This window comes from Rhamphochromis sp. 'chilingali', assembly GCF_963969265.1.
Source record: "Rhamphochromis sp. 'chilingali' genome assembly, chromosome: 18".
NCBI lineage: Eukaryota > Metazoa > Chordata > Actinopteri > Cichliformes > Cichlidae > Rhamphochromis > Rhamphochromis sp. 'chilingali'.
In genome coordinates, this window is record NC_137945.1 from 6541455 (window position 1) to 6602402 (window position 60948).

The 60948-nt window shown below is 39.4% G+C and overlaps 3 protein-coding genes across 9 annotated transcripts; 1 reads left to right on the forward strand and 2 right to left on the reverse strand.

Moving 5' to 3' along the window:
- Positions 1–3374: 3374 nt before the first annotated feature.
- On the reverse strand, positions 3375–13832 carry LOC308385453 (uncharacterized protein). Of its 7 annotated transcripts, none has more exons than XM_080864367.1 (5): positions 13742–13832; positions 10471–10576; positions 5941–6537; positions 5429–5615; positions 3375–3397 (listed from the first exon to the last, which is right to left on the reverse strand). In XM_080864367.1, the coding sequence occupies exons 2-5, from the start codon at positions 10486–10488 to the stop codon at positions 3393–3395; spliced, it is 807 nt and encodes a 268-aa protein (XP_080720493.1). In that variant the 5' UTR covers positions 10489–10576; positions 13742–13832; the 3' UTR covers positions 3375–3392. The 7 variants fall into 7 exon arrangements, 6 of the variants coding, with proteins under 6 accessions (XP_080720493.1, XP_080720492.1, XP_080720488.1 ...); XM_080864366.1 differs by lacking the exon at positions 3375–3397 and adding an exon at positions 3407–4074; XR_013969514.1 differs by lacking the exon at positions 3375–3397 and adding an exon at positions 3460–4074 and having other exon boundaries at positions 4221–5615; positions 13742–13823.
- Positions 13833–36884: 23052 nt separating this feature from the next.
- Positions 36885–38282, reverse strand: LOC308385925 (uncharacterized protein). The gene is made up of 4 exons (XM_080865136.1): positions 38128–38282; positions 37550–37685; positions 37111–37183; positions 36885–36944 (listed from the first exon to the last, which is right to left on the reverse strand). The coding sequence occupies exons 1-4, from the start codon at positions 38201–38203 to the stop codon at positions 36909–36911; spliced, it is 321 nt and encodes a 106-aa protein (XP_080721262.1). The 5' UTR covers positions 38204–38282; the 3' UTR covers positions 36885–36908.
- Positions 38283–51338: 13056 nt separating this feature from the next.
- Positions 51339–58762, forward strand: msl2b (MSL complex subunit 2b). Its single transcript, XM_080864153.1, has 3 exons — positions 51339–52621; positions 54938–56304; positions 57147–58762. The coding sequence occupies exons 1-3, from the start codon at positions 52480–52482 to the stop codon at positions 57444–57446; spliced, it is 1809 nt and encodes a 602-aa protein (XP_080720279.1). The 5' UTR covers positions 51339–52479; the 3' UTR covers positions 57447–58762.
- Positions 58763–60948: the final 2186 nt, after the last annotated feature.

Below are 60948 nucleotides of genomic sequence, written 5' to 3' on the forward strand. Positions count from 1 at the left end.
AATACTTTACACAAGTAATGGCTCAAAGAGGATTCCTTTTCTTTCTTTTTTTTTACTGTGCTGCAATTGTTTACTGGATTATTTGTGCCGTTAATTAGTGTCAACTAATTTTTATTCAATCTCCGCACAGGATATGCTTGTGAAGATGGAATATGAGGGAGAGCAGAAGTGCGTTGAAGTTCCACAAAGGGATGAATGAAGGACATGCATATTGTATTGAAGAAATAAGTGATGAGAATGCTGTTATTTGCATTTACCATGTCAGACCTTTTGATAAACAAAATTCTAATGAAAGTGAGAACATGTATACTGTTACATCTTTCAGAAAATGTTTTGATATTGTGGTGCACAGTTCAGAATAAATGTTTTTCAAAAACCATTGCATCTTTTTAGTAAATGTTTATTTCCAAAAGAAATTTCTAGAAGTTCAGAACAGTAAAATTCCTGCTTTTTAGAATGAATTAGAAGATAACTCTTACGTAGTTAAACTAAAATACTCTTTGAGAGTTAATATATAAACTCTTAACACCCAGTGTTAAATTATCAACTCCAGACAGATTTGGTGTTTAACACTAAATCAGAGTTAACGTACCAACTCTCCAAAAAGAGTTAAATTAACACTCTCTGGTGTGGACCCATATAGACACTTTAATAGTGTTGAAATCAAATCCGACAGTGTTAATTTGGACATGCTGGATTTGCTGTCTACCGTTGTTTACAGCGCTGTCGGTCGCTGTTTTTTTCCCCTTTTACTTACTTCCGAAAAGAAAACCTAATTTCTGCTGTTCAGTAGGCTACTGAACAAATTTAAACTTTTTAAAATTATGCAAAATGCAAAACGCTTAGCCGTGTCTCTAAACCTCTGTAACTTTTCTCTGCTTCACTTCAGCAGCATCAGGTAATGTTCATATGTTGATTAATGGTTTTCTTTCGTTTTTGATCTACTGCAGAATATTTTTATAAAATCGTTTTTCTGTTTTAGCCTCAGCTACTTTGATACAAAGGCATCTGCTGTGATGCTTACACCTTTGATAAAGTCTCGCAAATCTCATCTTTCTTTTTATAGATATAAAATTATGGAAATGTACTGATCCGTGATCTGAATTATAACATTTCTGACTGTCTGAGGAAAAATTTACCCAGATCGGATCGAATCGATTCTAGAAATCAGTGACGATACCCAGCTCTAACAGTTACACAATCATACCAAAACTCTGTCCTGATAGGTTCCACTTTCTCTTTTGTATCAGACATACTGAGACAATATTCGGGATAAATAATCATGAAAACAATTTATTTATTCAGTTTAGCGGTTTACACGTCACATCATTATAATCACAGAGCTTGTTTCACTTGAATCGTCCACTTGATGGCGAAGTACAGCAAATGAATCATCACAATGCTTCGAACCATGAGTCGACCAGTTGGATGAAAGCTTCAGTTCATCACGAGGCTTTATATCACCATCACTAGTATTTTGGTCCTAAACCATTCAGAGCTTTATAGACCAGCATCAGAACTTCAAAGTCTATCCTCTGACGGACAGGCAGCCAGAGTAAAGACCTCAGAGCTGGACTGGTGTGGTCCACTTTTTTGGTCTTAGTGAGGACTCGAGCAGCAGAGTTCTGAATGAGCTGCAGTTGTCTGACTGATTTTTTAGGTAGACCTGTAAAGATGCTGTTACAGTAATCAAGCCTACTAAAGATGAATGCATGGACTAGTTTTTCCAGGTCCTGTTGAGACATCATAACAGTACTTACTTTTAAACGTTTACTCTTTGGCCGCTCCGCTTCCACCGTTTTTTTCGGCAAAATTATCCACATCCACCGCCGCGCTATGCAATCTGGGATATGTTGGGCCACGAAGTCTACACCGACACATCTTTAAAATTCAGGGAAATGAAGGACACATTTGAGGGCCGCATTTCGAGCAGCCTTTGAATTGGAACAGCCTTTGTCGCGATGCTGTGACGTAATCGGCCTTAAAACGCGGCCTTTAAGGCTGCAGACCCTGAACTGGGATACAGCCCAGGAGTGACATGCTTAGCCACATGTTCTCCTTAAGTTGCTGGCTGTCTGAGTGGTGTCCAAGAAACGATGTGGGCTTCATAGATGATTGGCAAACCTTCTGGAGGAAACCTGGTCTTGTTAGGAGAGACGGCATCCATCCCACTTTGGATGGAGCAGCTCTCATTTCTAGAAATATGGACAAATTTATTAAACCCCCCAAAATATGACTATCCAGAGTTGGGACCAGGAAGCAGAGTTGCAGTCTTACACGCCTCTCCTGCAGCTTCTCTCCTCCTGAAACGACAGCTTCAACACATAATCTGTTATTAGACTATTAAATATTTCACTTTAATGTTGCAACTACACAGTCACTTCTGTCTTTAAACAAAATAATATTTTCCAGTTACAGAAATTATGAAATCCAAACTAAAGTGTTACTGTTGCTATATGCATTTACTATAAATAATCGATGATGGTGCTGACATGAAGGAAGAGAAAGTTACAGGTTGCATCCTTTGAGTTTGTCTCTGTGCCTTTGGGCGATTTTTATGACAGATGTTTCTGTTCAATTCTTAAATCAACTTTTCAAAACACAAACACTATTTTAAAGCTTTTAAAGAGTAAAATATTAATGATAATTATAATAACAGTAATAAAAACAAAAGCTCTCAGATCCATCAAACCAAGCAGCAGAGAGAACAACAAGTGAAGATAAAACTTTAACCTTGTAGACTTCATTATGTTCCAGCTGCTCTACAGACGCTGTGACCTCGAACTTAAGCAGGTCGTAAAGTATGTGCAGCTCAATAACTTCATAATTACACCCTGTGGTATTTAGGCAGCAGAACAACTAAGAATAACAACTACAAATAATGTTTTTAGGTTTCTGTTGTACTGCAAGGTTCTGTACAGGAGAAACAAACCAAGAGCAAATATTACGTCTCATTTACACCCGAGCACGAAGAGCCATCAAAATTTAGCAAATTGAATCATCTTTGTTTAGATGCAAGAAGAATCATATAGAAATGAAAAAGTATAAATATAAATCCAGAGCAAAGATATCTTCTAAATCAGCGTTGCACATGTGCAGCTGCTGGGATTCACTTAAGCATTCGGCTCGTCGCTGTTGCAGATTTTTCTCTCGCTGTTCTGGCTCACAGCGCTGCAAGCACAAAAATAAATATCCCCAAAGGTGTGAAAGGGAGCTAATTAGTAAGAGTATTGTTACTCTCCCCAGGAGTAGTCCAGCAGTAGAAATCAGTCCAATAACAAGGTGTGTAACATCTAGCAAGGTGACAGAAAAACCCAGGGTAACTTCCAAGGACCTCAACGTCTCTCTCACATTGCGTTTTTTAAACATGTTTCCATTTGTCACTTCAGTCTTTACTCTGAAATACAGGAAGAGAAATCATGGCTGAAACAATTTCTCATGAAACCAGGGGTGTGGTCCAACAGTCAGTTTGGTGAGGAAGGTTCCTAACTGAGAGAAGTGACCCAGAAGTATCTGTGTAGCAGCCACAATGAATCAAGATCATGAGCTTTATTAACTGATCAAAGTCTCTTCTTTCATCTTCTGTATTATTCAGTTTGCATTGGTAATGCCCATTATTGTAATGCTTTTTTAAGATGAGCAAAACTTTCTTTTACTTTGGGTTAGCTGGGATAAGTGATGGATGGAGGGAATTCTACTTCAGTCACAGAAATCCTAAATAGGAAGGAGGAGCAGAGTTACAGTGGATCACTATCCAGCAGGGAAACAAGATTTATTTCAATTTCTTGGCAAAGAGTGAGATTTACGCAGTGGGCAAATTAGGGAGATGACACCATCAGATCCCGAGCCCTCCATGTGTTAATCAAGACACTGCTGCTGTGCTACATCCACAAATAATGAATAAATTAGGAGCTAAAGCTAAAAGGACAGTTTATTTGTACCATCTTCATGTGAACACATTCAAGTGTAGCTCCCGTTAGCCACCACGCGGACAAGTTCTTGTTTACAGATGATTTATTCAATGTTCGGCGACAAGATCACTCAGCGTCGTCATCATCATCATCATCGTGAGAACTACCCAAAGAAAACAATTGCAATAAGCAACATGTTTATAATAACTCTTATCACAGTAAATCCAAACGATAAAGGTATAGACACATAAATGCCCTTTTATGGCACTTTCATTGAAACTGAAATTAACAGAGGCACCCTGAACACACCTCATTGCCTGCTGTAGCCAAACGGGAGAAAGTCCGTTCTTTGCGCGAGCCGCTACTCCTCTCAACGGTGAGTCCACAATTGGGTTTAATTTAACTTAACTTATGTGTTCTTTAAAACTTAAGTCCAGTTTAAAGCAGTAGGACGATGCAGCTGAACTCACAGAGCGCCATGCTTCTCTGCTCTAGTGTCACCACAAACTCAGTCCGTGCTGCACGTTACTTCCGCTACCACCAATTACAAAACAAAGTTCCACAATTAAAGGAAACTTACAAATATAAACACAAGAAAAACATTGGAACACTTCACTGTTAGTTACATCAAGAACATCACAGATGAAAGAAACATTAAAAACTTCCACACTACACAAAGCAAGAAAAATAGTTTCTTCCTTTCTGTAGAAAAAACAGAAACATCAAACAGACTCTCTTTGAAAGAACTAAAAACCTTTATTCTCATGGTCCAATCATGAGTGAACTCCCCGATGAAGCCTTGTGTGCTAAAACATGTCAGAGTTTAAAGGTTAAACATGAGTTTCCAAAACGTTTTGCTGGAGAACAATGAACTATTTGACTGAGTTTCAATTATTTACAGACGAGCAAAACCAGGACAGAGAAAAAAGGACAAAACTGACTCAGTAAAACGACAGAAAATAAGATCCCATGTAAATCTGTATTATGTAGAAGTTCAGCCCAGCAACCAGTTCAGTTCAACACAAGTTTAAATGATTCTATCTGAACTCTGTGGAGCCTGATCTCAAGCTTTTTGAGTCTGACACTGAAACCAGAGGATCTTTCTGTCTCTTCAGATTCACTGTGATCCAGTGATGGGAGTGATTTCAGCCCTGAGTGATCACGCTGATGTTTGCACAGAGCAGACAATGAGGTGAATGTTTGGGCACATTGGTAACAGTGAAACAGTTTATTAGTAACGTGGGATCGTTTGTGTTCGGAGTATGAACTGAGATTCCTGAAGCTCTTGTCACACTGGTCACAGCTGTAGTTTCCTTCCATGTGTGTACGTTCATGCCTGTTACGATGACCTGAATCTGAGAAGCTTCTGTCACAGTGTCTGCACTTGTATGGTTTCTCTCCTGTGTGGACTCGTTTGTGTCTTTTAAGCTTATTTGTAGTGGTGAAGGATGACCCACACTGATCACAGAGGTGCTTTTTAACCCCACTGTGAATCAGTTCATGTTGTTTTAACTCACTTGGTGTGGTGAAGCTTCTCCCACATTCTTTGCAGTATTTCAGTTTGTCTCCAGTGTGTCTACGTTGATGTCTTTTTAGGGTCTTTTGCTGAATGAAAGTTTTTCCACAGAGGTCACAACGAAAGTCTTTCCCACCACCACGGTGATGACAGGGTTGAGAACTGGATCCATCTGTGTGGCTCTGCTTCTAAACAAAGACACAAAGACAGTGTAAGTCAGTCCTTCAACACTTTTATCCTGAACGTCGCCTGAAATAAAGAGCATCTCTGCAGACGTCCAATTACATTTGACTGTTTCAGTTAACACACTCAGTTTACTGGGCTGCAATAACTACAATACTACCACCATAATACTACAGTAATACTAAAATCATAACTGACATGAAAATCTGAATAATCACTCAGAGCTGCTTTTCCATGCAGTAGAATTGCTAACATGCTAACACAGTTTAATGAGCAGAGTTGTTCCAAACAGTCAGGCTAAAATGACAAGATAACAATATAAATACATACCTCACAGTAACTGCACTTGTTGAGTCTCTTTCTGGTGTGGATCTGTTGGTGTCGTCTCAGGTAATGTGGAGATTTAAAAGTCTTCTCACACAGGTCACATTTATAAGGTCTCTCATCCGTGTGGCTAAACATGTGTTGTTGTAACTGTGTGTAAGTTACAAACTGTTTTCCACACTGTTCACAGCTGTACACATCATGTCTGGTGTGAATGCGTAGGTGTCTATTTCGGTGCCCTCTCTGGCTGAAAGTTTTTCCACAGATGTCACAGCTGTATGCCTTAATTCCAGAGTGGGTAACTAGATGACTCTGTAAGCTGCTACTGCGAGTAAAAGCTCTGCCACACTGATCACAGCTGTACGCTTTAACTCCACTGTGGATGAGTTGGTGTTGTTTTAGAGCAACCTTCCAGGAAAAAGACTTTCCACACAAGTCACAGCTGAACGGTCTCTCTCCAGTGTGGATGACCTGATGCTGTTTTAGATTACCCTTCTCAGTAAAACCCTTCCCACACTCGTCACAGGTGTGTTTTTTCTCTCTCTTTCTTCTGTGAGGTTTGTCGGCCTCCTGAGAGCGCTGACTTCTCGCTCCATGTTGGTCCTGCAGTGACAGAGATACAAACAGAGGCAGTGAGTGAAATGCAGTCGTGGAACAAACTCAACCTTCAAACTCCCTCCATTAACACTAGTTTTAAACCTGAAGGTGGAGTGTGGCACCAAACACCTTAAAGGTCTCTTATCCCCACCTGCTGGTAGTTCTAACACATTACATCCAACCTGCTGTTAAAAATAATTCATGACTGTTCAAACACTAAAATCATGCCCATCCCTCGTGATTGCACGCGCACATGCACACACACTTTTATATTATTTTATAATTTATATTATAGTGTAGTTTCCTATTACATATTTCTTTAATTTTTATAGATTTATACATAATTATTCAGTGATATTAAATCGTATTTTTGTTTATTTAAAAAGAACCCCATTAGCTTCCACAACAGATGTTGCTCATCTTCCGTCAAATACAATCACATAAAATATTATACAATAAAGTGGATTCAAGATATCCGCATAATTTGGCTCTTACATCCACAGTGAGGTTTCACAATTGTTAAAATATAAGCAATCAATAATAACAATATAATAATAATATCAATAACATTCAGGCACATTACACAAATTTCAAAAACAAATCATCTCTTACAATATTTACAACAACTAAAAGCTCTGTGAATCGGCTTTTAAGTATGGAAGCCCGTTTCCGCCACTAAATAAAAACAAAACAGCTAGTATCCATAAGTTGAAATTTTGAGAAATATAACTCGAAACTTCGAGTTAGCTCTGCCAATCAAAAATATAGGTGAATGAGGTCGCTTTCTTGTTACCCGGAAGCACATGGCAGAGGAACGTGCACTCAAAAACGGATCCCAACAAATTGGCGCTTTCGCGAGTACGTTTGCTGATTGTAACACCATGTGATTCAGCTAATAACACAGGGATTTCATCATTTGTGAAGCCAGGCTGAAAACACTCAGCAATCTGTGCATTCACGACTGGATGTAAGCTTAGTTGTAGCATTTGTAGCTGAGGGCTTCAGCTTCCGGGTAACGAGGAAATGACGTCATTCACATATATTACTGATTGGCAGCGCTAACTCGAAATTTCGAGTTAATAACTCAAAATTTTGAGAAAAGTAACTTGAAATTTTGAGTTATGGATCCTTTTTTTTTTTAGTGGTGGAAATGGGCTTCCATAGTTAAGTGTTCATTGAAGTTTTGAATAGTTTGAATAATTCTCTAATTTTATAAGGCAATTTATTCCACTTAAACGTTGCTCTAAATGTAACAGTTTTACAAAAAGTTACTTTTAACTCGAGCATTTACTAAATTGCAGTTTGTTGAAAACTGTGTAATATGATTATGTATTTCATCTGGATACTGCAGCTGAGCAGAAATAAATGTGGTGTGTTTAAGAGAATTGCTTTCTTTATAAATACAAGTAAGCCATAGAATATTTTAGTCTGTACAGGAAGCCAAGAAAGTTGATAATACATTTTATCAATATTATTATAGTATGAACATCTTAACACTAATCTGGACGCTTTATTCTGGACTAACTGAAGTCTGTTAAGATCTGTCTTATTAGCTGCTGACCAAATGATTGAACAATACTCCAGATGAGACATTACTAGTGCATTAATGACATCTTTCATAATTGAAGTGATACAGAAAGAGCATTTCATAGCCATAGCTATGCCTTGTCCCATTTTCTTAAAAACAATCGATGTGCTGAGACCATGAAAGGTGGTGATTTATGGTAACGCCGAGTAGTTTCATCTGGGTGACGTGTTCTAACACTGGCTATGGAAAGACTCAGTTGTGGGCTGTTGACTAATCTGCTTCTAATTAACATAGATTTGGATTTAGATACATTTAAAATCATGTTGTTTTTACTTATCCAGTCAAACACATTCAGCAAATTTTGTTGTGACACGCTGATCAGTTCAGAGTTGTCACTGGCTGAATAAAACAAGGTGGAATCATTGGCATACCCAAGATTAAGCCAAGACATATTGCAGATCATCAGTGAAAACTGAATAGAGAAGTGGAGCGAGCCAGCTGCCTTGGGGTAAACCGCAGTTCATAACTGAGAAATAACCATTGTTAGATTTGTATTGTTGATTGTCATTTATGCTTAGAAATATTTAACCATATATGCTTAGAGGTGTATAATCATTTGTAGATTGAAAGAATGTCTCATCCTAGGAGGTCTGTAACAGCTCTGTGTAGCATGAAGGGGGAGTGCGTTCACTCCCTCTACAGAGTGTTCCGGCGTAGATCACACCTCCTAGGAGAGGTCGTATCTTTTCTTATTGATTTATGGTATAGCAAGCACACGTATATCTGTTTAAGTATAAGAGCCTTTTGTTCAGATGGACCGCTAGACTCCTGGCACCAGCTTTGGGGAGTCTTCACAGGGTCACATCTGGATCACACACACACACACACACACACACACACACACACACACACACACAGGCAAGGTACTCTTTGTGTGTATGTAGACGTCATATGTTAATGAACCGATGCATATTCATGTAACCTCAATAAAAGAACAGTGGTACGGGAGAGCGGGCGAGAGCAACTGGGGTCAAGCGAAGGAACGGCGTTTGTCCGGTCTCTCCCGTGCACGAGTACCATGAAGAACTTTGCCTACTTGTGTCTTGCTTTGCAGTGTAATTATATTGTCCTCAACGTTCCAGCGGATAGGTTCAAGCTACAAACCTATCAACCATTACAATAAACCTTCTGCTATCTTCTGTCCAAATAATTTTTTTCCAGCACAAAGCAGCTGGTGAAAATCCATAACATTTTAGTTTATCAATCAAAAGATCAAAATTTATCAAATCAAATGCAAGAAAAATGTCTGATTGTAACCTGAGGGTTTTTTTTACATTAAGGAAAAGGCACCAAACATCAAACCAATTTAAGCCTAAACAGTAACACATGAAAGTAGAGCAGGGCGATATGACCAAAAATATTTATCACGATATACATTTGAAAATTTGCGATAACGATATAACTGACGATATAATTGAGGCGAGACAAAATACTTTACAACTCCACAACTTTATTAGTGCAAAAAAATCCATCAATATATTTTCATTTAAACAAGCAGCTGTTTTTTTTTATGTGCATTAAAGTTATATAAAAATTTAACAGTGCAAATGCAAATTGCTTGCTGACAGTTTAACCAAAAGGATTTTCCAGAGGAAATTGGCTGACATTTGCATTTGCACTGTTAAATTTTAATACACATTAAAAAAAAAAAGCTGCTTGTTTACGGGCTCAAAATGTGGTCATAAATATTTTGTACTTGTAAAAAAGAAATTGTGTGTGCGTAAAAAAGATTTGTGCGTGCGTAAAAAAGATTTGTGTGCGGACTTAGAAAAAAAACCCCTGCAAGTTACAAGTGCGGATTTTGACCCTATTTTTCTTCCTTTCATCTGATTGGTCAATCACAAATGTAACAATCCAATCAGAGAACAGATGGGTTTGGCTGTCGGAGGGGCGCTTTTTTTGAACTGCAGGTCTTTGAAGGGAATAAATGCCCTTTTACATGCCAACCCAGCGTTTTCCTTCATCACCACGAAGGAAATCTGATTGACCAATCAGATGAAAGGAAGAAAAATAGGGTCAAAATCCGCATTTGTAACTTGCAGGGGTTTTTTTTCTAAGTCCGCACACAAATCTTTTTTACGCACACACAAATCTTTTTTACGCACACACAAATTCTTTTTACACATACAAATCTTTTTTACAAGTACAAAATATTTATGACCACATTTTGAGCCCATACTTGTTTAAGTGCAAATACATTGATGGGTTTTTTTTTTGCACTAATAAAGTTGTGGAGTTGTAAAGTATTTTGTCTTGCATCAATTATATCGTCAGTTATATTGTTATCGCAAATTTTCAAATGTATATCGTGATAAATATTTTTGGTCATATCGCCCTGCTCTGTCTGTCACCTTCTGTGTTGAGCTCATTGTTTCCTCTGTAGTGGCTGAGCTGAGTCCAAGTAGCTGAAAATGTTCCTCTGCTGCTCCGTCAGACTCTTCTCCTCCTGCTGATCAGCTGGGACACAAAACAGATCTTTGTTAGGCTCCACACTGCACTGAAGAGTCAAAGTGTCTCATATGTTCATCTGACCACAAAAAACAAAAGAATTTTGCTTCCCCAAGTGGGCAAACAGACACAAAAGGTTTGAGCACCGATACCAAATTTAGCAGTATGGCAGACCAGTAGCAGGAGAGACTGAGGCCTGTTATTGGAATCAAATGCCCAGTGGGCCGACACACCGATTTGCAACGATAAGACTCTTGGTGGCGCTGTCACTTGGTGTTCGCTCGCTCTGCGGTAGAGTATCAGTTCCTGTTCCTGCTCAAACACAGTGGTGTTTCTGAGTAGCTTATTTGCTTAGCAATTTAATTAACAACTTTTAAATGCATTCTTTTTCATAGTATAATCTTCACGTGCTTCATCCGAAGCACACTTTCTGTGTACTCACTACCTAATTCATAGCCAAAGTATTCACTCACTTTCTCTGTACTGTTTCGCTAGCTTAGCTTAGCTCGTAGCCGACTCGTTAGCACCATGGCTACTTCACCTGTCCCTCCTGCACTTTCTTGCTCATTGTGTCAGATGTTTAGTTACTCCTCGGCCTCCTTTAGCAGTAATGATATCTGTAACAAATGTAGCATATTTGCAGCGCTGGAGGCCAGGATTACTGAATTGGAGACTCAGGAGGCTTCGCACCCTTCATTCACCCATAGCTAGCCAGGCCCCTGTAGCTGGTGCAGCCGAAGATAGCGTAGGCCCCGCTAGCTGTTCCCCGGCAGACCCCAAGCAGCTGGGGAAAGAGGGCGGCTGGGTGACGGTGAGGAGGAAGCATAGTCCTAAACTAACCGTTTTCCCCCACTCGGCGACACACCCGCCGGGGGTCGAACTCTGGTAATTGGTGATTCTGTTCTCAGACATGTGAAGCTAGAGACACCGGCAACCATAGTCAATTGTCTTCCAGGGGCCAGAGCAGGCGACATTGAAGGAAATTTAAAACTGCTGGCTAAGGGTAAACATAAATTCAGTAAGATCATAATTCACGTCGGCAGTAATGACACCCGGTTACACCAATCGGAGGTCACTAAAATCAATATTGAATTGGTGTGCAACTTTGCCAAAACAATGTCGGACTCTGTAGTTTTCTCTGGTCCCCTCCCCAATCAGACCAGGAGTGACATGTTTAGCCACATGTTCTCCTTAAATTGCTGGCTGTCTGAGTGGTGTCCCAGAAATGATGTGGGCTTCATAGATAATTGGCAAACCTTCTGGAGGAAACCTGATCTTGTTAGGAGAGACGGCATCCATCCCACTTTGGATGGAGCAGCTCTCATTTCTAGAAATATGGACAAATTTATTAAACCCCCCAAAATATGACTATCCAGAGTTGGGACCAGGAAGCAGAGTTGCAGTCTTACACGCCTCCCTGCAACTTCTCTCCTCCTGCTACCCCCCCCCCCCCCCCCCCCAAACCTATCTCCATAGAGACTGTGTCAGCTTCCAAAAAGACAAAAAACAAACTAAAAATCAGCAACAAACAACTTAAACATAAACAATTAGAAAGAAAGAACAATACAGTATCCACCTCTGAACCAAAGAGTAAAACGGTGAAATGTGGATTATTAAATATTAGGTCTCTCTCCTCCAAGTCTCTGTTAGTACATGACTTAATAATTGATCAACAAATTGATTTACTCTGCCTTACAGAAACCTGGTTGCAGCAGGATGATTATGTTAGTTTAAATGAATCAACACCCCCGAGTCATTCTAACTACCAGAAACCTCGAAGCACAGGCCGAGGGGGCGGTGTGGCAGCAATTTTTCACACTAGCCTATTAATTAATGAAAGACCAAGACAGACTTTCAATTCATTTGAAAGCCTGATGCTTAACATTGTCCACCCCAGCTGTAAAACCAGTCTTACTTGTTATCATCTATCGTCCACCTGGGCCTTACACAGAGTTTGTCTGATTTCTCAGACTTTACATCTAATTTAGTTCTGAGCTCAGATAAAACAATTATTGTGGGTGATTTTAACATCCATGTAGATGCTAAAAATTACAGCCTCAGCATGGCATTTAATCTGTTATTAGACTCAATTGGCTTCTCTCAAAATGTAAAAGAAGCCACCCACCACTTTAATCACACTCTAGATCTTGTTTTAACATATGGCATAGAAACTGAACATTTAACAGTGTTTCCTGAAAACCCTCTCCTGTCTGATCATTTCCTGATAACATTTACATTTACAATAATTGATTACACAGCGGTGGAGAGTAGACTTTATCAAAGTAGATGTCTTTCTGAAAGCGCTGTAACTAAGTTTAAGAATATAATCCACCCACTGTTATCATCTTCAATGCCCTGTACCAACATAGAGCAGAGCAGCTATCTGAACGCTACCCCCAACAGAGGTCGATTAACTGCAGGAATGTCTTAAAGACATAAAGACCTGGATGGCCGCTAACTTTCTGCTTCTTAATTCAGATAAAACTGAGGTTATTGTACTCGGCCCTGAAAAGCTTAGAAATATGGTATCTAACCAGATTCTTACTCTGGATGGCATTACCTTGGCCTCCAGTAACACTGTGAGGAACCTTGGAGTCATTTTTGACCAGGACATGTCCTTCAACGCACATATTAAACAAATATGCAAGACTGCTTTCTTCCATTTGCGCAACATCTCTAAAGTTAGAAATATCCTGTCTCAGAGTGACGCTAAAAAACTAGTTCATGCATTTATTACTTCCAGGCTGAACGACTGTAATTCATTATTATCAGGATGTCCAAAAAACTCACTGAAAAGCCTTCAGCTACAGAACAATGGAGATTTCCGTTATATGGTAACGCCTGCAACTCACGTGACGCCCAGAATTGTACATACTGATGCTCGAGAGCGCGCGTGTGATGCAAGTATGTGTAGAGTGTTGAGCGCGTGATCAGTGTTGAGAAAAACAACTCACGAAACTTGACCTTTCTTTACTCGTGGCTCACTTGCACTTCTAATCTATTCGTTTGCACACTTACACACACCCAGCAGCTGTGGTCTCCTGTTTTGCTACACTCTGGAGAGCCTCGCCTTTAACGGTCTCCTCTCACAGAGAGCAACAGAAAACTTCATTCAGAAAACTTCGAAAAACTCGAGATTGACTGAACTCAGTTCAAAGTTACCTTGACACTTACCTTTAGATGTGAAAGGTAGCGATGGTCCGCTTGAAGCTGACGCTCCGGTGCGTGTGTCAGAAAGATTAACTGCTTCAGAAGCACTTTGTCGAGGCTTGATTCGTTTGGCCAGAGTCACGTGATTAGTGACGTCTGAAGCTTCATTTAGAACGTACTTTTTAAAAATTGAACTTTATTGAACACACAATAAGTATACAACATACAAACACATAAAGTTTAAGAAAGAACAGAACATGAACATACAAAACCAGGGGTAAAAAAAATAATTATATGAGTACGTGCAAAAATCAACATATATAAATATTGCTCCTTTTTGTTGGTTGAGTCTGATATTGATTGTATGTACTATTCCATATCCTTATAAAAAAGCAGAAATGTGGTGTTTTATTAATAAACTTACATTTATGGATAGAAAATTTAGCTAAACGTATTAAGAAATGTATTATAAAAACATTTATCATTCTTCCTGGTGAACTTAAAGAAACAGAATAAAAACATTTTCCCATCATTAAGAAAACTCCCTTAAAATATGGACAATAACAAAACTGCTAAATTCTTCCAGAATCTCTGTGTAGAGGAACAGTACCAAAAAAGATGTGCTACAGTTTCTGGATGATCCCCACAGAAAGTTCAATTAGTATTTATGTGTCTTTTAAATGTTACCATATAGTGACTGGCTGGGTAACATTTATGAAGAATTTTACATGAGATTTCCTTCACCTTGTTTACAATTAGATATTTATGGGATCATCCAGACTGTCTTTCAGGTGATATCTGGAACATGTTGGTTCCAGTAAGATATTATATATATGGGAGAGACACGATATCTTCTTGGAATAAACTACGTATTCTCTTATTGCTGTTACCAAGTTCCTGTGAAAAGCACATTTTTCCCACTGCTGACTCAGCTGGATCAGGGAGAGTGACTGAGGTAGATATTGAACTGTCAGTGTTTTTATATAACATTAAAGTACCTGAGGGTATGGCACCAAGCACCATTGAGAATTCCCAAACACTGATGGGAAATTATATGGTGTAAGGAATTCATTGTAAGTAAGTCGTACTCCCTCTTTATTAACCAGCTGAGCCACCAATTGACCCTGTGCACGAGAAAATGCTAACTTCCTGGTTTGAGACCGGATGTGGGGTTGTACATTTCCGGTAGCTTTACCTTGTGGTCAATCGCTACTGCGAAGATATACTCCAAAATCATGTCCAAAGCTCGAAAACGGAAAGATCACGTTAAGTTACAAAGAGCAGAAAGTGGGAACACTCGCCACTGTTGTGTCATAAAAAAATCTAATGATCAATTTTGACGTTTAAAGAGTTTAGATCGATCAGTTGTTTACATCACTCAACACAAGAAGAACTGGATCACTACAGCAGAAGACACATCGTCCACATTCAGAAGCACATCTCTGTATAGTGACTGGTCTTATGATTTAAACAGGCAAATGTTCAGCATTCAAACTACAGGTGAACAATAGTCAAAGCCAGATGTTTCCCACGTTATGTTGATATCAGCTAGTCAAGTACACACCTACACAGCATGTTAACAAACCGTGAAAAAAAGCCACACAAAAAACGAATGATTGCCGGTAAGGGTTTCTGTACATAAGTATTTACGAAGGGTATGTTGTGACTGACCTTCAAAATTACAGTGGTCCCTCGCTATAACGCGGTTCATCTTCCACCTCGCTGTTTCACAGATTTTTTTAGTGCAAGTTTGCACGTTTTTTTACGTCACATTGTGTCCTGTGTCCTGATCACTGCAGACGATCTCCTCCGTGACGTCTCTCCTGTACAGAACAGAATTGCTGCATCGATCACCATGGGCTGGACGGATTTGATTTGCATTCTTCAAGAAGAGTGGTGTCATCAGCTTGCTGGCTGATGATGAGCTCCTTATCAGCTATGGTGATTCCTTGTATAACAGGTCAAATCTCGGGGTGGAGCCGTTAGTCATTTTAATTGAGCTATTGCCATTTGTGTGCAAGGTTTTGAAGCTTTACAGAAAAATGCTGAATTTTTCCAAAGACTGGAAAATAAATGGATGTTCAATTGTATCAAAAGCCTTTTAAAAATCCAGGAAGAGAATGAAGCTATTGTCAGATACCAAATCAGAGTAATCAAGTAGATCCAAAACCAGTCTAATGTTATTAGAAATGTGTCTATTTCTCATAAAGCCTGATTGTGTCTCATCGATAATTGTGTCCAAGAACTCTTTAATTCTGTTAGTAAGTACTAAAGCCATAATCTCATAGTCATTATTGAGCAGACAGACGGGTCTCCAATTATCAATAAGAAGTAAGTCTTTGTTTGGCTTTGGAATAAGTGTTATGAGACCCTGAGTAAGAGTAGGAGGGAGGGTGTTATTCTCTATACTTTCTATGAAAGAAAACCTGCAGTAAGAACGCAGCCAGGAGATTAGAAAATGATTTATAAAACTCTGCAGTTGAACCATCTGTGCCAGGAGATTTGTTGGCCTTAAGTGCAGAAATAGAATTACAAACTCCCTCCACAGTCAGAGGGCTGTCACAGAGACTTCTATCTTCCACAACAATAGTTTTTAGGTTTTTAATATTATTGAGAAACAGTGTTGAGACATCCTCATTATAGTTTGAGTTGTACAGTTTAGTATAGAATTTGGCACAGAAATGTGAAATTTCTCTAGGCTTGTCAGAAACAATGCCATTAATATTTAGTTGGTTTTGGATCTGTATTTGTCAAGCCTGAAAAAGCAGAATTTTGTTCTCCCTCCTCCAGCCACCTCTTCAAGGTTCAAGGTTCAAGGTTCTTTATTATTTGTCACATGCATAGTTATACAAGTATAACACACAGTGAAATGTAGTCTGACACGCTCCTCGACATGTGCAAAAATGGGGGGGGGGGGGGGGGGGGGGTGTAGAGGAAGAACATTATATATATATATATATATATATATATATATATATATATATATATATATATATATATATATATATATATATATATATATATACATACATATAGTATATACACTGGGTGAATGTGCAGTAGTAGCAGCAAGCAGGTGAATTCTGTACATTAATATGAATAGACATCTGACTATTTTACAGGATAGACAATATAAACATATTTAAAATTGAAGGAATTGAAATGTACATTGTGCCTTGGTTTAGTGTCTGGAAGAGTCCTGTCTCAGTCAATTATAGATGATGTGAGAGGGCGGGTGTGTGTGTTTAGGGCACGGATGGCTTGGGGATAGAAGCTCCTCTTGAGTCTCTCTGTCCTTGCCCGGAAGATGCGGAACCTTCTACCAGATTGCAGAAGTTGGAACAGTTTGTTGCCAGGATGGGACGGGTCCTTCAGTATCTGCGCTGCTCTAGTCTGGCATCTCCTGGTGTAGGTGTCCTGAAGCGGGGGGAGAGCAATCCTGCAGCAGCGTTCTGCTGTACGGATCACTCTCTGGAGAGCTTTTTGGTCCTTCACACAGCTGTTCCCGAACCACGATGTCATGTCCTGTGTGAGGATGCTCTCCACAGCGCCTGTATAGAAAATCCTGAGGATCTTTGGAGAGACCCTGAACTTCCTCAGTTGTCGTAGGTGATACAGGCCCTGCCTAGCCTTTTTGGTCTGGACCTGAATGTGGGCAGACCATGTCAGGTCTGAGGAGATGTGAACACCGAGATACTTGAAGGACTGCACCCTCTCCACTGGAGCTCCATTGATGATAATGGGCTTGTAGTCTCTGTGCTGACCCCTTCTGAAGTCCACCACCAGCTCCTTGGTCTTGCTGACGTTCAGCTGGAGGTGGTTGTCCTGGCACCACGATGCCAGATTCTTCACTTCATCCATGTAGGCCGCCTCATCGTTGTTGGAGATGGCACCCAACACCACTGTGTCGTCAGCAAACTTCACAATGGTGTTGGAGCCGTGGGTGGCCACACAGTCTGAAGTGTAGAGGGAGTAGAGCAGTGGCGAGAGGACACATCCCTGAGGTGCTCCTGTGTTGATGGTGATACTGTTGGAGAAGCACCTGCCCACCCTCACCACCTGAGTTCTGCCAGTGAGGAAGTCCAACACCCATGCACACAGACGGCTGTTAAGTCCCAGATCCCTCAGCTTTGTGAACAGTCTGCAGGGCACTATTGTGTTAAACGCTGAACTGTAATCAACAAACAGCATTCGCACATAGTTACCCTGTTTCTTGTCCACGTGGCTGAGAGTGGTGTGTAGGACGTGGGCGATGGCATCCTCTGTGGATCTGTTGGATCTGTAGGCAAACTGCAGCGGATCTGTGGTGTCTGGGATGGAGGAGGAGATGATGTTCTTCAGCAGCCTCTCAAACACCTTCATTACTACCGAGGTCAGTGCAACTGGCCGGTAATCGTTCAGGGATGAGGGTTTGCTGTTCTTGGGCACAGGGATGATGGTGGATCTTTTGAAGCATGTGGGGACCACAGACTTCGCCAGGGACTCGTTGAAGATGTAAGTGAACACACCTGCTAGCTGGTCAGCACAGCAGCGCAGCAGACGGCCGGTGATGCCGTCTGGCCCCGCCGCTTTCCTTGTGTTCACTCTCCTCAGTGCCGCTCGGACGTCATGCTCCGCGATGCTGGTCACCGGTCTCACGCTGATGCCGTCACTGTCCTCGGTAGTCAGGTGGTAGATAGCATTAGCCGCCTGGCTAACCTCGAAACGGGCGTAGAACCGATTCAGCTCGTTGGTGAATCTTCCTGGATCTTACATAAGCACCCTCAGCCTTGCATCGATATAAACCGTCCAATTTATTTTGAAGGTCTAGTAAAGTTAATTTATCTTCCTCTGAGATTTCTTCTGGGGATTTCTGGTAATAAGAGGCAATTTTGCTGATCACTTCTTCCTCTTCAGCTTTTCTTGATTTAATAATTTGACTCCCATATCTTCTCAAGAATTTGCATGCTTCAAATTTAAAAAGTTCCCAATTGGTACAAAAGGACTTCTCTGTGTTAGCTTTATTCCATAATGAGCCATTAATTTATTAATCTGCGTTCTAACCATTTTATCTTTTAGTAAGGAGTTATTCTTTATTTCTTCTAAGGAGTCAAGTAATTTATCATTTTCAGATTTATTATTGTAACCATATATATTTGTTGTTTGCAAAACTTTTGCATATGATTTTAAAATTGTCAATTAATATTTGCATTTAAAATTATGAAATGTGATTCATTAAACATGTTTGTGGTTGTTACAGTAAAATATATAATATATTTTATGTTTTTGTCTGATTTTAGATCAATTGTGTCAGTACATTATGTCAAAATGAAAACATAACTGTAAATTCAGACACTTGAGGTTGTGCTGAAAAGAATGATGCCAAACAAGGCAAAGTAAATCGTTTGTAAAGGTGAAATATGGAGGTAAAATCAAAAGTAGTTAAAAATGGCCAATTATCCCCTGGAGCCCAGAGGGTTAAACGTATTTTAAAGTAACACAATAGTTACTCTTCAAGTAATTCATTACTTTCAGAATCTTGTAACTCAGTTACTAACTAAGTGACTTATTTGAAGAAGTATCTAGTAACTATAATTAATTACTTTTTCAAAATAACTCGCCAACACTGTTTATAAGGAAGTGAGTCATTCGCAGGATTTGTGGAGTGTTCTGATGGTGAGAGATAGCAAACCACAGATCGTTCTATTGAGAGATATGGAGCCAGAGAGGCAGAGGAGAGGTTCTGTCATGTGGGAGTATTTTTGGTAGATTTTGGTCAGTTTTGGTTGGGTTTGCCAGTTTTGTGTTCTTGTTATTTGTTTGTTGCGTGTTTATTTTATCTAAAAATGTAAAAACCTTAAATTGTCAAAAATCTGCTTTTCATAATATAAATATCATGAAATAACTTTACAAAGACTTCCATTTGACTCTTTACATTTAATGTAATAAAAAATATATTTTATTTATAAAGTAATCTTAAATGTTATTCTACAAATGTGCAGCAATTTAATATGTTTATTCTTTTTAGCTGATAGTCTGTGAAACCCAGGACGACCAGATACCTGCATCTCTACCAGTTTCTGTGCACTCCAGCCTCTTTTGAGAGGGGTTTCTTTTTTTAAGGCAGGAGAAATTACTCCATGAAAACAAGCAGACTCGGCCATCACACAGTGGAACAAATTCTCTTCTTAAATAAAAATGAAAACGGGTTACCTTAAATGCATTATGTTTTTAATTTGCAAGTTTCAGTCCAGCTGTCCAGTGATTAATTGTATTCAAAAGGACTTCTCCCTGTGACTTTGTCTTTAATAGCATTTAATGAGTGGTCTTCACAAAAACTGCTTCTTCACTTAGTAGTTGTCAATAGGGATGGGTATCGTTTAGGTTTTATCCGATACCAGTACCAAACTGATACCTTTGACACGGTGTCGGTACCTAAACGGTGCTCAAACCGGTGCTTAAAGAATGAAGAACACACACTTTGTCCAAAAACCGCTCATGTTTAGCTGTTTTCCACTTTTTCTTTGGTCATTTTAGTCTTTTTGGCCAGGGTGAAGTATCTGCCATCAAACAAGAGACAGCCGCATGTAACTACTACGGTGTTTGCTAGTTCACCCTACATGCGTTAATTTAATAATGTGGTTAGCCTACTCAATGTAAATTACACACAAACAACATTAAGCTACTCACACAGAGAAGAACGGCTGCTGCTGCTGCCATCATCATCTGTCATCTATGTGCAATAACTCAACTGTATATACATAACCCTATTTATTACATATTACTTACGGCTTGTATATTGTACATTTTATATATATATATATGTTTTTCCCTATGTTAATACTGTCCATATGTACATAGCGCTGCAGAACTGTACCTCCCCCCCAGGATGTTTACACTGAGATGCTCTGTATCTCATTGTACAACTGTATACTGACAATAAAGGCATTCTATTCTATTCTATTCTATTCTATTCTATTCTATTCTATTCTATCATTTCTGCTACACTGGCAGGGCTAGGGGCCAGGACTCTCCTCTTCGGGTTTTTGGGGGATGTTGCTAACTCCGGGTCCGATAACAGGCAAACCACCCGCAGTAGATGTGCACGGTGTGAGGTCTCACACAATACGATACATTTCTCGGCTTTTAAAAACCTGCTGTGCATCGACAGGTGTTTCATCAGATTGGAGGCGTTACCTCCTTTGACAGTATCAGCTTAAAGCACTTGTCGCAAACTGCTGAGTTTGCATCTTTTGCTGTGAAGTACAGCCAGACGTTTGACCGCTTCGCCTTGGGCATTTTTAATCTGTAGCTCTGCTCTAAAAGAATGTACGTACCTGGGCCCGCCTACTACGCTTGCAAAGGTAAAATGATTGGCTAAAATCCAAAGAGTATGACATCTCAGGAAAAAAAAGCACCAAAATAAAGCACTGAAATGTGCGCTGCTTTTCGGTCTGGTTACTACCATTTATGTCAGAACTGGTGCCATCATGGCACCAGATACCGGTACCCATCCCTAGTTGTCAACAGACCTTAAACTAGAGGTTTAAGATTACCATTTCGTAATCTTTAAAACAAACCTCAACACAGTGAAATGAAGTTTCTATCAATAGTTATTTAAACTAAATTAGGCAGCTGTATAAATTTGGGCACCCCAACAGAAAATTTACATCAATATTTAGTAGATACTCCTTTTGCAGAAATAACAGCCTCTAATTGATTCCTATCACTTCCAATGACAGTCTGGATTCTTGTTGAAGGTATTTTGGACCATTCTTCAATTTGTGACTCTGCTCTTACTTTGGATGTTCATATCAAATCTCTGTTTCAGTCCTGCTTCTATTATTTAAGACACATTTCTCAAATCTCTTTATTTGGTTTTCCAGTGTTCTTTATCATAAAGGCAACTAAGATTCAAATATAAATGATTACATATATACAATAAGAATTAAACAAAGTAAAAACAAAACAAAAAAGGCAACAACAAACAACGAAAGAACGTTGGACAGAGGATGCTATTTATCGAACTACCAATGAGGCTCAGTGATCTTTTATATCTGTACAGTATTGAAGAGATCTATAAAAGGTTGCCAGGTTGAATGGAATTCCTCCAACCTCCCCTTTAGTAGGAGTTTAATTCTTTCCAGCTGCAAGTGTCTCAATACATCTTGTATTAACGCTGATGTGGTAGGAGGCACCTTTTGTTTCCAACTTAGTAGAATCAAACGGCCTGCCAGCAGCGTAAGACACATTTCTAAATCAAGCCCTATTGTATCTCGTTCTGAACTGGAGATTGTTATTCATGCATTCATTTCATTCACTAGGAGGTCCCTGCGATCATGTGATCAGGGCCTACTGGTTATTCAATATACAAAGCTGAGAACCAAGGGAGACAGAGCTTTTGACTGTGAAACTCTTCCTCGGAGTTTAAGATCTGTGCAGTCAGTGATCTCTTCTAAAAAACAACTAAAACACATCTTTTTAGAATTGCATTTTGTTAACTTTTAACGTTTTATACTCTGTCATCCCCAGAGATGGGCAGTAACGCGTTACTGTAATCTGATTACTTTTTTCAAGTAACGAGTAAAGTAAGGGATTACTATTGCAAAAACGGTAATTAGATTACCGTTACTTTCCCGTAGGAACGCTGCGTTATTGCGTTAGTAAAACCGTGATTTTTTTGCGAGAATGTCTCATGATAGTGACGTAAGCGAGTGCGACGTTCGTGACAACAGCTGTCTGCAGATCAACAATGGATAATATCGAGTGCGGGAGAGAGTATGAGCGTGCAGCGTTTAAAGCTTGGAAGTACTGACCTTACTTTGAGTTTGATTCCATAAAAAGTGACAAAAACATTAGAAGAAAACTTCTCTTTACACCGAAAAATACCCTAAACAAGCTCCGAGTGCGCAACGACGTAATGGGAAATTCACAGAGAAACTCGCGGATTCTTCCACTGACCGCTGCGCCACACTTACACCAGAGCACACCTCCGCCTACCCCACTCCTGCTTTACAGGTGAAAAAAGAGCAACAGGGCAGGGATAGCTCAGTAGGTAGAGTGGTGGCCCCATGATCGGAAGGTCGGGGGTTCAACTCCACTGAATGGCTACCTTGAGGTACCCCTGAGCAAGGTACCGTCCCTACACAATGCTCCCCGGGCGCTGCATTGGTGGCTGCCCACTGCTTCACTGGGTGAATGGGTTAAATGCAGAGGAAATATTTCCCTATGGGGACTAACATTTACTTTCTGCTGTGTTTTACTTGCATCTATTTGAAAGACTGAGTGCAAACACAAAAAATATTTTATTTTATGTGCTGGAATGTGCAGAAAATAGGTTTAAATGTTAAACTAATTTCTTCAAGTCAGAGAATGGTGCATATAATTTAATTTTTGCTTGATGCATAAAGTTAAAAGATTAAAATGGATAAAACAAGTTTAAAAAAAAGAGACTTTTCCATTTGATTACATTTTGTATGATGGATTATGCAGAACAAGTAGAATTGGGCTGAGAGATCTATCGCTTTATCACCTATTCAGGTTATAAATCGTGTTTTTTAAAAGTAACTAAGTAACTAAGTAATTAATTACTTTTGAAAATAAGTAATCAGTAAAGTAACGGGATTACTTTTTGGGGGAAGTAATCAGTAATTAGTTACTGATTACTTTTTTCAAGTAACTTGACCAACACTGGTCATCCCTTTGAGAAGTACTTCGTGATCTTTTTACTTACTTAACGTCTGCTTCCTCCATGCATACCGCCTCTTGTCATGTCCAAATAACTCAATTTTAGTTTCATCAGTCCACAGCACCTTATTCTAAAATGAAGCTGGCTTGTCCAAATGTGCTTTAGCATAGCTAAAACGACTCTGTTTGAGGCATGTGCGCAGAAAAGGCTTCTTCTGCATTATTCTCCTATACAGCATCTCCTTGTGCAAATTGTTGCGCTGAATTGTTGAACACAGTGACACCATCTGCTGCAAGATGATGTTGTAGGTTTCATCTTATATTAGTTATTTTATTTTGTATACAGCTACATTTTATACATATCTCACATGCAGCACCTCAGTTTTGCAACTTTCTCATTACTTTAATGGCGACAATGGCCCAGGAGGTTGGGAAGCGCATCTGTAACTGGAAAGTCACCGGTTCGATCCCCGGGCTCTCTGTCCTGGTCGTTGTGTCCGTGGGCAGGACACTTTACTCTACCGCATACTGGTGTTGGTCAGAGGGGCTGATGGCTCGATATGGCAGCCTCGCTTCTGTCAGTCTGCCCCAGGGCAGCTGTGGCTACAACTGTAGCTGCCTCCACCAGTGTGTGAATGAATAATGGAATTGTAAAGCGCTTTGGGTGACTTGAAAAGCGCTATATAAATCCAATCCATTATTATTATTAATTTTTTTCATCCAGTTTAGTTCATCTTCTAGCTGAACATCTTTGTGTTTCTAGATTTCAGATCATGTGTCTTTGTGTTGATGGTTTATGTATTCGTGAAGAACTTTCCAAGTGATTTCTGAATATTTACTTTTACTTCTGACGTCTGTGCCTCCTGGTGTCCTGTGATTGTGACATCATCATGATCAATATGTTGTTACAGCAAATACTAAATAATCACACACACCATTATAAATCTGAACTTAAAGGCTTTTATTGATTTATCTTTCTTCTCAGATTGAAGACAGAATAAAAAAAATTCCAACATTCATATTTAATGACATTTTTAATAAATATAATATATAAGACTGTTTTTAGGTCATATGAATAATTTACAAAAATAATCAACATTTCTTAACACATATTTCTGTAAAAGTGTGAACTAATAAATCAGCAGAAATGGTTCCCGTTGATGCTTTACTTCAACTTTGATTCATCGTTTCCATCATCTTCATTTAGAAATTCCTGGAGGACACAGCAGAGTTCCCTGTGGTGGTGAAAGAGAGAAGGTGAAGCACCATTAGACAGATATACACAGTGTCGTTTTATTACCTATATTATAATCTTCACATATTTGCCAGAAAGTCACTGCTGGTTTTTCTAAACTTTGTGTCCACATTTTTATAAATAATTTGTTTCTCACCTCATTTATTTTCCTTTTAAGCCACTCGGTGTTTGGTCTGAGGAACAATGCTCTTCCTCTGCTTGTTTTGACCCTGGAATAAAAAAGAAGTTTATAATGAGAGGGAAATAAATCAAAGGATTGGACATTTTCACTTTATTGTTAACTGAACATGTGCAGGGTCCATTTTGCATTATGCTGTGAGAGAACAGCTCAGGTTTCCTCCAAGCTCATAAGCACAAACTCACAGATTCCCCAACGTCACCACATTAGAAACAATCACAGAGCAAACAGTAGTGCTGTATGTTAGAGAGGGGAACATTTATCTGCTACATCAAGGTTTCAGTGCAAATCTCATTTTCATTGTTGTGTTTGTGGATTTTTAATCAAGAATTAATTTCTACATTTTATTTGGTTTAAATTTATTTAGAAGTTCTACTTACTCATAGCCATGAAGGCAGCCATGTCTGTCGTCTTCAACGCAGCTGATGATGTTTTTTGCCCATTTAGGTGTAGACATGTTTATTACACCACTGTTAGAATATGTTTTATAGCAGGCATTTCCCACGTGTTGAGCCCCTGCAGCACATCATCACACACATTGTCATTATTTTTCAAACCCTTTAAGATATCATGGAGAATGAAACAATCTCAACTCTCAGATGTTGTATAAATAATTTACTGATCAAGTTATTATGTGTAATACCAAAAATCACAAAACTGACAAAAAACTACAACTGGCTTTAATCAATCATATAGATTTTATTAAATGTAATTGACTGTATTTTGTCCAGAAACAGCTGCTCTGTTACCGTTTGTAAGAAAGTTACATCAAGACCAGATAGATTTGTAACCGTGTTAAGAAACAGATTTTTAGCTGCTGTTACTGAGCTTTCTGCTTTGTATCTCATTGTACAACTGTATAGTGACAATAAAGGCATTCTATTCATTCTATTCTATTCTATTCTATTTCGCAACAGAGAAATAAAACCTGTACCTGATACAGAGATGAGCATCACCACACTCAGGGAGATCAGAAGAATCAGGCGGCTGGTGGAGAGACTCGAACACATGTTGAGACGCTGAAAGGCACCAAATCTGAGTCTGGATCTGAGCTGTGAACAGGTTTGTTACCAGCTGATGAACTTGTCAAAGTGTGACAGCAGCTCATCTTATATACTGTAGCTTGTCACTGAATTAGGGGCTGTTTGGTGATGTATTTACACAAAAATAAACACTGATGGAAACACGACAACCACAGACTGCTGTGGTGAGCAGCTTCCTTTCTCATGTTGAGGTTTGTTGTACAGCTTAATGTGTCTGTAATGGGTTTAAACCTGATAACATGTACTACAAACTGGAAATATATGAACAGTCATCCCACAAGTATTGACATTTTATAGTAGTAATATTAACATTACTAACAGCAGTAGCAGTAGGAGCAGCAGTACGCTGCTGTCAAACAAGTGTTGTTCTGCTGTCAGACAACATATATTATTTATCCAATAGCAATAAATAAAATCAAGATGTAGGTTTTGTATTTCTGAGCTCATGAACAACTGTTTGTTTTTTAATCTTTCCCTTTTAGAGATCGTAGAACCTCAGACGACAGCCATTACAAACAAATGATTTATTAAATATGATGTTGGACATGAAACACAAGTATCTATGAAGCGCCTTGAGGCGACTTTTGTTGTGATTTGGCGCTATATAAATAAAATTGAATTGAATTGAAGTGTATGAGTTTAACCTTAAACATAAGCTGCTGTAATATCAATCCATTTAACACTGAAGGGAAACATTTTACTAATTATTATTTTTATTTTTGATATTTTTTCACAGTTTTCCAATAACACAGTTTTGTGTATTATGGGAAGCGATATTTCCAGAGCTGAGGGCAGCAGTGTTCAAATGGATTGTTGCACATCTCTAATAAAAACATGGAGAATTAAATGCATCTGTTTGAATGAATGTTTTTGTTTCACTCTTTTGTTGACTTGTTGGAAACTTGCATTACTTTGTTTAATAGTGACAGGAAAGGTAAAGTTAGTTATTTTATTACATACAGAGAAGTATTTGAATATGTTTTATTGATAAATGTTCCCTCGGTGTGTGGAAAGGATTTCCATTGGCTGAGCACGGGGACTCTCTGTGACGTGATCTTCCACCAGTTTCGTTCCTGTTGACCTGTGGGTGTCGATTTTATTAGTGGTTTGCACCGCCCACATCTAAATTCTCAGAATAAAACAGTGACATTACTGGGTGATCAGCTTCTGTGGCCACATTTAAGAGGACTTTCCCTGTGACTTTGTCTTTAATAGCGTTTAATGAGTGGGCTTCACAGAAACTGTTTCTACACTTAGTAATTGTCAACAGGTACAGACCTTAAATAACACACTTAAGATTACCATTTAGTAATCTTCACTGCCACACTGATCATGTACAAAGTGCGTGCTGTTTTATTTCCAAACTTTATTAATAAAGTGTTTGAACTCATGGCAAGGCAAGTTCATTTATATAGCACAAAAGTGGTTTACACGTGAGAAGTGGAACAAAAATCATACGACTCCAAAAGTGTTTTACAAATAAATAACTGAAAAGTGGGGTGTGCGTAATTATTCAGCCCCCTGAGTCAATACTTTGTAGAACCACCTTTTGCTACAATTAAAGCTGCCAGTCTTTTAGGGTATGTTTCTACCAGCTTTGCACATCTAGAGACTGAAATTCTTGCCCATTCTTCTTTGCAGATTCTCGATTGGATTCAGATCTGGACTTTGACTGGGCCATTCTAACACATGGATATGTTTTGTTTTAAACCATTCCATTGTTGCCCTGGCTTTATGTTTAAGGTCATTGTCCTGCTGGAAGGTGAACCTCCGCCCCAGTCTCAAGTCTTTTGCAGACTCCAAGAGGTTTTCTTCCAAGATTGTCCTGTATTTGGCTCCATCCATCTTCCCATCAACTCTGACCAGCTTCCCTGTCCCTGCTGAAGAGAAGCACCCCCAGAGCGTGATGCTGCCACCACTATATTTGACAGTGGGGATGGTGTGTTCAGAGTGATGTGCAGTGTTAGTTTTCCGCCACACATAGCGTTTTGCATTTTGGCAAAAGTTCCATTTTGGTCTCATCTGACCAGAGCACCTTCTTCCACATGTTTGCTGTGTCCCCCACATGGCTTGTGGCAAACTGCAAACAGGACTTCTTCTGGTTTTCTGTTAACAATGGCTTTCTTCTTGACACTCTTCCATAAAGGCCAACTTTGTGCAGTGCACGACTAATAGTTGTCCTATGGACAGATTCCCCCACCTGAGCTGTAGATCTCTGCAGCTCGTCCAGGGTCACCATGGGCCTCTTGGCTGCGTTTCTGATCAGCGCTCTCCTTGTTTGGCCTGTGAGTTTAGGTGGACGGCCTTGTCTTGGTAGGTTTACAGTTGTGCCATACTCTTTCCATTTCTGAATGATTGCTTGAACAGTGCTCGGTGGGATGTTCAAGGCTTGGTAAATCTTTTTGTAGTCTAAGCCCGCTTTAAATATCTCAATAACTTTATCCCTGACCTGTCTGGTGTGTTCTTTGGACTTCATGGTGTTGTTGTTCCCAATATTCTCTTAGACAACCTCTGAAGCCGTCACAGAGCAGCCTTATTTGTACTGACATTAGATTACACACAGGTGCACTCTATTTAGTCATTAGCACTCATCAGGCAATGTTTATGGGCAACTGACTGCACTCAGACCAAAGGGGCCGAATAATTACGCACACCGCACTTTGCAGTTATTATGTAGTTATTATTATGTTATTGCAGTAAAAAATGTTTGAAATCATGTATGATTTTTGTTTCACTTCTCACATGTATGTCACTGCTGGGTCAGCAGTCGTGTGGTGGAATGACTCCTGCTTTGATGCTGCCAAGTTGCAGATGGCAGTGGAGATGCGAGTGGAGATTTATTTACAGTGAAAATAACAAAGGTGAGGGCAGAACTGAACTTAAACCTAAACTGGGAAAACTAACAAACAAACCTGAAAAACATGAGGACAGCGGGAGATATACAGAGATGGCAGATGAAGAATGCTGGGCAGAGAGACGCGGAGAAATACAGTTTAATGTTGAGTAACACAGAAGATTCACAGAGAACCACAGGTAGGGATAATAAACACGACAACCAAACCCAAAGAACTAATATAAATTCAGAATAAACTAGAAAATAATAATAGTAAAGCACTGGATCACCCAGGACCATGACAGTGTACACCACCTTGTATTGGTCTTTCACGTGGAATTCCAATAAAATTGATTCATGTTTGTGGCTGTAATGTGACAAAATTTGGGAAAGTTCAAGGGGGCCGAAATACTTTTGCAAGCCACTGTATGTTTGTGTGTCATCTGCATAGCTATGATAGTTTATTTTGTTGTGCTTTATAATCTGTGCCAGTGGGAGCATGTAAATGTTAAACAGAAGGGGTCCCAAGATGGAACCTTGGGGAACTCTACATGTGATACTTGTCTGCTCAGATGTGAAGTTACCTATTGATACAAAGTATTTCCTGTTTTCTAAATAGGTTTTGAACCAGTTTAGTACAGTTCCTGAAAGACCTGCCCAGTTCTTCACTCGTTTGAGTAATATGTTGTGGTCGACTGTATCAAATGCTGCACTGAGATCCAGTAAAACTAAAACTGACATTTTTCCACTGTCTGTATTCAGACATATGTCATTAAACACTTTGGTCAGAGCAGTTTCAGTGCTGTAGTTCTGTCTAAAACCTGACTGGAAGGCGTCATAGCAGTTAGAATTAAAAGTAATCCGATTATTAAGTGATGACGTGACGAATCCTACTTCCGGGCCTAAAGTAGTCTGCATTTAATATGGCTTTTGTGTTGTTAACATGTTTAATGCTTTGTATTTTCTTCTATTTAATCTCAAAAAGCTCCTAAAAAAGTCAGTGATCACCGTTGACCTCCCTCGGCTTTTATTACCACTAATCATTTATTTAAGCTCAGTTTTTAAAACCTTACGATGTAACTACAGCCCAGCCCATGCAGCAGTATATGAATGACTAACCTCGTATTGTGGATGGATTATCTCAGTTGTTCTCCTGGCTGAAGTTTGGTCCTTTTACAGCATCCTGCCATGCAATTACATTTGTTCCTGACCACCGAGAACACTCACGTTAACTTTTATCAAGTGGAAAAAAAGTTAGCTTGTTTATATTATGCTAAAATAGCTGTGTCGCTAGCGGTCACGTAGCACATCATTATATACCAGCTAGCCCAACTTCAGTAACCCTACAAACGTCACTGCTGTTTAGTTTCCTGTCTTCATTTATGTTGGAAGTGATAACAGAGCTGTACATTTTAATTTGTTTCCAAAACCCCGCAGTCAGGATATGCTATATTGTATTTAGGTGGAAGCTAGCGAGCTAACTTCCTGCTAACTTCTAACTCCGTTAAATGTCATAAATTCCATTTTCATGGATGCCTGGATGTTAAACTCAGTTGTTACACGTGGTAGAGCAGAACGCTGATCATTTTATTAAAGATGAAAGACTTAAGACAGTTTTTGAACTCTCAGTAATGCCACAGCGATCATTTGATATATGGACCTGCAGCGGAGTTTAGGCCCAGACACGGCTAGTGACGTCAGACTGAACGATCGGATTGAGCTTTTGAGAAACTGCTTTTTCAATGATCTTACTTAAAAATGGGAGATTTGAGATCGGCCTGTAGTTGTTCATTTGTGTCTTGTCAAGATTTTCCTTTTTCAGTACAGGTTTAATTAGTTTTTAGTGGTTCTGGAAACACACCTGATATTAAAGAAAAGTTGACGATCTGTAACAGGTCTGACTCCAAAGTCTTTGAGACCTTTTTGAAAGAACTTGTTGGCAGGACTGTCACGGACCGCCGGGGCAGACCGTGTGGAGTGAGTGGAGGACCCAAGAGCAAACAGAGGTGAGGACACAAAACCGGACTTAACAGAAGGCGAGCCTTTATTTAGGGCCGAAAACTTAAGGAACAAGGCAGCAAAGCAACTGAGGGAAAACCTGAACATAGACTGGGAAAACTATGGCTAAACAAAGTACAAACTAGGACTAGTTAAGGCTGGGGAACTATGACAAGGGGTAGGGGAGATAACACAGACGACGCGACACAGACTGTAAGAAACACAGAGACTAAATACACATGAGGGATGATCAGGGGAAGTGGCCACACATGGGAACGCAGCTGACACACATGAACTTAACGACAGGACAGGAGGAGTGAGCTGAATACACAGACAGTGAATGCAGGCCTTCAAAGTAAAACAGGAAACATGAGACATGAACCGGGGAGACGTAGTACAGGGGGAGGTGACATAACTGACAGCATGAACTTGACAGTACAAGACACACAGACATAAACACACGAAGGGCAAGGGAGACGTAATGCAAGGGTAACATAATTACAAAAAGGGCTGGACTACCTTAAAGAACCTAAGCAAACAATAAACATCAAAATAAGTTAAGCATAACACACTGGGTCACACGACCCAGGACCATGACAAGGACATCTAAACAGCAAGAGGAGGAGTTCAGTTGACCTAAGATGTCCTCCAGGTCTTTGCTGTTAATAGGGTGAAACTGTTTCATCATGTTTAATGTGTCTGTAATGGGTTTAAACCTGATAACATGTACTATAAACTGGAAATATATGAACAGTCATCCCACAAGTATTGACATTTTATAGTAGTAATATTAACATTACTAACAGCAGTAGCAGTAGGAGCAGCAGTACGCTGCTGTCAAACAAGTGTTGTTCTGCTGTCAGACAACATATATTATTTATCCAATTCATAAATAATATTATTCATCCTTCAAACACGCACACACATATTTTGTTTTCAAACTCCATTGGGGTTTATTTCACACCTCATACAGAGTTCGTCACGCAATGTCAAAGGTATGTGCCTTTTTTCACGTCACGCTGTGCGCCACGTTATAGACCCTGTGCACGAGAAAATGCTAACTTCCTGTTTTAAGACCAGATGTAAGGTTGTACGGTTCTGGTTGCTTTATTTTGCAGTCAACTGCTACTGCGAAGGTGGACTCAAAAATCATGACCAAAACTCGAAAACGGAAAGATTACTTTAGGTTACAAAGAGCAGAGGGTGGGAACACTCACCACTGCTGTGTCATAAAAAATCAAATGATCAATTTTGATGTTCGAAGTGTGTAGATCGATTGTTTGTTTACATCACTCAACATAAGCAGAACTGCATTACTGCATGCAGAAGACACATCGTCCACATTCAGAAGCACATCTCTGTATAGTGACTGTTCTTATGATTTAACAGGCCAATGTCCAGCATTCAAACTACAGGTGAACAATAGTCAAAGCCAGATGTTTCCCCATTATGTCTATATAAGTACACACCTACACAGCATGTCAACAAACCGTGAAAAAAAGCCACAGGACATAAAAAAATACATGAATGATTGTGGGCAAGGGTCTCTATATGTTAGTATTTACGAAGGGTATGTTGGAACTTATCTTCACAATTACAGTGGTCCCTCGCTATAACGCGGTTCACCGTTTGAAGCCTCGCCTTGCATGATTTATTTTTTTTTAAAGCGCATTGTGTTCTGTGTCCCGATCGGCTGTAGATCATTGTCATCTCCCCCGTGCCATGCCGTGCTCCCCTCAACAGCACAGAATCGCTACATCGATCACTAGCAGTGTCCATTTTTTTTTCCTTTTCATACCGTGCCCCCCCTGCAATGGCTCTGCGCCCCCCCCCTCCCCCACAGGGGGCAGGCCCCACACTTTGGGAAGCTCTGGTTTAAATGGATTGTTGAGTAGTCCGTCGCATCTCTAATAAACAGATGGGGAATGAATGTTTTTGTTTCACTCTTTTGTTGACTTGTTGGAAACTTGCACACAACTTAGTTTATTAATGACAAATCTTTAGTTTAATCCTCTCTGAAATGTAGAGAAAAGAAAAGAGAGAGCAGGAAAGGTAAAGTTAGTTATTTTATTACATACAGAGAAGTATTTTAACATGTTTTATTACAAATGTTCCCTCGGTGTGTGGAAAGGATTTCCATTGGCTGAGCACGGGGACTCTCTGTGACGTGATCTTCCACCAGTTTCGTTCCTGTTAATCTGTGGGTGTTGATTTTATTAGTGGTTTGTACCTCCCACATCTGAATTCATGGTGGTTTCCTTTCAAAGACAACTCAGAATAAAACAGTGACATTACTGGGTGATCAGCTTCTGTGGCCACATTTAAGAGGACTTTCCCTGTGACTTTGTCTTTAATAGCGTTTAATGAGTGGGCTTCACAGAAACTGCTTCTACACTTAGCAATTGTCAACAGGTACAGACCTTAAATTAGAGGCTTAAGATTACCATTTAGTGATCTTTAACACAAGGTACGTGATGATCTATTTCCAAACTTTATTAATAAAGTGTTTGAGCTCAGGGGAAAAAATATGTTTAAAAAAGCAGGTGGAAGAGCACAGACCACGGCCCGCGGGCCATTTGCGGCCCACATCACCTCTACTTGTGACCCGCATATTGATGTGAAGAAATGTTTTTTAAAAATATTATTTGAAAAATGATTTCATATGAAGGCAATAGGAGCAGAGTGTTACAGGCATGGCCCTTTACGACTGTAGCCGCATGGGCGGTGTAGTCCGTGCTGCAGGGAGAACGTGTGGGACCGCCCCTCCCGCTGTTCGTGTGCGAGCGCGATGGTGGGAGAAAAAGCAAAGTCGAAAAGTACGAGGTGCTAGCGACCACAAACGGGAGCTGGAAGCATGTATATATTATGATAATGGCCACTGCAGCCAAAAAGAGTGCCTGATGAGCCCAGTTCTAAGTAAGCTGTTAAGACTCGACTCTACACCATGTTCGTGTTAAAACAAGCAAAACATTACATTTTTGGAAATATTAGTGGGTGTTTTCTTTTCTTTTCTTGTTTTTTTTGTACTACTTGAACACTAAAGTGGCCCTCCAATGAGATGACGGTGCTAGAAGTGGCCTGCCATAGACAGTAAGACAGAGGTAGCCATGACAGTGATGTCATCTACTGGTTTCCTTCTGGGTTGTTCCTTATTTTCCTAGTTAATTTCATCTTATAGCAAATTGATTACACACTCAAAGAATTTGTGTTTATATACAATTGTTTGAACCTTTGACCCCACACTTGGTTAGATGGCTCCACAAGTCATTCTAGACTAGTATAAATATACAGTGAGTTCCTGTCGTTCAAAAGTCAATCCAACGAAGACTGTCAAACAAACTCCTTTTATGTTGCTGTATTAGGGACTTCTTTGTGGAAAATATTACACTTGTGTGTGCCACCAACTGTTCAGGGTCAGCTGGCATGTTAAGTTCATCTTGGTCACAGACATGTAGAGTTCATGTAGCTGTTGCGTCACATTTGATGATTCCTTTTCTGCCTGGCACCTGTGGACCGTGTTCATTTCACTTATAGTTGTTTGGCTGTGTGATGTACCGAGCAGCGAAGGAAACTTAGACACAGGTTAAAGTCCAAAAAAAGGATAAAATGGAATTTTTATGTGACCCCAAAACATAATTGGTCAAATCAGGCAAAAAGAATCAAAATCTTGGGCCCATAAAAGAGGTCAAAATAACAGAACTCTGCTCAAAGTTAAAAGAAAAAACAAAACATACTGATAACTAAAAACTGACCTAACTGAAACTCGCTCTGCCCCTTTCCCACCTATTGGCTCCTTAATCAAGGGACTGAAGCAGCTGCAACGAAAGTAACTCAGAAAACAAAGATTAATCATACATAACAGTGTAAACTAAACGTGCACACGCATTTTAGAATGCAGTGTTATGTGGATATGTGAATTAATTCTAAACCAAAACCAGTTATTCAGTGTCCTGTAAATTAATTCTGTAAATATTGCTCCCCCTGGAGGTTCCCTGGATTCATCACATCTTAGAATAGAATAGAATAGAATACATCTTCAATTCAGTTCAATTGAATTCAGTTTTATTCATAGTTTTTATATATTTTTATTATATTTTAAAGAAAATTATTTAATGTAAAAGTAATTTTGAGTATATGGACTTGTTCTTATGTTGCACTTTTCTACTCTTTTGTAGACCTTTACACAACTTTTTCATTCACCTAATCGCTTTTTCTAAGATGTTGTTAAATGCTTCCATTCCTACCTTTACACACACATTCATACTCTGATGGATTCATCCAAGAGCAACATTGGGTTGGTGTACAGACTGGGATTGAACCACCAACCTTCTGTTTAGTAGGTGACCCACATTATTGCCTGAGCTACAGCCACCCTGAAGTCATTGTGTGTTGAAAGTATGATCGTTATTTACTCATTAACTTCATTGTGTTTGTTAAACTATGTTAACACCTCAGCTACATCAGAGCAAACAGTGGAAAGCACTGGAATGTTTCAAGTTTTGTAATGAATCTTATCAAACATGAGAAATATCATTTAGAAAACAACTAAAAGATAAATATGACTACAAAACTGTTTTTAAAGCTCTATCAATAATTTGCATGAAAACTATCTACAGTTCATAACAAATATTTCTGTAAAATATTTGAACTAATAAATAAGCAGAACTGTTTCCAGTAGCTGTGTTGCTTAGAGAGAAGATGACATGAAAAGAAAAATAAGAAGCACCATTGGACAGATATACAAAGTGTCTTTTTATAACCTTTAATTTCATTTATAATCTTCACACTTTAGCTAAAATGTTACTGTTTTCAGTGAGCACCCACTGCTTTACACTCTCTCCCTTTAATCCCCTGGGTCCTAAAGTATTTTCAGCAAAATATGTTTAGTTTTCTTGTCCAGGTTATCTACGTATCCCTGTCTCTGATTGGTCATGTGCTGCCAACATCAACATGACCTCTTACCTCTTGCATTCATAGCTGGATAGATAAACAGTGGGTTTATGTATCCAACACAGGGTCGGTGATTGTAGTCACCACCTTCACAAATGGCCACATGTTGTTGGATACAGACAAAAATATCAATGAATGAAGCAGTGGAAATAAACTTTCTCTAAAGGGTTTCTGGGCTCAGCCTCAGAAGGTGCTCAGAGTAGAGCTCCAGTATTTTGGGCTTCTAACGAGTACACCCTCTGAGTGAGCTGCTCTACCACTTTGAAGAGATTGAGAATTTTATTTCCCAGATTTATTTGTAAAAATAGGAGAAAACAAAGACAAGACATAAAGATAGAACCCTACACAACACAACAGTAATATGGAATTAAAGATGAACAAAGGAAGTGTAACTACAAGAATCCACAATCACTATAGCAATAAAAGACAAGTCACCGTTCTCCTTTCTCTGATTCGTGCCTGTTCCCACTCCAAGTTGAAAGATGTCGCAACCTCTAATATGTATTTAGTGGACAGAGTGAGGAGGCTGCAGGAGGAGCTGTAATCAAGAAGGTACTGGTGTGTCTTTTCCTAATGTGTTTTTATGTTTTAAAAAAAGGCGAGGATGTCTGAGTGTGTTGACTTCCTGTTTCATCTGCTCTTATATCTCTTTCTCACCTTTTCCACTGGCATCTGTAGTGAGAGGTGCTAAAGCGTGAGGAGTGGGAATATCATGTGCAGCGTAAGGAATGATAACGGTGCGTGTTTCTTGAGGAGAGGGAGGCATGCGTGTCTGTGCTCAGTCTGCTGCTTCTGCAACCCAGCATTAATGAAATAAAACTAATGAAATTTAACATAAACAGGGAATGTGCATTCTCCTCCACTAGAGTCATGGGGGTATCTGATGTGTTCATTTTAATTTTATATACATCTACATTTTATTCGCATCTCACATGCAGCACCTCACAGCTGTGATATCTCATTAGTTACTTTTTTTTTTACAGTAATTAGTAAATGATCACACAGACCATTAAAGAATGCAGTTTCAAAGGCTTTTATTGATTTTGTCTTTGTTCACAGCTTGAAGATAGAATAAGAAAAAATCGAACATTCATATTTAATGACATTTTTACTAAATATGAAAACAAAAGTGGTTTTTAAATTCTATCTATAATTTACAAACAATAATCAACATTTCTTAACAAATATTTCTGTAAAAGTGTGAACTCATAAATCTGCAGAACTGTTTCCATTTGCTGCTTTACTTTGCTTCATCGTTTCCATCATCATCATTTAGAAGTTGCTGGAGGACACAGCAGAGTTCCCTGTGGTGGTGAAAGAGAGAAGGTGACATGAAAAGAAAAACAAGAAGCACCATTAGACAGATACACACAGTGTCTTTTTATAACCTATATTACACTTTTGCCAGAAAGTCACTGCTGGTTTTTCTAAACTTTGTGTCCTCATTTTTATAAATAATTTGTTTCTCACCTCATTTATTTTCCTTTTAAGCCACTCGGTGTTTGGTCTGAGGAAAAATGTTCTATTTCCACGTGTTTTGACCCTGGACGAAAAAACAGAAGGATAAAGAAAGAAGTTTAGAGCGAAGAAGACAAATCAAAGGATTGGACATTTTCACTTTATTGTTAACTGAACATGTGCAGGGTCCATTTTGCATTATGCTGTGAGAGAACAGCTCAGGTTTCCTCCAAGCTCATAAGCACAAACTCACAGATTCCCCAACGTCACCACATTAGAAACAATCACAGAGCAAACAGTAGTGCTGTATGTTAGAGAGGGGAACATTTATCTGCTACATCAAGGTTTCAGTGCAAATCTCATTTTCATTGTTGTGTTTGTGGATTTTTAATCAAGAATTAATTTCTACATTTTATTTGGTTTAAGTGAATTTAGAAGAAGTTCTACTTACTCATAGCCATGAAGGCAGCCTGGTCTGTTGTCTTCAACGCAGCTGTTGATGTTTTTTGCCCATTTAGGTGTAAACGTGGTTCTTGCATTTTGGTTAGAATGATCTTTATAGCAGTCATTTTCCACGTGGTCAGCCCCTGCAGCACATCATCACACACATTGTCATTATTCTTCAGGGCCTTTCAGATATCATGGAGAATGAAATAAACTGAGCTTTCAGATGTTGTATAAATAATTTACTGATCCAGTTATTATGTGTAATATGAAAAATCACATTACTGAAAAAAATACACCTGTCTTTTATCAGTGGTACATATCTAGAAGTCGTGTTTTAAATTGGTCCAGAGTGGCTCCCTGTAGCCAAAAAAAACCCCAAACCCTCTTTTAGTCAGTTATAATTTGTCCAGAAACACCTGCTCTGCTACAGTCTGTGCTTGCTTTAGTCTCTTTAGACACTATTAATTATCAGGTAGTAAGTTGCATTAAGACCAGATAGATTTATAACCATGTTGAGAAACAGACTTTTAGATGGTGTTACTGAACTTTGACAACAGAGCAAACTCCAGAAATAAAAACTACCTGATACAGAGATGAGCATCATCACACTCAGGGAGATCAGAAGAATCAGGCGGCTGGTGGAGAGACTCGAACACATGTTGAGACGCTGAAAGGCACCAAATCTGAGTCTGGATCTGAGCTGTGAACAGGTTTGTTACCAGCTGATGAACTTGTCAAAGTGTGACAGCAGCTCATCTTATATACTGTAGCTTGTCACTGAATTAGGGGCTGTTTGGTGATGTATTTACACAAAAATAAACTCCCACAGAGTTGTGTGGTGGGTAGCTTCCTTCCTACTGTGTTGAGGTTTGTCATATAGTTTATTCCAGGTTAATAAGTTTCTGTTATGATTTTATACCTGATAATATCTATTATAAATGGACTATATGTCGTCCATTTATGGACTATATGTCATCACACAAAAGGGGCATTTTAGAGTAGTAGTTCCTAAGTAAGCTGCTGTGAAGCAATTGCATATGTGTTGTTTAATAACATATTTATAATTGCAATATCGGTACCATCTGTGAGGAGACGCTGGCTGCTGCTAATATACCAAGAAAGCTGCACAGATGCTGGGAAATCAAACTTCCCTTCTGAGAAGAAAATGGCCTACTTCATATACAAGACTAAAACAGAGGAAACAATGTAACTGACACTGATGAGCCAAGTCAGATGTTTTTTCTTCTTTCATTGACTTTTGCTCTCTATGATTTGCTTGTTTGGTAGTATTAATCTTAATAAAACAAAAGTTGTCAGGGTGTGCTGTAAGGTCAAAAACATGCTACCTTCAATGAACTTCGGCATCTGGATGAAATGAGAGCTCACTAAAGAGTACAGGGCATCATTCATCATCAAGCAAATTATCCTGTGTGGACATTAGGAGTTTACTCCACACATGTGTATAAACACTCACAGGCTCCAAAACTGTATAACTGGAGATGGCAATAACATTGCCTGGGTTGATGAATCTCGACTAGTAACAACATGTTTATGTATAATCGACGAGTCATGCACATCCCAGTTAGATACATGGACAATAAATTTGCACCTGTTTAAATTAATGCGTCTGCTTGTCATATATTTGTTCTAAATGCTACTGTTTTACACATCAAACTGAATCAACCCAGAAGTTCTGTCAGCACAGCCATCACACACAAACAAGAGAGATGCCAAACAGACACATTTTCCTTTTAACATGCAAAAAGACACTTTTATTGTTGAAATGTACAACAACTTAATAAAATAATGCCACCACAATGATCATTTTTCCAGTTACTTTAAAAAAATATCTTGTATTTTAAATAGATATGTATGTAAAAGAAATAAATAGTATTTCAGGATAAAACGTTGCTGTTTTACTTCATGCTGTTGTTGGCTTGTTGGGAACTTCATTTAATAATGACAGATCTTGAGGGCAGTTTAATTCTCCCTGCAAATGTAGGAAAAGGAAAGATACAGTTAGACGAGTTTATTACATACAGAGAAGTATTTTAATACGTTTTATTAATAAATGTTCCCTTGGTCCATGAAACCAGCTTTCCACGGATCAAGCAGGGGGGACTCACCACCTCACCACCTTCCACCAGCTTCATACCTGATAACATGTGGGTGCTGCGCTTATTAACAAGTGGTTTGAACCTCCTACATTTCACTTTATGGGGCTTTCCTTTCAACAGGCATCTCTAATTAAAGTGATGACATTATTGGTTGACCAGCTTTTGAGGCCGAATCTGAAAGTACTTTCCTAAAAGTACTTTCCCCTGTGATTTTCATCTTTGACAACTTTTAATGAGAGGTCTTCACAAACACCTCCTCTACACCTTTAACCTGAGTGGTTGACAACAGATGTAGACTAGAGGTTAAAGATTACATTTAGTAATCTTTCACATCGCACTGATCATGTAAAAAGGAGATGATCTACTTCCAAATTTTATTGATATATTGTTTAAATACAGGAGAATTAAATTATTAAATGGTAGCTGTGACAGTGATGTCTCCCATTGGTTTTAGATCCATCGCTACGATGGTGATTGTGGTGTTTTGGAATGGGACATGATGAGTAAAGCTGTTAACCAAAGAGCATATTTTGAATATCCATCTTTCTAATTCTCAGCATTATCACAATTTACAAATTGAGCTTGTTGTTCTATCCAATATGACCTGAAACGAGCAGCTTTTATACAACAAGAAGTCTTTTTGCAATCAGATGGGTCGCCCCCTGCTGGCCATTAGAAAGAGTGCAGGTTTAAGATATTCAAAACAACTAAAGGACATCATAAAAACAGTCGATGAGCTAAATGGGAACTCTAGATTGAAAGGACACGAGCTTGTTACAAGCAGCTGAACTTTGGTGAAAGAACTGATGAGTGCCCACTCTCCAGCAGTACACTGATGACACTATCTCAGATAAAAAGGCAAACCACAAACCGTATAGTGGTAAAATGTAAATCTGCAGTGTGACTAGCATCTGAAACTATGCGATAACTAGATAACATGTGCAAATGCGGCAGAAAAAAAGAAATATTCAGCTATTTCAGGGCTGTACTAATTTACATTACTAATAGAGCTAATAAATAATGTACATAAATTACATGTGTAGATGAGTAGATTAAGACAAAATTCCATTTTTCCTTAATCCTCTATCCTTGGTCTGAATTGACTTTCTTTGGTTCAGATTTCAACGCAAATAATTATCTGAAATTAAATAAAATCACAAGCCATTTAATGTGGTATGACAAGGTGAACCACTAATTTACACTTTTTTGGTAGTTCAGACACAGATCTACAGTCTGGCTTCATGTTACCTTCTGTATTTTGTCCTTGAGCCACTTAGAATTTGGGTTGACACACCACGGTTTATCTTTATGGCGCTGGTTTGCAATCCTAGGAGCAGAAACATCAGTTAAAGTCAGTTACAAACTTTATGATATTAATGTCAAATCTGGTCCTCCAGGTAATAGCTATATTACCTCTTTACAATTTTGGCCTGCTTAGCTGTAGGCAGGAAAGGCAGCTAACAATCTAGCTAACAGACAGCTTCAGGTGAGGTGACAGACTGTGCAGCCTTCATCTTTACTGAATGTGAAGAGCGGCTTGCATGTCTACCTTGCCCGCAACAGTTTCATTTTTACTGTTTTCTTCTTTTGAGGTTTAATTCCACTTACCAGCAAAGACACAGTCATGCATGTGAATCAGAAGCTTCAGAAAGTTACAGAACTGGAAAGAGCATGTTTGTTCAACCGAAGTTTTAAAACTTTAGGCTGCTTTAATTTGCAATAGACTCAATACTTGAAATGTGCAATTCACTTGTATTTTTATTTTTATTCCTATTTATTCTATTTATCCCCTTCGTATAATTTATTTATATTGTCTCTGTATTTATATATATATGTGTGTGTGTGTGTGTGTGTGTGTGTGTGTGTGTGTGTGTGTGTGTGTGTGTGTGTGTGTGTGTGTGTGTGTGTGTGTGTATTATATATATATATATATATAATATTCTGTAACTCTGTAACTTCTGTCGGTGCTGTGCTTTTTTGGAAATCGAATTTCCCAGAGGAACCCACCCGAGGGATTAATAAAGTTCTATCTAATCTAATCTAATCTAATTTCCTCACATTGCTAAGCTGTACAGGTAAACTGCCTTGGTGGATGTTATAAAAGTTTTGTGGAGTTGCTGAGGGCGAATATGTGAACCAAATTGCACAGAAGAAGGCTATAATGAGCATTTATTTTCAATTACATGAAAATACACTGGAAAACTATGGTAGACCTTGATGTCATTGTCATTTCTCAGTGTAGCCATCAGTGAAACTGAATGTAACACCTCTGCCCCAGCAATATTGTATCTTTATTTCCCCCTGTTCTTATCTAGATTTAAGATCAACAGTGGGAATCACACTAACAGTTCTTCCCACCACATTAAACTTTAGAAAAGAAGTTCATACATTATTTATATTTACGGTGAAGCCCACGGTGGCAAATGTTGGGCGAGAAAAAGTCCAGAGACAGCTATTTAATATTTACATGTATGGAAACATTGTGAGTGGCGTGAGCGTGTTTAAATTATGATGATCTTACAAGAAAGCATGGTGGTTGCAGCCCTCGCGTGGTTTCTGCTCATAGCACCATTTGATCCGTGCTATCTTCCTGGTGCTGACGTTACGGCAGCAGGACAGACCTACAACCGAATCCGCTGCACAGACGAAAAAAGAGAGAAAAAGAGAAAAATAAGGAGATTAGTCAATATTACAAGAATTCTTCTTTGGTCAGCTGTGGCCAGAATGAGGTGCTAAAAAGTAGAAGCACTTATGTAAAGCCATTTCACTGTGGTTGATGGTTAGATGGCTTCCTGTTGTACTGATCGAACCAGCTAGACAAGAAATGTATGAAATGACGGCTAATCTACGAACACTTTCATTTGACACTCATTCAGTAGTTAATTTTCCTAAAATCATGAGATATTGTTTCAGTTTGGGTCACTAGTTTTACTTTAAAATCAGTCACCATTGCTGTGTCTCAAATTTCTAACTCTTTTTAATAGCGCTCATGCTAACAAGTGCAGAATTCTGACTGTCTTCGAGTCACTTAGGCACTTCTAAATTGGCCTTATTTTTAGGCCTAGACGCAGCTGCTTGGCAAAGCTGCACATAACATGTTTTGTTGTATTGTTTGATGTCTGCGCATGTTAAATCTTCAAGGTTTAATGTTGTGGATAGTTAGAGGCGCAACAGGTAACAAATGCTCACAAAATAGAGCAACTAGCAAAATAATTACAGTTAACTGTGTTTGATTCGAGAAAAATGACTGTGCCATACAAGTAAATACGTCGAATACTGAAGAAGACTACATATAAATGTGGCAACACAAGTATCTACATTGCGACATACTGTTATCCCTGTTTGTTCTGCTTTCAGTCTTTGTTTGATTTCCAGCCTTCTGTTATTGCCTACCCCACCCTGAGCAGTAGCACGTGTTTCCTATTATCCACACTGCTCTTTGTTCCCTGCCAGATTTGTCATCCTACCCACAGATTATTACATCCAAATTTAAGCATTCATTCACTACTTACTTGTTGCTGTAGAGGGAAGTCTTTACTCTCATTATTTTATCCCACAGTTACATACTGACAAATATTTTTGCTGAAATAAAAAAGCTGTGAGATGCTTTTTTGTGTTAAACAAACCAGCTGAGTGTGTTTTTCAAATCACATAAAAAGGCTTTGTGGTGGTTTATGTTGTGATGCTCTGTTTTCATTCCTCTCATGCAGCTGTGTTTTTTCAGCCCATTGCATGTTGGTTTGGAGTGCTTGGGTACTTACCATTGATTGTACACTGCTTTTTTAAGAGGTGTTGTGGGATACATTGATTTCAGTATGAATTTAAAAAGCACTACAAAATGCCGAACTTACTTTCGAGTGAGTCATGAGGGATTTCAGTCAGAGCCTGCTCGGTTTTACAACCGTTTTCTTATTTTTAAAACCACTAATGTTCTCCGTTTGATTTTACCTGTTTGGGGATTTTTACTTTGGTTTCATTCCTACTCTCAGTATTTATTTACGTCCAGTTTACTGACTATTTACTGATCTCCTGTTAATAACCTCAAATGTAGGAGATTTAACCCTTCTCGCTTTTGATCACAAGCACAACTTTTGACTGTTTCTCTGCATATTTCCTTTTTTTGTTTTGCATTGCACAGTGAGACCTGCAGAGGTTTAACATGGCACATAAGACTGCATTCAATCATGAGTTCAGGCTTACCTTGAGATGCTGAGAAGAACATCACAACAGACAGGCTGAGGAGAAAAATCCAGCGGCTGACAGAGAGGGCCGTCCACATCTTCATGCTGACAGAGTCCCAGCTGTAAACTGCTTCCTGTTCTTTCTGTTACTTTGTGCAGGATTTGCAAAAGTCTGAGGATAAATGAGCCAGAGGAAGGTGATCTTTTATACTGTAGCTGCACACAAAAAGAGGAACAATATGGGAACTATATATGTCACGCAACATTTTTTGAATGGAAATACTCATGCACCCAAAATGACGAGACAGAGGACAAAGACTCATGCACTCAGAAAAGACTGGATCATATCCATATATGTGCAGATCCGTTTCAGTATCTCAGACAAGAGCTCATCGTTTTTGAGAACTCTGGTGTCCACCTTGTACTATTCCTCCCATGCAAAGTGACTTAATTTTCAAGATTTTGCCTTCAGAGCTGTCTTAATTCTTCATGTCACATATTCAACATGGTGCCTGAAACATTCCTCAAAGAATTTGGTCCATTTTTATTTCTCATAACATTTGCATGTCATGTTGTGTGAGTATCAGAACGTTTCTGCAGATTTGTCAGCTGCACATGCATTATGTGAATCAGCACAGCAATCCCAAAGGTGCTTGCTTGGATTGAAATCTGGTGATTGTGGAGTACAGTGAACTCATTATCATGTTCAAGAAACCAGTTTGAAGTGATTTGAGCTTTGAGATATGGTCTGTTATCCTGCTGGAAGTAGCCATCAGAAGATGTCCAATGTAATGGTAAAGGGCTGGTTCTTATGTAGCACATTTCTACTCCACCATTGAACTACCAACCTACAGCCTGGTCTACCACCTGAGCTACAGCCAACACAATGTGGTCATAAAGAGCTGGTCAGCAACAGTACTCCTATTCAGTATTCAGGTAGGCTGTGGTGTTTAAATTATGCTCCACTGTGATAAGCCCCCATGCTATTACTTCACTGCCTGACCTGCTGCTAGAAGGCAGGATGGATCCATGCTTTCATGCTGTTTTTGCAAAATTGTGACCCTGTCATCTCATCAAACCAACAAATATTTTTACAGTCTTTTATTGTCCAACTTTGATGCAACATAGATGCTCATTTTCCTGTTCTTTGCAGACAGGAGCAACTGCTGTAGCTCATCTGCTTCAAAGTCAGGTTTGTATGCATTAAGAGATGTTCTTCGGCAGAACTTAAGCATTAGCCTAATGAGTGGGTTTTTGAGTTAATGTTGCCCATCAGCTTGAAGCAGTTCACCAAGAGAACTGTTTCTGACTGGATATTTTCTCTATTTTAGACAGTTCTCTGTAAACACTAGAGATGATTGTGTAGGAAACTCCCAACATATCAGAACTTTCTGAAGTAGTCAGACCAGCCTTTCCCCTTTCCGTTATTTTGATGTTCAGTTTAAATGTTAGCAGAAAATTCTGACCATGTCTACATACCTAAATGTAGTCTTTGTCATATAATGAGCTGATTAAAAATTAACAAGAAGCTTAACACATGTACCTAATGAAGTGGCCGTTGAAGAGAGATGGCTTAATGGCTCTCTCGAGTGATGAGAGTTTTGGTTGAAAAAGCACTAAAAATACAAGCTAGACTTGAAAATCAACTTGTAAGAACTTTAGAGAAATAAGAACACACTGTAACTGTTCTTACTGTTGTTTCTGTATCATAATACCTTTTCTGAACTTCTTGAATCCTGCCTAAAACAAATAAACAGATGAATCGGTGAGTTTAAACAGAAACTGCTGTATTTGTTTATAGAAAATGTTCATTTCATTGGGTTTATCCCAAAATACACAAGGCAGATTAATCCATTTGTATCACTAAGTCTCCAATTTCCTGTCCTTTTATGGTGATATCTGTGACCAGGAGAACATGTTTCCCAACTTTCTGCTGGAACAGAAAATACTGCTGAGAACTAAGAGAAACCCTTTGGGTTTTATCCCCAAATAAAAGCACATAATCGGGATTAAACTTTTAATAAAATCCTCCAGGAAAGTATAGATGCAGATGAATATATGTCTCTCTGAGAGTATCAGTTCTTTCCATTTAGTTTGTAGTTTTTATACAGTTTGCACAACTTCATTAAACATTCCAGTTTAGAGCCAAATGTTTTTGGCTGAAAAAGTCAAAAGATATACAGACAATTGCCATTATATGCGTAATGTACGTACATAAACTTGGCGCAAATTGGACATGCTTTCTTTTTCTTGTTTGCATCTGCAAACATGAGTCATTTCATCTGTAAACAAAAAAGCTCAAAAGAGTTTTGAATGGACTAAAGTCAAAAGTTCCAGAAGTAACTGGCATCTATATATATATATATATATATATATATATATATATATATATATATATATATATATATATATATATATATATATATATATATATACACACACATATATATGTATTTAGAGATGGAGAAAGACATTTTATAAAAGTTTGGCTTCATTTGAACTTGACAAAGAGATCCAGACATCCAGAGTAGCGTGATTTTTAGAATCCCCATGACCTTTGACCTTCTTATATGCTTATAGGAGAAACATAATTTTAAATAGCTCTATATAGTATAATTATCACTTTAACATTCAGATGAATCTAATGACCTTGAAGGAAAGGTCAGAGGTCAGATTGGATATGATCTTTATATGGTACTTTCTATAAGTACCGCCACACTTGTAAGAATCGTAGTTTCTAAGTTATAAGGCATTTTGTCAATTTTCGGCCAATAAAACAGTGAGCTGTCCTTGAAGGCCCAGACAGATTAGAACGGCTTGTTAACATGACCCCACTCTAAACACCTACAAAGAATTCCTTTACAACTTTTCACACGATTGTGTTTACAGACAGAACGTCACGCACACATGCAAATACTACCAAAAATCATCTTGGGGCAGCGGTAATTAGCCCATAGAGCTATTTTATGGAAAGCACTGTAATAAAAGGTCAAATCTTATGATAACACCTCAAATTAGAAGTAACGGAAAGACAACCCAATCACACAAACAGCGGGAAGATGCAAAAACCAGGAAACTGATCTGTGTCAAATTTGTGAGACGACTGTCACAAGAGGAATGCTAGACTGCTATGAAATTTATAGACAATTTGGTGAGTTAATTCACAGATTAAGTAGGTGAAACACAGTAGAGTAGAGCAGGTAATAATGAAGGGAGGAGATGAAACCTGCACAGCAGACATAGGTGACATAGGTAAGTAGCTGAAAAATCACAGGCAGACTGATGAAAAATGTGCAATGAGAAGAGAAGATAAGTTCAACAACCTGTCACCCTCTGACCTAGTTCTCTCTCACAGCTGGCCTTCTCCTAAATTGACCTGTTATTAAAATGCATACAGCAAGCTATAGCACTAAATAAGCTCTGGAAAATATAACTATTTCTCAACAAAGTCCACCAATATAAAGCAAAATCGCTCAACCTTTAATAACAGCTTCATTCATTATGGCCTTTTGATGCTTTGCTGTCTGTAATCGGAGCTCTGTTACCTCTTTTGCTTTCAACTGACAGCCACCACATTATAGTTCTTTCTTTCAGTGTCAGTTTTTATTGGTCGTTTTGAACTCATTCATAAAACTGACATTACAACTGAGGGCTCTTCCTCTGAAGACTGCTGTTCGGTCTCTTGGCCGTAACCACAGCCGAGTCTGTGGTTACAGCCCAGTCACCAGTGACGATCCTCCACTTGAAGCTGAAGGAACTGAAACTGAGTAGATGCAAGTGGTCACTGTAAGGCATGTGCTGATATTATGAACTGTACAAGTAGACAGAATGTGGACTCATAAAAGCTGCTGCACAGGTTTGTGATGTTAAAACAGAAAGACTTAAATAATACAACAATACAACACAAATTATCTTAATGAATGCTCGATTAATTATTTCAGCATAGACAAACTATTCTTGGTGCCACATGTGAGAAACAGCAGGGGAATCACCCAAACTCATGGGCATGATCAGAGACGTGCTAAGAATAGCCCTCAGAGACTGACTAACCAGCTATTTGTAGCACCCACGGTTGCCATAATAAACGAAAAAAGGAAACAGTCATGGTTCCATGAGACACTGTTTAACCTTAAAAGAGGAATTACTCTTGCACATGGAATGCACGTGTATATCAGAAACATTCAAACTATACTTGTGTCAGTTATAGCTTTAATTTTCACGCTTTTTCCACATCTCATGGTCTTTATCAGCAGGCTTTTGTATATATTTGCACTTCTGAACACTAATAGCAAAATGTATTTATATAACAATTAAAAGAAACAGCAGTACAAAGTGCTTCCCAGAAACGGAGAACAAAAGAACAAACTAGAACAGTTTACATACGGGTAAAGATAGGACACGCAAGACACAGGTGTAAGGTCAAAATAAGACAAAGAACAAAACCACGCTTTGACTCCACTGTGATTAATAACTTAACTACATTTTAAAACAGTACATTAAAAGAATAAGATGGACTTTGGTTGAGAATGTCTGTCAATGGAAAATTGTATTTAGTAGTCAGTATAATCTTTTAGTGATATAAGTTTGCATACGGTAGAATACTGCTTGTAGTTATTTGTATTAGGAAATATTCAACCATGTATACTTAGAGGCATATAATCAATTGTGTGTGATCTCTAACAGGCTGCAGGCTTGGTGTGCACTCCAGGAATGCACCCCCACGTCCTGGGAGCATGAGAGTTCGTACCTTGTTTTATTGTTTTAACATAGCTATGTCTGTTTTAGTCTAAGTGCCTTTTTGTCTAGATGAACTGCTGGACTTCTTCACTGTGTTATCTAGGGTGAACCATCTAGGGTGAGGGGGAGATTACCCTCTTCCTGACCAAGGATGTACCTTTTGTGCTTTCATGACCCTTTGATCAGCAGGACACACACACACACACACACACAGAAGTATAAATAAAGACCGGGGCAGTTTCTTAGTGCGAGTCTCTCAGTAGGGAGCTGCCCTTGCTAGCAAGAATTCTGTGTCTTTCTCTTCTCTGAGTCCTTACTGAAGAAGTGTTTTAGAATATTTTCCCTAACAATGTCAAAAATAAAAAATAGATTTTCAAAAAACCCTTATGACATAAACAAGTCTTTAGCAGTGACTAAAAAAGAAGACACCGATGAGGTCATTCCACAACCGAGGAGCACTAACAGCAAACGCTCAGTCGCCTTTTGTCTTTTAGAATGAGCTGGGAACATTTAACAGGTTTCTGCCTGAGAAACTGCAGGAACAGCAGTTCGAGTATGTATTGTGTAGCCAGGCAAAGTCATTGAACAGCTGTTAAAACTTCACCTTTTATTGAACTTTATATTGCTCAATAAAACCCACACAAGTTGAACAAATTCAAAAAGTGTAGTAAATAACATGCTCTGAGTGCTCAGACTGAGCAGAAAAGCACTATGCAATACACTGCTTTTACCTTTTACCCCGTGTATGTACAAACTAAAAGGTTTCTATAAGATGAGACTTTGACTGAAAAAGCTTCAGGTATTGTGGCTTTGAAATCTTTTATGTGCAACTACGACGTGTTGTTCTACTGCACAGAGTAAACTTCACTAACTATGTCAAAATCAAGACTTACAAATTAAAAAACAACAAAAAACAGACACATCTGGGTCTACCCTGGCTCTAGCTGTGTTCTGAGGCCCTACTGAGGCCTAGATGTCATGGATTCTGAGCAGCCATATTCACAGTCAACACTGTCAAGTGTAGTCAAAGGCAATATACATCTATGAGCAGAATGTCTTATGCTGGCTGACCTTATAAAGGAAAATAAAGGCGTTTGATGGCTGGTTGGCAGCTTTGTGTTTAGATCTATTCATAAAAGTGTGTCAGAGCATGTCAGTAAACTATATGCTAAGTTGTGGCCTTCTTAGTGAAACGGAAATTCACACTTTTTGTCAGTTTAAAACGGGAATACTAGAACTTTGAAACTTACAGACGGGCTACAGCAATGGTTTTCATCACTGATTCGTTGATTCTTTTTTATTACATGATTAATTATCCAATTATTAATTATTTAAGATTTCAAATGTTTTGTTTTGTCTAACCAGCTGTCAAATGAATGAAAGTTTTTAGCTCACTATTAGGCTTAACGAAAAAGAGCAGAAAGTGATTACATTTAAAAAGCTGAACACTTATTTGATAATTAAAATTTTTAATTTCATCAGTTATCAAAGCTGACCAACTGTTTGTGCTGTGACTGGATGGTAAGGTAGCATGCTGTTGAAAATGCATCTTCCGCATAACTCAACAAGACAAAACGGAAAGTCCCTGGTGGTCAGCAGCCTTGCAGACAAAGAAAAAAAAAAAGAGAGAGGAAACAGAAGGTAATTTCTGGGATAGTTCATTGATAGATATCAGCTTGTTTCAATCAGACAGGCTGCCATTTTTTAAGACTAGTTTGACTTTTCCGTGAGTATGTATTTATATCCTCTCTTTCCGTGTTCCCCCTTCTTTGGTCAACCTTCTGGTTCTCAAACACCACCACACCGTGGTTTTATCTCTGAACTGCACCGAGTTCTCACCACGCACGGAAATACAAAGGAATAAAGTGTGACGTAGTTAACACTGTGGATACCAAAGTAAAATTAAAAGTCAAAATTGCAATAAATTGCAATGATATAGATATAGAGAATTTAATATGGAGCTTCAAATGAGCATAGTATGTCATTTTAAAAAATAATATAGAAATAGTCATTTTAGGCTAAATTCCTTTTGTGTGTGTGTGTAGAAAAATATAATCTATTCATCTTTTAAACTAGCCTACCCAGTTATAATAGGGCATAGACGTTGGGCAGGTCACCAGTCCATTTAGAGTTTGACCCCAGTGTGAAACTGAAGAAGTCATCAGTTGAATGTAACTAAGTGTAATAGTATTTCTCAATAGGAAGTCACTGCACTAACAGCAGTAGTGAAACTGTGCCTTACACTTACAATGGAAGGATAGTCTTTCAGATTTTTGTCTTTTAATGGCACATTTTTTCCACATGTGACATACATTATACCAGCATACCAACTGTACCAAAAAGAGTACAGAAGATGAAAGCTGCCCACTGGATTTTAAGTCTAGTTGTGAAGTCTTAAAGTGGGCACTTTCACTGCCATCGTCATGTTTAGAAAAAATGAATGTAATCTAATGACTTTCTTACTGCCTTCTTAGATATAAAGAAGAAATGAAAACGTCATGTGAATATCAGAAATATCAGTCACTATTCCTAAATCAAAACCAAGAATAGGTTATGCTTTTTTCAACAAGGTGGTCTTTGAAAAATAAAATATCTATCTATCTGGAAGGTTAATTTTCGTTTATTATGTTTAAAAAGTGAAATAAATCATCTCAATATGTTAGATCTACCGCTCTTCCTTTTTTTTTAATTGAACCGCCTTATCCGAGTTCTCGCGAGATGTGAGAAACAGCGCCCCCTTGTTTATGTGTAGGAAACGCGATGGGATGTGTGAGGACTACTCAGTGGCTAACGATAGCAAGGTACACAAACAGGGAAATTAATCATTTTTCTCTCCTTTGATATTCGGGAGGTCTAAAGAAAGCTCCAGAAGGATTGATAAACTCCCCTTTTCCCACCACATTCCCACCAAGGAGGGAAACGAGAACGAAAGACTCCCGATAATCCCGCGAAGAGGGGAGCGGCCTTGCTTTTTTAGCCGGCTTCCCGGCGCAGCTCTGACGGCTAGCACTGTCACCAGAGCCCGGTGCTTCCGCTGGCTTGCTCGGCTCCACACGGATAGAACCGCGGCGGCTTCGATATTATTTTTGTTTCGGACGCCACCATCTGCTCGTCCGCACGCTAGCTCCCCTGTCTAGGAGCGGGTGTCGGCGTTTCTCTCCGAGGAGGAGCTTTTGAAGCCGAGGCGGCCTGTTTTGTTTTCGAGCCGCCGTGAATCTCTGCGAACAATAACACAACCATAACGAGCCTGCTGGGGCTGCACCGAGTGAGGAAATAGGAGCCGCTGACGCCCCGGTGTGGGGTAATTGATGCTCTGTGTGACACCAGCTCAACTCGGGACAGGCATGCATGTGGACTATGGGGATATCATGGGAGTACGATTGCAAACCGGGCCACTTTGTCACAGAGTAGCCTGCTTGAATCTCGGAGCTGCTAGCTAGTTAGCTAGCCAGCTGTGTCTGTGAGAAGCGTTAAAAAGGCCACTGGCGACGGAAGGAGTGCCTCACGATGCTTTGTCTTAATTTAAATTACGTATGGGAAGGAAACGAACCGAAACGGTGCGCATGAAGCTGCATTTTAATGCAAACAAATCTCCGATCGGAGGCTGCGGTGATTTCAAAGCTAAGACAGCGCATTGAAGATGGATTGGATGTGACCGGGGATGACTAAACCTGGATCTTCACTCTTCATGTGGGATTTATCTAGCAACCGGGAACTGAAGCCGTGACATCCACCTATATGCCCCCTTCAAAGCCCCCACCGGACTCCCTTGATAAAAACAGTAATTTTATCTCACGGGAAGCGGGAGCTGCGGGTAGTTTGTTTATCCTCTTGTGTGACTTTGGTGTGTTTTTATTAACGTATTAATACATCTGGAGCGCCGGGCCCAGACAGCTGAGATGAACCCGGTGAATGCGACCTCTCTCTTCGTGTCTGCGAGCCGGTCGGTGCTGCAGTGCGACCCCCGAGACCCCCGGGCTCTTGCGGAGCTCTGCAAGCTCCTGCCGTTTTTCCGCCAGTCCCTCTCCTGCTTGGTCTGCGGTAAGTGTGAGTTTATATTATAGTTTAATTTAACAGCAAGCCAGTGTATATGTGTGTGTTTATTATTGAGAGGATGTTTTATAGGTAACGTTGTCAGCTGTCTTAACAGTGGGAGTGAGCCTTTAAATGGTGCTGCGTTCAAGCACTGACGGAAATGTCTGAGTACATTACAAAAGAAGTCAGCAGCATGGTGGAAACTGAGCTGTCGCGCATATGAAGTGTTGTACTTGAATATGTCTTGAAGTGCTTGTACTTTACTTAAATTTAGAGCTGGGCAATGAACCACATTTAATTGCATTTACGATTTTGGCTCCTGTGGATCATGAAAACCAGGTAATCAAACTATAGCCAGTATTATGTCTGACGTATTTGGCAACTACTGTTTGGATTTTTTTTGCTGGGTCGTAGTTTTAGGAAATCTGCTTAACTTAAAAGACAAACATGTTTTTATTTTTAAGTAAGTTTAGTAAATCCAGAATCCCCCTCCCCAGAGCGAGTGCTTAAAAAATTAAGTTAAAATTAAATGCTTCTTTCCATATGAACACATTAAGAACATTTTATAGATATATTTTAGTTCACATTTAGCTATTTATTTGCTGTTGCTTACATTTAAAGGAAATCCTTTGAATTAAAGACACCTCCCCCCTTTTCTTTTTAACTTTGAATGAGTGTGATCTCAATACTGACTAAATAATTTGTTTTTGTTTATGCATTTAGTTATTGTTATAACTAACAGGTTCTGTTTTAAATTTGTAAAAAAAAAATTTAAATCAAGCTGCATTGTTAAACTGCTGTATTCTCCAAAAGGTTGTTTATATGGTAAATTCCGAGGTGTCATGAACGCATCTTAAGTCACAGCTACACCCATCCTGACACACCCCCTTCTGGGTGCTGTTTGGCAGCATCTGGGCGTTTCTCTGGTTCATCCTGTTGAATAACAGCCCCTTCACATGCTGGATGCTGAGCACCTAATCTGCTTTCTCACCCTCCTCCTCCTCAGATACAGAAATGTTCAACTCCATCTAGGAAAGGAAAGCAAAGGGAGTCGTTTAAGGAGACTGCTCCTTACAGTGTTTACTTCACTGAACTAAAACGAACTTTAATAAAAGTATAGGGAGCATTTCTTCGGCTGGATATTAAAGTCAACCTTTTAATGTATATTTAATACAGGGTTTTCACCGCCAATACAAAATGCATTGCATTTCCCTTCGGCCAGAGTGAGTGTATATACCATTTCCAATATAGAGAGGAAGCTGTGGCTGCTGTTTTTGCAGGTTCTCAGTAAATGGATGGTTTGATGAATTATTTATGCATTTATTTACGTAAAGGTGATATTTATGGTGCTGTGATTGCAAGAAGACTGAGAAACTTCCATGTCCTCTGTGATGGATGGCTATAATAGTCTTTATGACATTTAAATATAGAGTTATGCTTGATTTGTCAAACAGGCAGAGCCGTATGTGTAGGCCTGCTTGTTTCTTGTGAATGGAACTTCATCCCTTCCCCCTCTTTTTGCAGCTGCACTCTCTAGCAGGAAGCTCCCCTGAAAGAGAGGCTGTCTTTCACTCTGGAAAACCTCCAAGCACAGCTCAGGTTTACAAATACATGTCAGTTTAGGAAGCTGTGGCAAAAAGGAACCAATCGTCTGTAAATAAAGCCATAATTTATCTCATGTTAATGATGATTGCTGGCTTGTTAAGGATTTTATTACCAGGCGTGTTGCTATGTTTATGATTTTACATGCATATAAAACATTTTTGCTATCCCCAAAGGAAAATATACACTTTTAACCTTTATCAAAGGACCGTAAACATTAACTAGGGTAATGCAGACTCATTACCTTAAATATATGCAGACCACATGCTGTGTCATTTATTTTAAAAAAAACACACACAAAAACGGCAACCTCACTTTGAACTTGTTATGATAAATACTGATTATTGTATTTATTGTTATTTGCAGAAGTGTGCAAATAGGCATAAATTTGCTTGAAATCTATTAGCAAATTTAGTGTATTCGTTTTTTTAGTGTTTGCACAGCGGTATAAAAGGAAGAGAACCCATCAGTCATCTTCTTCTAGTGCCCCACCAGTGTCCAAAGCTGAGAGGTGGAGTGACACCCCCCCATGGACATCATTACTCGCCCATTCACACCCCAAAGGCTTATTTTACACCAGAAATAAAAATTCATGCTGTCTTTTCTGGATCCTGCAATGGCCACTTAATCATCTATGTGGGCTGTTCTGCCTGTTCCTGTGATATCTGCAATTTCATTCATGTTTTTTTTTACCTTTTCTCCCTGTCCTCTCATGCTCAGGCAACCTGCTGCAGGACCCCATCGCTCCCACCAACTCGTCATGTCAGCATTACGTCTGTCGAGGCTGTAAGGGTCAGAGAATGCAGCTGAAGCCGTCCTGCAGCTGGTGCAAGGACTATTCCCGCTTCGAGGAAAACCGGCAGCTCTCTTTGCTCGTCCACTGTTACAGGAAGCTCTGTCTCTACATCACACAGTCGCCACTTGCACCACACATAGCCAGCGCTGCCAGTGACTCACCTGACCTGCAGGCTATCCTCAATGAGGGCCTGACATTGGCGGAGAGTGAGCCAGAAGCGGAGGATGTCTCAGACTCTGTTCGTTTGTCACAGACCGTGTCGACCTCTGAGGTGGGTCAGCCCGATGGCGGTCCAGCAACAAAGGAGCTCAAGGTGGAAGAACCGAGCCCCGTGGGCTTTAACGGACTGCATGACTGTAACGGCCTGGTCAGCTCAGACAGACTGCACCCCATCACCACGAAGCAGGAGAGCTTCTCAGAGGAGATCCCAGTGTGCATGAGTGTTACAGGCACTTCAGAGACGGGACTTTGTGACATCGGCGCTTTCGGGGACGACCTGAAACACGGCGGGGGGCCACTACTGTTGAGTGTAGAGGAGGTGCTCAGAACTTTAGAGACGGAGTCTGACCTTGACCCTTCACCTGAGCCCAACTCTCAGCCAGGCTGCCACCCCTCTGTACCTCAGTCTAGCCGAAACGGGCCTCACTGCCCATCAGGCCAAGACTCATCCCGCCTCATCGCCTCCCTCCCTTCAGAGAACAGCTCCCGTGGCCTCCAACCACACCCGCAGCCCTCACTGCAGCCCCCTCCTCAGCCCTCTGCAGTCACCCCCCGTATACCGCTTCGCTGCCACCGCAAACGCTCCCGCTCAGAAAGCGACAGCGAGAAGGTGCAGCCCCTCCCTATTTCCAGCCTCCTACGAGGGCCCCCCATTGGTGCCAACAGTTCCCCCCACCACCCCAACCCTGGTGCCACCACCAAACAGGAACCTAAGTTCCCTGCAGCAACGCCTCACCCCCACCTAGCCCCGGTACCTAATGGCAGCACCCCAAAGGTGGGTAAGACTGTACTTGTCCCCAACAAGGCTCTGAAAAAGACTGTGGAGCACCACGGTGCCGCCAAGAAGTCGTACACCAAGGCCAGGCAAGGGGCCCCCAAACCCCGCACGCAGCCCCGTGACAGAGTACCCCCTCACCCTCACGCTCACCCCCTCACACACCCACCCAGCCCCTCGAAGCCACTGTACAAGAAGCCTGTGGAGAAGAAGGGCTGCAAGTGCGGCCGGGCTACCCAGAACCCCTCAGTGTTGACCTGTAGGGGGCAACGCTGCCCCTGTTACTCAAACCGCAAGGTGAGAATGCTCCACACACCATCCATACACTAATAAAATCGCTTCTGTTTGTTATCACATCAAATTGAAACTAATTGCATTGTATTGAAGTAAGAAACTGGCATCTCTGTATGAAAATAATCATATTAAACTGTAAATTCAAATCAAAGCAATGGACGGCTTTTGGTTTTCTGTAAGTTGTGTGTTGAGTGGTAATAGCTGCTCTCAACTGTAAGGTGGACATAGCCACTGAAAACTGCACTTTTTTCTTAATGGACAAGAGGGAGTGACTCCAGCCCTCAGTTCCCCTTTTCTGTGCCTTCAGTAAACACTTTCTTGGTGACTTTATGGGCTCGGTCACTAGTTTATGGTCATATTGAATAAAACATTAAGTCCGTATTGTAAATTATGATCATTGTTACAATCAGAAAGTAGGCTTATCTCAGGTTTGCTGACATGCTGTCGGTCAATAGGCATGTACTCGAATGTCACCAGCTGATCATTATGCCATAAACGCTTAACTTGAGGCTTCATTACTGGACTTCACCCATCCACGGATGACATCACAGTGGCTACATCCATCTTTTATATGCAGATTACACAACAGGCAATCATTTTGAAGTGTGTAGAAGTGATGAGATGTCTTGAAAACTGTTAGAAGGCAAATTAAACTTAATATTTACTTTTTAATAATACCTTTATTTATATTTGAAACTTTAAAGGTGGTTTCCAAAGTTCGTTAAGAAACAAAAACATAATGTCGAAGTGAACCAGAAGACCAATAAAACGCGCAGCTATAACCCAAACATCATCTATTATGTTGTTCTTTGTTAAATGTTATTGATCCCATTCGGTGTTCTCAGGCTTGCCTGGACTGCATCTGCCGCGGCTGCCAGAACTCGTACATGGCCAATGGCGAGAAGAAGCTGGAGGCCTTCGCCGTGCCAGAGAAAGCTCTGGAGCAGACCCGGCTCACGCTGGGCATCAACCTCACCAGTATCGCCGCAGCGGCCCTGCGCAGCCCGGCCACCAGCTCCCCGGGCAACACCCTCCTTAACGTCACCACAGCCACGGGGGCGCCTGTCACGGCCGCCTTCCTATCTGGGGCGGGGCACGACAACCGGGGCTATGACGATTCGCTGGAGATGCGGTTTGACTGTTGAGGTCCGGCCCCCCCTCCCCTTCCGCGGTCAGTAGTCACACACATTCCCCCACCCCTACCACCACCACCGCCGCCCCTCCCTCACCCTGCTGGGTGGCATCACCCATCGGTTCGTACAGCGGCGGAGCCAGAACAAAGGCAGCTACAGTGACAGGCGGCAGCGAGGGTCACCAGCTGAAGCTGAGGAGGCGCCCTCCATCCAAACGCCCGAAACTGCACCATGCTTGTGGTCTTGCATACAGAGAAGAGAAGAAGAAAGAGGAGATGTAGCGTTACTGTATGTGCAGAGATTTCATTTCAGTGGGTATAGAGGGGTTTATTTTGTTGTTGTTTTCTTCTCTACTATGGGTAATATGTAGAGCATGTTGTGTAGCTAAGTCGGGCGTGCTGACCACGGTCACACGGCTCTCAGCGTGTGTGTATGTGTCTGTGTGTCCATGTCTGTGTGTGTGTGCGTTGAGCATGTGAGTGTGTATGGGAGGGTTTTATTTGAAGATGAACCTTACTAGCAGGAATGGAGACATCGTCACCACCACCTTCATCAGAGACTGGTGTAATTTATATATAAGAGAGAACCTTTTGTACATGGACTTATCGGTTTCCATTTAAGAAGACATTTTATGATATATTTTATAAGTTACTTTAAATCCAATGGAAGCCGATGTAAAGCGGGGAGATGTCTGCATTCAACCAGAATGTTTTCGCACTGGTAAAAGTAGATTTTGTAAACCACCAGAAATAAAAGCTCTTATACGTAAGGAATAAAAATGATTAAAACCACCAGCCGAGTTTTGATTACGTCTTTTGAATGTTTAAAGATCCTGAAGCTTGGGGAAGGTTGGATGATTTGGTGAGTTTTGAGGCAGGAAGATGGTAAAACTTCAGCACTTATCCCACTTTTTTTTTTTATGTTTTGTTGTTGTTCTTACTTGTGTATAAAAACTCTGGTTGATTGCAGGCCCTGTGCACTGCTTTTCCACAAGTTTTTTTTGGTTTCTGGAAGCTACACACTTGCTGCTAAATACTACAAAGGACTCAAAAGGAGGAGAGCACACCTGTTTTCCTTGTCTTGTTTTGTTTTCTTTTAAATAAAAATGCGTTAACAACATTTGCAGTATTTATTGGACGTCTCCTAACGTAGAGGTTACGTGTTGGGCACCAGTTTGTTTCCGGTTAAGTTCTTGTCGTCGTCCTCTTCTTAGCGTTAGTTTCTGGTGTCTCCAAAAAGGGTTTTGTTCTCCCTCTGGGCATTTAAATACCTGTAATATAACTGTAACATATTTCCACAAAAAAGAAAGAAAATCAGAAACTTACAAAGTGTTGTGTGGTTATTTGTTTCTACCCTTTATCACTGAGATTAAGCATGTTGAAAGTATTTATTGATCTGTCGGCACTGCTGAAGTTAGGCAGTAGAGGGCAGTGTTGGACCTAATGCTGCAGTAATTATTTGGCACCAGCAACATGCCTTGGCTAGAAAGCAGTTTTGAGCCACTTTGACTGGACTACAGATGTAACTGTAAATGCCTTTGTAGTAATAAACCTTTATGACGTAAAGGTTAAAACAGCAAACACATTTTATAAATTTAGACCCACAGGAATGATTTTGATTCAATGAAACTTGGCTTTAATTGTGACTGTGGGAACAATCCAGTTCTCTAAAACGTGGCAATGCTTTCTTCATGTAATTTTATATCAGTAATGTTTAGGTTACCAGTGGTTTATTCTGCTACGTGATTTGCAGAGAAGTATCAATTCTAAGTAAGATAAGATCAACTTGTCCAAAGGTTTGGATATTCTTTTGTTACAACAGTCAAAAATCAGCTTGAACACAACAAATGTAGAACAAATAGCTTAATGAGTAGAATGGTATGTACGTAAAAGAATATGAGAGAACAACTACGTTTATTTTGTCTAATATTGTCAAAACAAATCTGAAATCAATGTAAATATCTTGACGTTATACATAAATAACAAATAGTGCAATAAAGTGACTTTGTGTTGTCACATTACAGGGTTAAAATAAACTTAAATAAACAACCTTAGAAATTTTCTTGTAAAACTTCCCGATAAAAATGTCGTGAAAAATAAATAAAATCACAGATTTTATTCATGTCAAGGTTTATATTCTACACAGCTCATAAAGAATTGACTGGATATCAGGAAATCTTTAATGGAAGACTTTAATGTAATTAAAAATTTAAAAACAATTTAACTGCCATCCACAAAGTCTAGTTTAGAAGCAAGTGTTGTTACTTGGTAGCATTCTTCTTATTACACGAGTTTAAAGCATTTTCAAAGTGAACCGTATTATCATTCCTCAAATTTACTAAACAAATGCCTTTGTAGAATCACTAGTAAATATAATTTAAAAGAGAATTTAAAAAGGTTGTCAACATATCCCCAAAATGTGATTTTAAAGAACTTTTATTGCCTAGAAGTTAAACAATCACACACTACATATGTGTGTGTCTAGAAATTATTAATTGCAATTTCTGTTCTTTATCCAGATGTTTACATCCTTTCTCAGTAATCTTTCATATCTCAATATTCACATTTTTGTGGATCATGTTTACAACTGTCAGTCGAGTGAGAACAAGTCTCCAATATAATATGTTCTGCTATTTACCAAAGCTTGTTAAATACTTCTATTACAAACCTAAAAACTCTACAAAATGGAAACTTTTCATTAGATTTAACTTCTTTTAAAATTGACATGAATAAAAATATAGGTAATCAATAGATTTTGTCCCAGTTCCTTCTATATTATTACAATTCTAAGTAATTTCTGGGTTAATTTCTAATTATTTATTCTCTAAGGCAAATAAGTTTGTGCAAAATGTTAAAATAGTTATAAATATTGCCACAATCTTACCAATCATTTTTTAGCGTAATTATTAAACATGATGTCTGATATACTTGGTTTGTTTCATCTTCTTCTGCATTACTTAAAATCTGTCTCCATGTTTTTAATTCTAACAATAACAGAATAGTTATTTATCATACCTTTATTTAATTCTTTTTCAGACTTTTTTGTGCCATGCCTCTTCTGAATAATATGTCTTGTAAAAAGGAAAAATTATAATAATGATAATCAGTAACAATTTCTTTCTTTCTAATAATAAAACATTTACAAAAATAAGACAAAACAGACACGTACGTCATCACAGCAATCGAAAAGCAAAATTACATCAATTTCAAATTAAAATCTGTATTAATAATGTAATTGGTGAAACTACTGACAAACATCAAAATCTTATATTTTCATATTAAATGAATGTATTTTAAAAGATGCACTAACTTTATAGATTTACATTTTATTTGTAAATTCATGTGTCTTGTTCCTTTAATTCTGAGATTCCTTAATGATTTGGTCTCTATTCATTTATTGATATTGAACAGCTGAATATAAATGAAGTGCTTTACCCCCCCTCAGTCAGGAGCAGACTGAGAACGGTAAACCCCACGAGCCAGCTCTGATGGCATCCCCGAGGCTGTGGTAAAAG

Bases quoted from the DNA above. Each gene is read 5' to 3' on its own strand.
- LOC308385453 (XM_080864362.1), bottom strand. The intron at 5,616-5,940 runs GTATGTATTTAT...GTCTTTGTTTAG, and splicing joins ACAAGTGCAGTTACTGTGAG to AAGCAGAGCCACACAGATGG.
- LOC308385925 (XM_080865136.1), bottom strand. From the start codon at position 38,203: ATGTGTTCGAGTCTCTCCACCAGCCGCCTGATTCTTCTGATCTCCCTG. The intron at 37,686-38,127 runs GTAGTTTTTATT...GATGTGCTGCAG, and splicing joins GATGCTCATCTCTGTATCAG to GGGCTGACCACGTGGAAAAT. The intron at 37,184-37,549 runs GTAAGTAGAACT...TTTTTCGTCCAG, and splicing joins GGCTGCCTTCATGGCTATGA to GGTCAAAACACGTGGAAATA.
- msl2b (XM_080864153.1), top strand. From the start codon at position 52,480: ATGAACCCGGTGAATGCGACCTCTCTCTTCGTGTCTGCGAGCCGGTCG. The intron at 52,622-54,937 runs GTAAGTGTGAGT...TCTCATGCTCAG, and splicing joins CCTCTCCTGCTTGGTCTGCG to GCAACCTGCTGCAGGACCCC. The intron at 56,305-57,146 runs GTGAGAATGCTC...CGGTGTTCTCAG, and splicing joins CCTGTTACTCAAACCGCAAG to GCTTGCCTGGACTGCATCTG.